The sequence below is a fragment of the Cryptomeria japonica genome, chromosome 5 (assembly GCF_030272615.1).
Source record: "Cryptomeria japonica chromosome 5, Sugi_1.0, whole genome shotgun sequence".
In the NCBI taxonomy this organism is placed as follows: domain Eukaryota; kingdom Viridiplantae; phylum Streptophyta; class Pinopsida; order Cupressales; family Cupressaceae; genus Cryptomeria; species Cryptomeria japonica.
In genome coordinates, this window is record NC_081409.1 from 682,101,549 (window position 1) to 682,173,637 (window position 72,089).

Genomic DNA, 72,089 nt, shown 5'->3' on the forward strand with positions numbered 1-72,089 from the left:
TGAGGCCGGCATTTGATTCAGATGGAGAGGAGGGGGGAGACGATGGGGATGACGGAGACGATGGAGATGATGGAAGAGGTAGAGGAGCCAGGGGGAGGCAGGGTGGCAACGGTGTACAGAGAGCGGTACGGCAGGGTAGGATTGAGAGGGGGAGAGGAGGATTAGCCATTGGCGCCGGGAGAGAGGGGAGAGTGACAGAGGTGTTAGCTGCAGTGGGGGGAGAGGAGGAGGTGGGGAGGCCAGCACAGAGGAGGAGGGTAGATATACTCCCACCTCCCGTACCTAGGACAGGCCGAGTGGGAGGGGTGGCGCCAGCACAGGTACTACTGCGGGTCCGAGTGCCGGGTCATGTAGAGGATGCTCAGATTCGGACCCTTCAGATTACTGTGCAGCAGCTGCAGACACAGATTTTGACTTACCAGCGGCAGATTTCTCAGTTGACTACTGAGAGAGATACGGAGATAGAGTGGAGGGGTCGAGCAAAGGAGGCCTTAGCGACCGTGCAGAGAGCAGCGGCGGGTGGTCCTATGAGAGACACTCTTAGAGAGCTGACACGGAGAGTGCAGGAGGCTGATTATTATAGACAGCATTATGAGGCTGCAGTGCCTAGAGACCGACGTGTAGTGAGCTTTGCACAGTCGAGATCGAGTCAATCTCGAACTGCTGGGACACGATCTGAGAGCCGAGGAGTGACGGGGCTGGCGAGACAGGACCCTTCTGTAGATCCGGGGGCGAGTGTATTGGGAGCTAGACAGGGTCCTCCTGGAGATCCAGGGGCAGGTGCATCCGGAGCCAGACCATCTCCATCAAGGGATAGTCACACTTGAGAGACATGGTCTCTATTGTATTTTTGAGCATTGTATGCTTTGTACTGGACATATTTTTGAGACATTTTGTAGATTTTGATCATTTTTTGAGAGATATATATACAGAGCACCATTTTTTATCGATGTGATGTGTTTATGGATGAATGTTTATGTGTACCACTTCCTTTTATATGATGATGTAATGTTTTCATATATGATACAATGTGTGATGTAGGATGTATGTTTTTATATGCTGTGAGATGTATTTTGAAAATGAGATGTATGATTTAATAAACTGCTATATGTAAAATGATGTAAAAATGATATGATGTGCGACGAATTTATAAAATGATATGCAACTAATTGTAAAATGATATGCAACTATATGTAAAATGATATGCAACTAATTGTAAAATGATATGCAACTAATTGTTTTTGGAGTATCTCTCATTCTGTATTTGTCATCCGATATAACCATTTATTTGCTTTCTTTGTAAATATCATCATGGAGCATTTATTGATTTTTGGATATGTTGAAAATTTATACAAGCATAATGGTATAATTAAACCATAATGACCTGAGTAAAATTTACATGATAGTTAATTTTGCAAGATAGCACAAGCGTCAAGGTATAATTGAACCAGGACGACCTGAGTGCATATTGCGTAAACATACAAGATTAAATCATTTATATGCGTGAAATGGAATCAAGCCTTCAGTGATATGGATCACGTCTCGAGGCAAATATTCACACAGTACAAGTGATCGCCTCCTAGACAGAAGACTAAGAAAAATTTTGGAAGTTCCTCATGATCTCCTGCTTTTGATGAGATAAGGAGAAGATTCCAATTTATTTAAAAAGTTTAAAATGCAAAATAATCAAGACTTTAATGCGATAATGCAACATTTAGTACTTCAGAAAATCATCCATCCTTAAGTTTCTTGTGTATTGTTCGTGTTTTGGTTGTTTGTGATGAAGCGTAGTTGTGTTTGTTGGATGTCCTGTGTCTAAGTTTTGCAATAGTTGAAATGTCTTGAATGTTTGCAAGTGTTTGAACAGTTTAATGCCCCTAGATGAGTGTTCTTCTGGATATGATTATGTACAGTGATTTCCGAGCCATGGTGAAATGCGATAAGAGAGTAGATACAGATGGATAACTCAGGATAGTGACTACACTAAGTATGTCCTGAATGGATATATGCTAAGTGTCGGGCGATGGCCGATAGTCTTTTGATGGATAAAATGGCATGGACATAGATAAAGGAGCTGGTCTTTCACAAGGGTGCCTGTTTACCAGATTTTCACCATTTGTTTTTATTGTACTTTGTATTTTTGCTTTTTCTAGATTTTTTTTTTTTTTTTTTTTGTTTTTGGCTTTTTCCGTGCACTAGGCTACCTTAAGTGTAGTACTTCTTCAGATGAGTGTTGTTAGTTGGATCATCGAGCACATCTCCTTCAGAATTTGTTCGCTGATAGGCACCTGATCCATAGACTGAAATGATGACATAGGTACCCAACCAGTTAGGTTCAAATTTCCCTTTCTTTTCTCTATCTTGCTGATTTCTTAGATTTTCTTTTAGGACTAGATCACCAACCTTGAAGTTGTGAGGAATGACCTTATGATTGTAGCTCCTGCACATGCGTTGCTGATATGCTTTGAGATGAGTATAAGCATGTTGGCATCTTTCATCTAATAGTTCCAGTTCTTGCAGTCGGTTAACTCAATACTCCTCATCTGGGATCAAACCTTTCAAAGAGACTCTAAGAGATGGAATTTCTACCTCCAAGGGTAAAATAGCCTCTGATCCATATACCAATGAATATGGTGTTGCCCCTGTAGGTGTACGGATGCTGGTCCTATAGGCCCAAAGTGCTGGATTGAGTTGTACGTGCCAATCTTTGCCTGCATCATTCACTATTTTCTTGAGGATTTTTAGGATTGTTTTGTTAGATGCTTCTGCTTGACCATTTCCCTGTGGATAGTATGGTGTAGAAAACCGATGTTGGATTTTGAATTTTTCACATAGTTCCTGTACATCTTGGTTTTTGAAAGGTCGTCCATTATCTGTGACGATTGAACTTGGAATACCATATCTGCAGATTAGATAATTTAGGATAAAAGAGGCAATTTGTTTCCCAGTCACTGTGGTCATGGGAACTGCTTCGATCCATTTGGTAAAGTATTTTGTTGCAGTTATAATGAACTTGTGTCCATTTGAAGAGGAAGGATGTATTTTGCCAACCAGGTCCAATCCCCACTGACAAAAGGGCCAGGATGTGGTAAATGGTTGCAGTTCCTGTGCTGGTGCATGTATCAGATTGCCATGGATCTGGCATTTAGGACATTTCTCGATGAAATGATATGAATCTTTCTCCATTGTAGGCCAGTAGTATCCCATTTGTAGAAGCTTTTTAGCAAGAGTAGTGCCACTTGAATGTGTGCCACAAATACCTTTATGAAGCTCGTGTAAAGCTGAATCAGAATCATTACGATCAAGACAATGAAGAAGAGTACTATCTAGACCTCGACGATATAAGGTATCAACGGTAAGGGTGTAACGGGCAGCTTGTCAGATAAAGTTACGTTTTTGGTTACGGGATTGGTCAATGGGTAAGATATTATGCTTGAGGTAATCGTATATTGGTCCATATAATGGAGAATCTGAACCGGTTAAGGCATATATAACTTGGGATTCAGAGTGGTTATAGGCGGGAGAGAACAGTTGCTCTACCAGGAACTCATAATGACTCTGTTGTTCTGGAATTTGTAGTAATGAAGCGATTGTAGCCATTGCATCGGCTGCTTTGTTACTCAACCTTGGTATTTGTTCAAAAGTGATGTGCACAAAATACTGTTTGAAGTCATCCACCATCCATTCGTAGGGTAGGAGCTTGTCATCCTTTGTCTGATAGTTGTTGTTGATTTGATTGATGACCAGTTGTGAGTCTCTGTAGACCTTTAATTCTGTGATTTTCCATTCGACAGCCATTTTGATGCCTATAACCAATGCTTCATATTCAGCCACATTATTTGTACATGGAAACATAAGTCTGTATGATCTTGGCATAGTGTGTCCTTTAGGGGTGATGAATAGAATGCCAGTCCCTGAACCATGTTGTGTATAGGATCCATCAAAGTATAGGGTCCATTGTTTGGAGGAAAGAGCAAAAACGTCCCTGTCTGGAAATTCAATGTCCATGGTTTGTTTGCCTGGTAGCGGTGCTTCAGCCAATTGATCTGCAATTTCTTGTCCTTTGATGGCTCGTCTTTCTGTGTATTGGATGTCGAATTCACTGAGAATCATGACCCATTTAGCCAATCGGCCTGTAAGAGCGGCTTTGCTGAGTAGATATTTGAGAGGATCATTTTTTGCAACTAGCTTGATGGTGTGTGCTAGCATGTAATGTCAGAATTTCTGAGATGCAAAAACAACTGTTAGGCAAGCCTTTTCAATGGATGTATAATTGAGTTCATAGCCATTCAATGTTCTACTGATGTAATATATGGCGCGTTCCTTTCCTTGTTGATCTTCTTGTGCCAATAGTGCCCCCAGTGAAACATCTGTTGTTGAGATATATAATATAAGAGGCTTTCCTGCAATTGGTGGTACTAGAACTGGTGGATTCATCAGGTACTATTTAATTTGGTAAAAAGATTCTGCACACTTAGTCTCCCATCTGAATGGCACATTTTTGTGTAGCAAGTGGTTAAATGGTAGACTTTTATCTGCTAGTTGAGTGATGAATCGCCTGATTGATTGAAGCCGTCCTTGGAGAGATCGAAGTTGACTGATATTCTTTGGTGGTGGCATATCCATGATGGCTTGTACCTTTGCTGGATCAACTTCAATACCTTTAGCTGAGATGATGTAACCTAGTAACTTGCCTGATGTAACCCCAAAGACACACTTCTTAGGGTTGAGTCTGACTTTGAATTTCTGCAACCGATCAAAGATCTTTGTTAGGATGCCAAGATGTTTAGCTCTGGTGAAAGATTTTGCTAGTAAATCATCCACATAGTCTTCCATAAATGTGTGCATCATATCATGGAATATGGTTGTCATTGCTCTTTGATAAGTGGCTCCAGCATTCTTTAAGCCAAAAGGCATAACATTCCAACAGTATGTTCCCCAAGGACAGGTGAATGTTGTTTTGTCTTGATCTGCAGGAGCTATTTTGATTTGATTATAGCCTGAGAAACCGTCCATTAAGGAGAGCATTGCATGGCCTGCTGTGAGATCTACAATTATATCAATACTTGGTAGAGGAAAGTCATTCTTTGGCCAAGCTTTATTGACATCTCTGAAGTCAGTACATATTCTGATACTACCATCTGGTTTTGATACTGGAACAATGTTAGAAATCCATTCTGCATAGTCAATAGGTCGGATGAATCCAACATCTAATAATTTCTTTAATTCCGTTTTGACCATGAGTGCTACCAGTGGATTCATCTTTCGTAGCTTTTGCTTGACTGGCTTGACTCCTGCAGAGATGGACAAGTGATGCATGATTAGGTGTGGATCTACTCCGGGCATGTCAGCATATAACCAGGCAAAGTTAATTTGTTGTCCTTTAAAGAAGATGATGAATGCCGATCTTTCCTCCTCTGTCAAAGATTCTGCAAGGTGAATGTGTCTGGCTGCTTCTATGGTACCAATGTTGATTGATTGAGTGGGCTCAATAAATATGGGTGATCGCTCATGAAAATGTTCAGGAAGAGTGTCAAGTCTACCATCGTTAGGTGCCTTAAAAAGGTTTTCACCCTCAGATGCATCCTTTATTTTTACTTTTTTGCGATCTATAGCTGCCATTGACTGGTTTTCAGCATTAGATTCATTATTTGATTTATTTTTGTGACTGAGAGACTTGGCACTCCCTGAAGAACAAGCATCGTTATTTGTTTCACTGGTAGATTCTGTTTCGGGATTGACGGTGCATAAGTAATGGATAAAAGATTCATCATCTTGGAAAATTGGGATATCATGAGTCTCAGGTTCATTCCAGTCGATGAGATCAGGGAAGACAAGCGGTAAGGAATCGTTGGGTGGGTTAAGGTCAGCTACTGTAAGTGTTAGGATAGAGTTATCTTTGTGATGGGTCTTAATGTTAAAGAAGTTCAGGGTTTTATCGAGGTCTTCGATGGTATCATCTTCTACATAGACTTGTTCGTAATATTTCTGTTCGCTTTCCTGAATGTCATAGATATGTTGTGGTCCAAACTCAAGAGGTCTATCCTCTGCATTATATTCTTCTTGAGAAATGGGTATGAAATCAATATTATCTGGGATATTTGTAGTAGTATCAGAGCAGGTACCCCATTCATAGTCATTTGAATCTGTCTCATAATCATCATCCCAAATTCTATCTGTGTTGTAAATAGGGATGTTGTATGGCGAAAACAAATCTTTGATAATGGATACTATTTTGATATTCTGTGTTGATTCTATATCAGATCCATCTTCTACTTGCTGGATTTGTTCATAGACTGTGCTTCTTCGGGGAGGAATAACGGTATTTGAAGATGTCCTGATTTGTTCTTGAGATATTGGTGTTTGAATATGAGCTACTGCTGCAGATAGGGTCTTCTTATGACTTAGAAGTTTTTCTTGATGTAACTTCTGATCTTGACGTTCCCATGCCTTCCGGATTGTTTCTGTTGATTCAAAAAGTGCTTCCTGCCAGGATTCTTCTTTGTATGGTGTCTTTACTTTCCATTGAGGTTTGATAGGTAGGTGAGGCGGTCGCTTCAATAGGAACGAGAGTTTAGAACCCAATCCTGCTTTGTTTCTGCTAGGTTGTGAAGGAATATTTATAGGTTTAGTGACTCCTTCTTTGCGTTTGCTAATGGGTCCTTTACCGTCATATCCCATTTGCTTCATGATTAAGTAGCCTTTTCCATACATGTGTGTTGGTAGAACAATGTCCAGAGCAGCTGCTCTATAATTTTCTTCTTCATCTTTGTATAACCAGCTAAGAATATCTTTGTCTTCTGATTCATGTGCTAGAGTACCCAATTGGATGAAGGTACCATCAAATTTAGTGATGGGCTGAGTAGCCAGTTGTGTTGATGTAGTAGGCAAACCATGCGATCTAGGTGAGGTTGGCAATTTTGCCAAACATAAAGGCTCCAAAGAGTATTCTCCCATGCCTTGGTCTTTGATTTGCATTTTCTACTTGAAGTCTCCCCATAAGGAGTTGGATTTTGCTGTATATGGATCTGATGTTGAAGATTGCTGCTTTTCTCTATTATGAGGAACCAAACTGTCCTGTGCTGTCCCCATTGCATTGCAATGTTGAAATGGATTGTGATCAGCTGATATGGAGATTTCCTACCCATCATAAGGAAACTTGACACACTGGTGATATGTAGAAGGTACTGCTTGCATTTCATGTATCCAGGGTCGGCCTAATAAGATATTGTAGGTGAGATCAATATCTAAGACTTGACATATAGTATCTTTTTGCACTGGTCCTACTTGAATAGGCAATATCACTGTTCCTTTAGAGGATCTTTCCTCATCATCATATGCTTTTATAGTAATCTTTTTACAAGGATCAATAGATTCTTCTGAGAAACCTAGTGCACGGATAAGCTTTAAAGTACATATATTAAGTCCGGCTCCTCCATCTATTAAGACTCTTTTGACACGATGTTTGCAAACAATGACTTCAATATGTAGAGGAGTATTATGCGGATGACTTAATGAAGTATTATCATGCTCTGAGAAGGTGAGGTTATGAGATTCTGTCATATGGGCAACCATGGCTTGGAATTTGTCTGTATCCAGATTTTGAGGTACATTTGTTTCTAATAGCCCTTGTTCCAATATGTCTTTGTGTTTTGGAGATAGTTTCAACAATTCCAAGATAGATATCTGATCCGGAGTCTTGCGTAGTTGGTTAACTAAGTCGTATTGGATCTTTGGTGTGGTAGTTGGAGGCGCAGTGTGTCCCTTCAAGACATATTTCTGAGTCCGAGTTGTTACATTGATAGATTCATGATCACGTTTATCTCGAATGGTTATAACATTGATTTGATGGTCTTCGGCTGATATGTGATTGATTGTGTTGTTGTAGATGTGATTAATACGAGCTCCACGTGTATCATTTGAAGTTGATGTTCCATCTTTGTTGTAATTTGGGAGAGGATCTTTGAAGGATTCGTGATCATGATTTGTTTTGAGACCGTCCACCATTAAGTTACCTCGATCAATCATGTCTTGGATTATGTGTTTCAATCTCATGCACTCGTTTGTTTTATGACCTTTGTTGTGATGAAAATCACAATAGTGTGAATCATTCCACCAAGGTGGTTTGATTGGGGGTTCATAATTGTTGATTGGAGGCAAAGAAAGAATCTTGTTTGCCAATAGTTCTCTGAATGCGGACTCTAATGATTGGCCCAATGGTGTGAAGATACATTTCTGGAAATTGTTGGTGTTGGTGCGTGAATTGTTGTTAGGCTCTGGATTCAGGTTTTTGTTTTGATTATCGTTAGCGTTATTGGTATTGAGTTGTCCTTGAGCATTGTTTGGTGCATATGTGTTAGCACTGGGAGTAGCATTTTTAGGATTCTTCGTACTTTGATTATTTCCTAATAAGGCAAGCACTGGCTGTTTAGATTTGGGATCATATGATTCATTGTTGCCCTCGTTTTTGTTTCGTGTCCAAAATCGAGTTTTGTCTAGATTGGTGTTGTTTTGGTTATTGTAGTTTGATGAGTTTGTGCCTTCTTTGTAGAACTTGAGTGTTCCCTTTTTGACACAAGCTTCCTCTACTTGGATGCCATTTTCGATCAATTTGTCAAAGGATGGGATGCATTGGAGTTTGAGTCTGTAACTCATTTCACCATTCAAGTTATCAATGAAGATTTCCATTTTCTCCTTTTCAGGAATATCTCGAGGATATCTTGATACCATGCATCACCAACGTTGAAGGAATAACATGAATGTTTCATTGTTCTTTTGTTTGGTGTTGCAAATATCTAGCATGGTTATGGCATGTTGGATGTTGTAAGAATAATGGGTGATGAATTTGTTAACCAATTCGTCAAATGATCTAACAGGTGGTGTAATCTTGGATAACCATTCCATTGTTTGTCCTCTCAGACTTCTTGGGAATAACCTCATCAGATAAGTGTCATTATGAGCAAATTCAAGACTCATAGTACAAAATTCTCGAACATGATCTCGAGGATCACCTTTCCCATCATATTTATCAAATTTGGGAATGTCTGAGTTTGGAGGAAAAGGTATCATGTTTAAGCTTCGGTCAAATGGATAAGGACAGATTTCGTTTATAGAGTACCGCACTGTTGTCCCTTGTTGCATATCATGCATTTGTCATTGCAACATTTGCATTTGTTGAGTAAGAGCAACCAAGGGTGCATTATCTTGCCGAGGGAAGAGTTCTTCCCTCGTATTTGTTCTTAACTTAAAAGGTGTAGTAAATGGTATGTGTTGTTCTGGGGTTTCAAACACGGGTACTCGCATTTCTGGTATATGTTGCTCTGGAATATGTTGTTCAGGTATGCGAGTTTCTTCTTCTCGTTGTTGTTCTTGATATGTATATTGTTGAGACCCAGTTTGAAAGACATTTGCGTCGAAATCTTCAGGAATTTTGATGCCTTTGCTTGTAAGCATGAGTAGATATTTTTCTTTGTCATTTTCCATGAGTTTTTCGATGAGTTTTTGGAATGAAGGATTTTCTTGACATTCCTAAAGAATTGCATCAGTAATTTCAGGATCTTCTGAGTATGGAACTTCAAAAAGATTTGATAATCTGTGATTCATACTTGATTCTGCAGGTGTCTCGCTTTGTTTGTTTTGTTGAGAGCGAGTGATAGGCATTTCAATAGAAACTTTCAGTGATGAAAGGAACAAAGTCCTCGTTGATGTTTTGCTCTGATGTTGGTGGTTTTGGTCGAGATGTGTTATATGTGATGCACTCGTCAGGTAGGAATGCTAGATTGATCTGTCCTCCGCGGTTTATCTTTTGATTAAAAGCAGACTTTTGACAGTATGCTTTTGTTTTCAGGGGTTCTTTATCAAATTCGCTAGATTTGTTTTGGATATAACGTTTGACGTGATGGAGAAATACCCGATGGGATTTGAAGAGTTGATGATTGATGTATAAAAATTTATTTCTCTTGATGAATTTGGAAAAGCTAGGTTGTTGTTTCTTCAACGTGATGTTACGATAGAGGTTCTTTCTTCTCAGAATGAGGGGATTAGTCATGCATGAGTGATCAATGATTTCCTTTGATTTGTTTGGATTTAGTTGATTCATGTTTTGAAAATTTCAAATCTTTACTTTATCAGAATGAAGGTTTAGATATCCCTTCACGATAAAGCGTGTCAAATGATATGAATAAGAAGTTTCCTGATCTGGAAACTGGATTTGACAATTTGGAAATTTTTAGACAAGTGTTTTTGGAGATAAAATCCATAAGATGTTTAAAGGATTTGATTGATACTAATGATGAAAATATTCTGGATTATGATAGAAAAGACGTCCTCTATTGCTCGATTCGTTTTCGGATTCTGACAACTTTGTTTGACACAAATTTGACTTGAGAAAATATGTTTTGATGATTTGTTTTTGTCACTCTGGTTTGATAAAAGATGTGTTTTGATGAAAAACCGTTTTTAAAATATTTTTGAAATTTTCAAAATTTTCGGTTTTTCAACTCCCTGTTTTCTACCCTTTTTTACGTGCTAAAGCAGAGGTTTGATGCGCTACCTAATTTTCTCGATGCGCTAAAAATTTTTCCACACGCGCTAATCTGCCCTCGGTTACGCGCTAAAATATTGATTCTAGAAAAATTTTGCTCTAACGGGTAGAAAATCCACGTGCTAGACTGGGCCTAATACACGCTAATTTTTTTGGCTAATGCACTAAAATATGGTTTCCAGGCGCTAAGCTGTTTGTTTCACGCGCTAGAACGCAGGCTTGTTTGGAAAAATGACGCGCTACACTGTGCCTCTGACGCGCTAGCTGTTTTGGTTAATGCGCTAACTTTGGGTATCCACGCGCTAATATTATCCTGAGACGCGCTAGAATGTAGTTCGGACGCGCTAAAGGACTGTGGAAAATTTTGTGGAATTTGTTTCAGAAAATCTACGCGCTACACTAGGCCTGATATGCACTATCTGTTTTGGTTAATGCGCTAACTGTGGGTATCTACGTGCTAATATTGTCCTGAGACGCGCTTGAATTTGTTTTAGATGCGCTAAATAATTGTTCACTTAGGATTGAAACGCTACTGTTTTAGGTGCACGCGCTAATTTTATGTTTGGATGCGCTAATAGGACTGTTACACGCGCTAAGATGTTGATCCTACGCGCTAAACTACCCTGATTTTTCTTTTTTTGGTGTTTTTGTGAGGATTTTGAATTTTGTTGAGAAAATTTTCAAGTGGGATGGATGATTTTCTGAAATACAAAATGCAAGCACGACACACAAAGTACAATCATTTTGCCTAAGCTAACAAAAAGTGTATGTTCTGTCGAGGATGTGTTCAAATCCCCAATGTTTTAACAGGTTGGATACAAAATAAACACTTCAGAAAAACTCTTTATTCAAGGGTCATAAGTAACATCATAGCCCACTAGTCTCGATACTTCGTCAGCTCAAACAGCCGTGTCACCCCCTAGAGGGCGCCCGTTTTTTTGCTTTTTGCCAGAAGTTAACCCAAAGTGAATTGTTTCACAGTTGAGTAGTTATCTTGGGAGATATATGGTGAGTAATCTTGGGGGCGGATTCTTCCCCACCCTTGCACTATGATGTTACAAATGTTTGGATACTGACTCGGCTCAAGGTTTCTAATGCTAAGGTTCTTAATCAGGCTTCCCGTTCGGCCGTCAGTGATAAACTCCCTCGGGAGGCTTCCCAACCTTTAGAACAAAGGTTTTATGTATCTTGAGGATACTGGGGGAAGGCTAATCACTACGCGCAACCATTGAAAAGGACTTTCGTCACTTTCCACATTTGATTATAGTGGGTTGGAATTCTTAACGTCAAAGTCGTTCCCCACTTAGGTCGTTCCCTTCACACCGGCCATAAACGGCTTTAAGAGTTGATTGCAACTCCCCGGGAAGGCAGGCCTGCTAAAGGATTTATTGCTTGAATTAAAGAAAGCTTTAAGAGTGGTTTGGCTTTTTGGTCACCTAGTTAAGGGGAGAGCATATACCTTCCACTTTCGAGACAAGGCAATCAATGATGTTTATTTTAGTCTTTCAAAGCAGTGATTTTTTAAAAACTATGCGGAGATGTTGCTTCACACAAACATGATGTTCTTTTTATTTGTTCAAAGCAATGATTGTCTAATCTATGGAAAAGAAATAGTCAACAAAGCAAATTCGATTTTTGTTGGAAGTCAACAAAAGAAAAACGTTTTGCTGTAAACGCAAACTTCCTCGCTGTACCTGCAAGAAACTGTTAAAAACCCTGCAAATAAACAGAACGAGAAGATTGTTAGTTTGTTTCGAGGGACTTCCACAAGTCTAAAATTCTTAATTCGGTTACAATAAAAAAAAATTATTATTTTTTTTTTTTGTTTTGTTTGTGATGCGCTACAGAACAAATTGTACACACTACAATACTCTGCGGATGCGCTACAGTTTCTTCTCTGTGCGCTATTCTGTTACCCGGATGCGCTACTCTGTGTGTCGTACGCGCTAATCTGTGTTTTGCTTTTTCCCGCGGTGCGTTATGCAGGAAAATTCAAATCTGATGCGCTAACTGTTAGTTGCAACGCACTGGAATATGTATTATAAGCGCTAAAATTTTGGGCGGATGCGCTAATCTGTTAGGTTTATGCGCTAATGTGTGTTTCGCTGGCGTCGACACCTACAGGAAAATTTGTTAAATAGTATTATGCGCTAAGGAACAGTGTTCACGTGCTAAGACAGAAAGCACACACACTAAACAGTAGGCTAGAAGCGCTAAACTGTTAGGCGGATGCGCTAAAATATCTTTTCGACGTGCTAATTCTACTTTCCCGCGTACCTGCAAAAGTCATCAAATTCAAAAAACGATGTGTTATTGGGGGTCGTGCCCCACGGTGGGTGCCAGAAATGTATGCAGGAAAAGTGGGCGAATAAAACTTAATGTGTGAAAATATGTTAAATACTAGTCCACACACACACACAGGACTTCTTGATGCAAGCTATGGAGTAACGTAGTGTTACTCAGCTTCCCAAGGAGGGTCCCATGGTTCTCTATCTCACAATGTCCCTCAAACCAATGTTTTTGCTCTCAGATCACTGAGCAAAATGGTTTAGGGATGGCAAATATGAGAACGAGAGATGCTTTTGATTGATTTTGTATGAGATGTCTTGTAAGCTATGTATGATGCCAAATGCAATAAACTAACTATAAGATGACAAGGTTAGTATGAATACTATCCTAGCATACTATATTTAGTCTATGATTGAACTAAATGATAAAGAAGGTAATCTAAACATGCATATTTGATCTAAAAGAGGCTAAATGAAGAGCATAAAGATGAAAAGCTTGAAAGTATTTGAGCATAAGTATAATGCTTCAAATTTGAAAGAGGATTGTTGAAAATGGAGGAATGAGAGCTCTATTTATAGCATAAACAGGGCAATGGATGGTCAAGATTGAAAGGTTTAATCAAGGGCCAGGTTTGAAAGTTGGAGATCCATGTGCATAATTTGTACCAATGAAATGGTGACAAGTGTCAACATAGGATTGGGTTGAGAGAAGAGGTTGGAGGCATTAAAGGCCTGAGAAGACCTCATGGTTATCTAAAGGCTAAGGGTCAAGTCTAAGTTAGGCTTACCCACTGGATTAAGAGTTAATCCAAGGATAAACCTTTGTGCAAATGATTAAGAGATAATCATGGTCAAAGCATTAATGACCTGATGAGACCCTTGGGTTGGATAGAGGTTGAGTCAAAACAAATGTTTTAACCATGTGGGAAGGTTTGAATTAACCATTAATGGTTATTGGAGACTTTGGGGATTAAGTGGTTGAAGATTGGAAGCCTTTAATGGTTTTCAAAGACTTTAAGGGTTTTAGTGGTTGAAGGTTGAAAACCTTCAATGGTTATCAAAGACTTTAAGCCTTTTGAGAAGTGACTTCCCTTTGCTTAGGGATGTGACAAAATTTAGAGGAGGGTTAGGTTAATTAGAAGTGTTTAGAAGATTCTAGAAGGGATTAGGAAGGGGTTTGGGATTTTGCAAGTGGATGGAGAGATAATAGGATTTAATTGAATTAAATGATTTTCATTCAATTTGGTTGTATTTGGAGAAATTAAATAAATTAGATTTATTCAATTTAGGATAACTATTTAATTAAATTTGAATTTAATTAAAAGTGGATAGGGGGATTTAATTGAATAAAATGATTTATTCATTAATGGGTATAGTGAATTTAATTTAAATAAATTGAATAATTTATTTAATTAAATAGAAGAATGTGGATAATTTAATTAAATTGGATTTAATCAAATAGAGAAATGAACATAAAATATTCATTTAGGAATATGGTCATTTTTATACGTCTACACCTGTACTGGTGCCTATACTAGTACCTGTCCCTGTATCTGTCCCTGTATGAGTCCTTGTACCTACACCTGTAATGGCAATCCACCGTGACCCCTCACCACCCAAGCCTACCTCTCCTCTCCACCCTCCCTCCATGGTGCAACCCTCTGCTCTCCAACTGCTCCCCTCCTCCTCCATTGGCCTCTACCCCCATCACCTCCTCCATCATCATCATCCCCACCACCATCTCCATCTAATGCCTCTCCTGGATCTGTCAGGCGTGGGAATGGATGCTCCGCCCAGTATGTTGTGTACTCGGCATCCATGCCGGCATCCTCAATCTTTGGCCACATGTCCCAGGGTAGGGGCATCATCTCTACCAGCTGCGTAATAGCCTGATCATATGATAATAGGGGCCCAAACTACGCCTGATCTCTCACAGTCCGTGCATACATGCCTGAGCCCCATGGCATCCTCTGGATCCTGCCAAACTGCCTGCCAACCCTGTCCACTAGCTGTCTCTCTAGCACATAGGGAATTCGCCCAATCAAATACCTGCTCCGGAAGGTGTAGGGAAGCTCAACTGCATCATCCTCCCACTACTCGCATCCTAGATATGGCCTCCATATGACCACATCAATATCATCTATCACCCGCCGCCAGTGCTCCAACCTTCCAATCCATGGCTGTGATGTGATCATGTCATACAAGTGAACAAAACTACATCCATGACCCCTACCTCTGAAGTGTATCAGCCTCGTCACTGGCAGATGCCCATACTCCCACACCTGTAGCAATGTCACCCCGCAACCCAATCCCACTGATCCATGATATATGAACTGATGCAGCTCATAGTACAGGTGTGCCAGCACACACGGTCCCTAGGCATATCTAGTGTGCTATGTCACCAGTGTCTCCAGTGCTCCTCCCTAGCCTACAGCCAACCCCCGTGTTGCTCTATCCAAACACAGGAATCCACTGATCGCTCCTCCTACCACTGCTGGCAGCGCTAGCCCTGTAGCTTTCATAGTGTCCCAAGCCACATGCCCTGCCCTCATCTCCAGTCTTGGGTCCTGGAACACTCATCTCAGGGCCTCCCTATCTCCATCTCAATCGTATGGGATCAGCTCCCCATCGATCGGTATCCTCAGGATCCAGTATACATCCTCCAGGGTGACTGTCATCTCACCCATCGGTAAATGAAAAGTACATGTCTGAGAGTGTCATCTCTCCGCCAGCGTAGTCAACAGTCCCATGTTCACCTGAAACTTAGGCACATACAACACATGTCTCAGACACATAGCCTCGATAGTAGCTCACTCCTCAAATGTCAGCTTAGGTCGCAATCTCTGAGTCAATGGGAATCTCTCCCGTGACTCCAGCATAGGCAAATACTCCTGCAGTCAAGCAAATCAATCATGTCAGTCATTGTGACATTCCCTATTTATCACAAAATGCTACTTTTTATCTAAATGCATATGGCTATCTATCCTAGTGACACTCACTGTTCATCACAAAGTGTTGCTATTTATCCTAGTAGTACTCCCTGTTCATCACAAAGTACTACGTGTGTGACACTCACTATTCATCACAAAGTGTTACTCACATTTGCACTCCTTGTTCATCACAAAGTGTTGATCATATTCTAGTACTCCCTGTTCATCACAAAGTGTTGCTCATATTTTAGTACTCCCTGTTCATCACAAAGTACTCTATCTTGGTACTCATTGTTCATCACAAAGTGCCTTGATCTATCCTAGTCTCCCCTAGAGGACCTGCTTGAGTGTATCCTCTCAGCAGCTTATCCAATCGACAACGTATGTTCATCACAGAACTACCGATTTGACCTAGAAGACACAAAATTCACACTTTTTTAACATAAACGCGCTTACCTGACATAAACGTGCTTGAAGACTGCACAGACGCACCTGAAAAACAAAGACGCGCCTGACCAACATAGATGTGCCTATGCTCTGCACAGATGCGCCTAGGCGACATAGACATGCCCTCTTGGCACAGACGTGCTTGAACATCACAAATGTGGCCACATTAGACACAGACGCGGTTTCAAACGTAGACACGCCTGGCACCAACACAGACGTGCCTCGCGATCATAGACGTGCCTGGCACCAACGCAGATGCGCCTGGATGTTTTTGGACATTTTTTGGACCCTAGTCTCAATGTATTTATTGCCCTATCTACCATGCATTAATGACAATAATAAATGTGTCAAAGTACGATGAGGTTTGGCGGTACTTACTAGCTCTCTTGCCTCTGCTGGCCTCTGAAATCGGCGAACGCGATCGAATCTATGAATGAAGGTCATCGCTGCTGACTACTGCTGCTCTATTTTCGCTCTACACTCTGCTCTCGTGGATGTGTGGATGACAATGAAGATGTATTTCCCCCCGTGGTCTATCTTATAGACTACCCTAGTCCTAGCCCTCGTCTCCCGAGTCAGTCTTCTTTGTCCCGTGACTTTGTCACTTTATCCGGTCAGTCCATTCTATCCCGTCTTTCTTATCAAGAGATTGTCTATGATCTTTTCAGACATTTTTTCATCCAATCTCTCGAGAGGGCATATCATTCCCATCTTGGGGCAACTCTATATCAGTTCATATTATCTTCTTTGAAACAACACGACAAGCCACATTGTCTCAAAGAGGGGCAAAATGTAGACACCTAAAATTGTCATGTCTAATTAAATAAATATTTTATTTATTTAATTATTTTAGCCTAATTCTTCTATTAATTAAATAAATCTTTATTTATTTAATTAATTCATTTATCCTCTTCAAGCCTTATTTCTCATTTAAATAAATACATTTATCTATTTAAATTTTCCTTTTCCTAAATTAAATAAATATCTTATTTATTTAATTGATCCCACTCCTTCTATTAATTAAATAAATCTTTATTTATTTAATTAATTCATTAACCTTTTCTACCCATGACACATGTCATTCATCTCTTAATTCCTACACTACCTACCCCTTTCATTATTTTATTATTTCTTTTACCTACCCTCTAATCATAGCCGACCTCCTTTTACACCTCTCGATCTTATCCCTCCATTTCATATAGTGTCTTCTATATAAGGAGATGCTTCCTTCATTATCAAACCCTAATCATTCATTCTATTCTAATCATCTTTTATGCAATTGACTACACTATGATCCTACTTGCAACCACATTCCGTTCTTTGTTGAACTCTTGTGCACATAAAATCTGAGAGCAAATATATCAAGCAAGATCAATGGAGATAGGAAGAATGGAGATCCAAACCCTATTGGACATGTGATGGTATAATCTTTGTGATTTCATTTGATTTGCCTTGTCTTAGGTAATCTTCATATGTTATGGTGGATCTTTTTTGTTGTTAGGCTAGGGTTTTTGTGGTTGAATTCATTTAGCCTTTCAATATTGTTATTGTTGTTATCCATTTTCACCATATACAATTTGATCTTCTGAATTATGCAGTCTCACATACCTAGAAGTCTTCTGACTTTCTATTCCTCTTCTTTGTTCTTCAGTTACTGTAGAATTCTCTGATGTTGTCAGAGTAACTGGTTCAACTATTTATTTCGGTAAAGGTGTTATCGGTTTAAATATAATCATTTCCACTACCAATTCCTTCTCATAAACTCTGATTTGGCTTTTGTTCAACTCATCTACTTTGACATTAGCACTCTCCACAATTCTTTGCAATCTCTTGTTATAACATCTATATGCTTTGTTTTTCATTAAAATAACCAATAAATATGCCTTCATCACATCTAGGATCAAATTTACCAATAATTTCATCTCTCCTGATATAACATTTACTACCAAAAATTCTGAAATACTAAACTATAGGTGTATTGCCAAACAAAAATTCATAAGGTGTCTTACTAGTTTCTCCTTTGATATGTACTTTGTTGAATGTATAAATTGTTGTGCTCACTACTTCTCTCCAGTAGAAATGAGGTAGACTTACTTCCATCATCATTGTTCTAGCAACATCCAAGATTGTTTTGTTCTTCCTTTCCACAACTCCATTCTGCTAAGGTGTTCGGGGAGCATAAAATTGTCTTCTTATACCATGCTTGTCACAAAAGTTATTAAACTCATCAGATGTGAATTCACCACCATGATCTGATCTCAAACATTTAATCTTCAATCATGTCTCAGTTTCTACTTTTGCCTTTTAAGATTTTAAATTTTTCAAATGCTTCATATTTTTCTCTCAGAAAAGTAACCCACATCATTCTAGAATAATCATCAATGATTAGCAAGTAATATCTATCACCTTGAAACCTTTTAACTCTAGCAAGGCCACACAAATCAATATGAATAAGATCAAGAACATCATTTGATTGATTTTGTATACTCCTAAAAGAGGTTCTAACCTATTCACCCATTTGACATTCTTTACATACCATATTATAGGGCTTCATAATCTTAGGTATATCCTTAACTGCCTTAGTTGAACTGATTTTCACAATCCAATCAAAATTCACATGACACGGCCTTTTATGCCATAGCCATCTCTCATCAATCTATTTAATCAAACATATCTTCTCACCGGACTTCAAATGAAATATATTACCTTTTGTCTATGTACTAGCTGCAATCTCCAAGCTAGATCTGTTAATGATTTTGCATTTCCCATCCTTGAACTGTAATTGAAATCCCTTATCTTCCAATTGTCCTACACTCAAAATATTATGCCTCAAACCTTCAACATAATAAACATTTTCAGTATTGTTCTTACCATCCAATAAAATACTTCCTTTTCCTTTGATCATACATGTCTTGTCATCTCCAAATCTAACTAGACCACCATCAAATTCTTGCAAAGATAGAAACTTCCCTTTATCTCTGGTCATATGATGTGAACAACCACTGTCAATTACCCATTCATCCTTGTCTTCAATTTCAGCAGCAAGTACCTTCTCTTTAGGTACATAGTGTCGGATCATCTTTCTTGATAGCTAGGAATACCCATTCCTTCCCACTGTCTGATCCATTAACAGAGTCTTTTGTCCATTCATTATCTATATTGGTAATGCTTTCATCATCTGCTATGTAGCATGATTTGTCTTTGTTTTTCTTGTACTTATACTTGTTCTGATATCCAGGGTTAGCCTTAAATGATAGATTCTAACTCTTTCTTCCAATCTTGAATTTCTTTCAGGATATCTAGATGCAAAATGACAATCTTATTACACGCAAAACATTTAAAAGGTGCTTTTCCTTCATACTTACTTCCTACCGGTCCTTTAGGTACTCTTCTAGCAAATAGTACTTCAAGTTTCTCGAACTCATCATCTTCTCTCTTCATATCTTCTAATTCCTTTGCATACAAAGCTTTCTAGTCTTGCTTACTCGTTGTAGATGTAGATGCATGAAAAGCAGGTTTAGACTTCACAGCTCTAGAAGGTCCAAATTCCTCAAGCTCAAAAGTAGATAGTTTCCCAACCAAAGTATCTCTATTGACATATGTATTAGCCATTGTTCTCAACTCATTAATAGCAGTAGACTTCATTTTGTAAGTCGATGGTAGGGCTCTCAGGACTTTAGAAATAATTTCATCTTCACTCAAATTTCCACTACAACATTGAATTCCCATAACAATCTCATTTACCCTTTCCATGAATGCAATAATCCTTTCATCTTATTCCATCTTCAGGTTTTTATATATCACCCGATAACCATCAAGTTTAGCAATTTTCACTATAGGGTCACCTTCATTAGGAGTATCCAATTTATCCCATATAGCCTTTCCAGATGATTTGTCGGTTAATCCCATTATTTGTTGATCAGAAAGTGCACACAAGAGGGCTTCTCTTTCTCTACAATCATTCTCAAGATCCTTGTCCAGGTTTTATAGAGGAGGATTGCCAGATCCCAGATTATAGGCTGTGACACCATTCAGTGTGATCTCCTAAATCTCCTTGCCAAGACATCTTAGATGATTCTCCATCTGAATCTTCCATACTATGTAATTTGTTCCATCTAGCCTCAGAATATCCCATCAAAAGATAGCTCCAGAAGAACTGGATGAACTTGAAAATAATACTTCTGCAGTAAGTATATGAACTACAATTGAGGGGCCTGCACATGCAGGAAGGCCAACATCCTAAAGCGCACTGCTCATCACAAAAGGAGCCTCACTAACTACATATAAATCTAGACTACAATCTGGAGAATTATTGAATTGCAAAAGATAGTATCTCCTATGCCTGAGTACATTTTCAGTTAATCTCAATAACAAAGGACTAAATCCTCTTACATAAACCTAATTCGATCTCCAATGATTGACCAACTCCTCTACCTGAATGATATTACATTATTCACACATTACATTCCTTGACCATGACCTCTCACAATAAGCATGATAATCTACAATGAGATCTTACATCTATTTATACAAAACCCTCAACCATAAACAATCAGGTCGGCCACCAAATAATAAACCAATTACATAATTACAAACCATGTCGGCCTTAGACCAAATAAATAATATCAACACACAATACATCCCGGAAATACATCAATAGGTCCTATCCACACATTACATTAAAGTTGGTCCATAACCTAGATCAACCAGGACCAAGTATAGGTCCACACGCTATAGCAATGATCTTCATCCGCCAAGTCTCGAACATGATCACCAACAACATCCTGAAACTCCATCAAAGGCTCCACTAATACCACTTATGTAATTCATCAAAGATCTCCACCAAAAGCTCTGTCGGTGAAACCCTCGTCAGAACCAGAAACCAATCTTCTAAGCAAGCAAGATAGCATCCGACAACCAGACCAAAACCAACTGACCAAATATGAGCACGAGTATCATGAACAAGCCAATTCCATCAACAAACTATACCGAAGCCTACCGGATCATGTCAGATCCAAGTTAACCAGAAACCACTCAACCTATCGGGACCAGAATGGTGTCAGTAAAGCATCCAAATAGCTAGTGTTGCAATCAATGACAAAACATCAATGCAACACATAATCAATTCCACCAAATGGCCAGCAAAGATACTAGTAAGAGAGATATTTGTGGATGGTATCATTTTTGGAGGTAATGATGATATGTGTCATGATTTTGTTAATGAAATGAAGAGTGAATTTGAGATGTCATTGGTAGGTGAGATAAAAAAAATTCATAGGTTTGCAAATCCAATATATGAAGGAAGGAATTTTTAGCTCACAGTCCAAGTATGTGAAAAAACTATTGAAAATTTTTGGAATGGGAGACTATAAATCAGTTAGAACACAAATGGTTATAGGTTGTAAATTGTCTAAGGAAGATGATTTTGCATCAGTTGATGAAAAAGAGTACAGATCCATGATAGGTAAACTACATTATGTTGTCCACAACAGACCGGACATTGCTCATGCAATAGGATTGGTTGCCAGATTTCAAAAAAGTCTGAAGGAGACACACATTGTTGCAACCAAAAGAATTTTCAAATACCTGTAAGGCACAATTGACTATGGATTATGGTATACATATACATGAGACTTTGACTTAAAGGTCTATACAGATGCAGATTGGGTAGGCAATGTTGATGACATGAAGAGTACAACCAGAGGAGCATTTTTCCTTGGAGGCAAACTAGTATCTTAGAGCAGCAAGAAATAGAGTTGTATCTCTCAATCAACTGCAAAAGCTAAATATGTTGCAGCTTACATGAATTGCACCCAAGCAATTTGGATGAAACACATTTTGGAAGGTTTCAAGTTGAAGATATCAGAACTGGTAAGAATTTTCTGTGATAACACAAGTTCTATAAACATTTCTAAGAACCCAGTGTTGCATGCTAGAACAAATCATATTGAGTTGAAGTATCATTTCCTGAGAGAGAAAGTGCAAAGAAAATATGTGTCACTGGAACATATATCTACTAAATAATAGCTAGCAGATATCTTTACTAAACCTCTACCTAAGGCTACATTTGAATATCTTAGAGGTAAGTTAGGGGTTGTACCCCTACATGAAGTCAATTAAGCCAATGTGGAAGACATCAATCCCAGAGCCTACTAAAAATCTTGAAGAAGGATTGATGTAGAGTAGAGCTACTCCATAGGGGGAGAAGCTAGTTACAGATCGGTGAAGCATGAAGCTGTATGGTTTACTTTCACTTTGGCATTGTTGTCAAAGGGGGAGAAGAAATATATATGATTGATATTTAGCCAGTTATCAGTTGCAGATATGAAGATACAGTTGAAGGAGAGTATATGGAAAAATGTAAACTAGGATTCCTATACCTGTGTATATTCTTTACTCTCAATCATCACAATCATTTGGTATTGATATTTGTATTGCCATCAATGCCAAAGGGGGAGTATGTTGCCATTGCATGAAGATTGCATTGATAAAGTATAGTGTTGTCATTGATGTCAATTGCAACCGGTAATGAAGTTGTATTGCAACCGGTAGTAATGCAGTAATGCAACTGGTTATGATGCAATAATGCAACCGGTATTATTGAAGCAGAGACCAACCGGTAACCCTAACCAGTTGAGAAGCAGAATCCTAACTGATGGAGCTTGGAGAATCAATTGTGATGATCTATGACTGAATGATGATTAGAGATGAAGATGCCATGTATGCATGTTGTATGTGGTGAGTTTTGAAATGGGTTTGGTGCTTAGAGATAATTATTTATCTTGGGAATGATCAATTGCTTAGTATGAAGTGACAAATGTGTGATGAGATACAAGATTCAATGTGCGGTGATCCACGAGTGGTTGAAGCTGTCTAGAATAATGTGTAATTTATTGCTATGTAATCTAGCAATCAAGATCGAACCGATATATTTGTAATATCTATGAGATTTATAGGTTTTGTGTTGTGTTACCAACCTATTGTATTTTTTCTAAGGTTAATGAGTTGTTTGTAATTGTGTTGGAAAATTTGGTTGAGTGTGGAAGTGATTGTTACCAAACCAAAAGGTGTGTCTGCAGAATGTTGTGAAGGCAGATAGGAGCAGAAAAGGATCTAATTAAGAAAGGAAGTGCTATTACCAGATTAGCAAAGAACCTGTTGTTCTCTAACCATTACAATAGTTAAATCCCTTAACCATGTAATCTTTAATAGGGTTCTTGTTGAAATCCTCTAACCAGGTGATCCATTAGCTTGGATTTGAAATCCTCCACTGAGGTTACCTTTAACAGGGTATTGTAGTCAATCCCTTAACCGGGTGGTCCTTAATTGGATCTATTCCTAACAGGACATTATTGTATAAGCTTCTAACAAGGCTTAGCTCCTAATAGGGCAAAATTCAAAAGAGTTCAAAATACTTGTGGGTATTCATCCCCACCGTGGTTTTTCCCATTTGGGTTTCCACGTGAAAAATCATTGTGTCAAGTGGTAAATGATTTTGTGGATGTGTTTTTGATATGGTTGATTTGAATGACTAGTAAGTCCACTTAGATATATTTAAATGACTAGAAATGTGCTATTACTAATATTAGTGAAGTGATTTAATGTTTTGGTCTTATGGTATTTAAGTTTCAGATCTGTTGCATTGTGTCGTTGATGTTTTGGTCAACTAGTAAAGTTTAACAGTTAAGTTGTTGATTTGTCTAAGAGTTGAAAGTTTAGTTTATTTTCTATCTACTGATTCACCCCCCCCCTCTCTCAGTATATGACCGGATCCTTATAGTTTCATCATATTATCAGGGTGATGCAGAAAAAGTTGAACAAAGTGTGTTTAATTCTGATATCTTTGATGTTGCAATAAATTTGTGTTGACTGTGATATTTAGAACAAGATGTTTGCTACTATGCATGATTAGAAATCATCTATTATTGGTTTGAAGACTCAATTCAAGGACATCTAGCCTAGAAATATTTGATTACCATTTCTTCTTTCTTATTGGTTTGCTTAAAAAAAAATTGTTGAAGAAGGTTGCGGTTTTAATTATAGATGTTTTGTTTTTAAAGTTGTTTACTCTTTGTCATTGTTGTCAAAGGGGGAGAAATGGAGAAATAGTGTTAGGAGAGAGAGAGAGAGAGAGAGAGAGAGAGAGAGAGAATATCTTTTTTGTTTTTCCATCAATGACAAAGGGGGAGATTTTTACACTTATGGATGTCATTGTTGTCATTGATGTCAAAACTTTATCAATCTCATATTGTCCTGGTTGTTATTGGTGATTTGAATTTTGGATAGGATCAGTTAATGTGTAGATGGTAGTCCATATGTTTTTTTATCTTGAAATTATGTTTATGAGAATATATGGAATGATATGTCAATATGTTTTACAGTCTTCATTTTCTTCACTTGGTCCAGAAGTACTTCTATTGATTGCTCTGGAGAAACTTATCATGGACTACAATTAGTACTTGTTCTAGATATATCTCAGGAGATTATATGTTATTTTTTTGTTGAGACAGATGCCATGGTTCCCTTAGATGAACCACTTTATTTCTTTTTTGTCTGGGATAAGGAGTGCATTGTGCAGAATATATTTTGTGGTATCGGTTTATGCTTTTGGTTCAAGCGGTTGGGTGTAAAATATTTTTGATATTAGTTGGATTGAGTGCCAACTTGGTACATATCCTTTTTACCTTCTAGATAATATATTTTTGTGTTTATGCTACATACATTTCATATGCATGCTTGGCCAACCTAGTGGTGGTCGTTTTTGGATCCAATTGGTGTATATTGGTTGTAAAAGATATGGATAACATATAGATAGTATAAGAGAAAAGAAGAAGTAATGTGAGTGCAAGATGGACAGATGATCGATAGATGCGAAGTGATTAAGAGCAGTGGTTTGGAGGTATATAAAGCAGTCAGATGAGTATATTTAGGGAGTTGTTATATGTATTCTACATATGCTTTTGCATATAGTTCAATCTATTATTCTTATTGCTTTATGAGAACAACTTTGATCTTGCCATAGAGAAGTGATCTTTAGCAAAGCAAGTCTCTTTTCATAGCTTGCCTAAGGTTGTTCATCTTAGTCTGCATGTTCAGGACAGTAAGCTCTTTTGGCAAGAAGCCTTGTCTATTGTAAAAAAATTTACTATATATTGTGAGTTTAATTCTCACCATGGTGTTTCCTAATTTGGGTTTTCCATGTAAAAATGTGGTATCATTGTGTGGATGTTTTTGTTGTTACTGCAATTTACTTTCATCTTATTAATGTTGATGGATGGTGAAGTTAGAATAGCTTTAATTTGATAATATTTTGTGAATGTTGATTCACACCTCCCCCTCTCAGTCTCTAGTAGTGTTCAATAGTATGTACATTGTTACTTAAAAGATATCTCCTTGGTGAAAAAGGTGTTTATACTTTTTTTTCTTTCTACCTTATGATATAAACATAGAGTTGCATTGACATCTTAAGGGGTGGGGGTGCACGTATGTGTTGCCTCCTTATTGCTTATGTTTGCAGTTGTATTTTGTGGATTTTGTTACAAACAAAGTGTAATGGTGGGAAAATGGTGAATGATATATCAAGAAGGAAACTACCCTTTCCCTCATAGAGAGATGAGAGTTTCGCTATTGATTACCCTTCAAACACTTTTCACCATGTTACATTAGGAAGATGAGAGGATAATTCACTAGATTCAATCTCTCCACACAAAGATAGCAAATTGAATTCTGAATGAAATGAGATTGATAAGTTGATCCCCTCTTCCTTGTTTGAAATAGAAAGGAATTGAAGTGACAACGAACTAATTATAACTTGAGATCGGAATATGGGATGAATTTGTGTACCTAGATTTAGTAGTAATATGTCGAGACGAAGTCTCCTTGTGAATTTGAGGAAAAGTTGCCCGAACTGTGGTGGGAATGTACACGATCCTCCAAAAAATCTGCAAAACGAAAAGGGTTTTTCTTCCTCTGCAAATGAAGTGCAAATTAGAAATTACAGCTATGCACCTACAACCTACACACATAAAAGAGAGGAAAATTGGTTGGGATTAGGGGTTTGCCTTTAGGTCAAACCCCAATTTTGGAATTAACCAAGTAATGAAAGAAAGTACTTGCAAGTAGCTGTAAATGAAAGACTGAATTGTAAATCACCTCAAGGGAGGTTGTAATAGTAATATTGATAGAAATGCTTGTGTCGAATTGAAAGTTGAAATCGATCTCCTCTTAAATGGTTGAATCCTTGACTTGAATGCAACACCTAGCCTTGAAGGGAGACTTGAGAATGCTCAATGCTGGAAAAGAATGCTTGAATGCTCGATCATTTATGCAACATGACCTTATCAAAATTATACCTTATTGAACTTATTGAACTTGTTGAACTTCTGCAAATGAGAGGACGAATGCCCCTTAAATACATGTTAGTGGATTTGATTTTCGTCATGGGCTGACATCCGGGGAGTTTCCCGCCCAATGCACAACCAACAATGCAACCCTAGGAAGGGTCCTTCCCAAAAATAGGGTAGGGAAAAGGGCGCCACGCCACTATCCTACCCCTTTCTCTAGGGCAGAGTGCGGACGGGGTGATGCAGAGGCCAAGGAAGAAGTTGTTTCTGAGGGCTGAGCAATCTCCATTCTCTAACCAGGCTAGAGGATTTGAACTCACGTGTGTGAGGACCCTAATGCAGTTCAAAATTGCTAGGGTCACAATTTTATGACACTACATTTAGCCCCCACTTTAGCAAGAGTATAAGAGTACGCCAATACTACCGGTAAAGTACAAGGAAACAAGATTGAAAGACTTTTACCATGTCAAGGAGGCAATATGCACCAAGACCCCAGTGGACTTAGGATCTTACAACTTCAACTAATAAAGTAAAAGGGAAGATTGAGAACGGGAGAACCATGACTGCAAGTACCAAAGTTCCCTTCACTATGAGTTATGAAAGCAAGGATACTAAAGATTACAAAGCAAAATAAAGTTCACTAAGTAATTATAAGTATCACAAGAAGGAAAATATGAGCAGAGTGTATGCCCCCACGTTAAAGCGATCAAATACACCTTATCGGGAGTGGTTTCTTTAAGGTAGGATACACCCAAGAGAGAGAGAGAAGGAGGGAGCACGTTATCGCAAGGATTTAGCCCCCAATAAAGGAATAAATCCAAGGATAATGAACAAAAAACATGAGGTAGTGTCGCTTTCCTCGGGGTCAGTATGTTGTATGATAACTCATGTATATCATGTATGTATATGCATATAATAATATTCATTCCCCAAAAGACACTGCCTTAGAAGAAAGGGAAGAGCAGATGTCTTTTCAATCAACATGAAAGAGACTAAGAAAAGATCTCAATTATTTGCATCATCCCCAAGTAGACATTAAGGGAACAATAGAAGAATGGGGCTACACATAGAAGAATGGTCACAAAAGAGAAAGAAGGGAGAGAGAGAAAGATCTATAGTGCTAATATTGCTAATCTAGCACCACATCTGCCTCCCGATCTTGTTGATCACTATTTTGGGAAGGCAAGAAACATGCCAGAGGAGCAACATCGAGCACAACAGATGGAGTTATCACAAGATCCAAACAAGGACTATGCTCATGTTGTAAGTCACTTTGTTCAATTCTAGGAGCTAGGATTAGGGTTTGTGAAAACTCAGTTGATAACTGTTTGTCCACATCAACATACTCATACTCACTATCAGAAGCATGAGGAGTGTTATTCACCCATTTCTTATCAAAGTTTAGAGAAAGAGGAGCAAGAACCCGAATAGGAGTAAAACCATCACATGTTTTGTGCAACTTATGATTTGGAGATGTAGGTTGAACATCTTTCTTAGGAGAAAAGGGAATCATGTCAACTGTCGAAGTCTGACGAGATTGAATATTTTGAGGGATGACTTCATGAGCTTGAACATGGCATCTTCATCAGCGTTCTCTCACACAATGATTTCATCGAGTCTTAGTGGAAGGCTGAGAAGGAGGAGGAACACTTGAAAAAGTAGGAACATTTCTCTCCTTGATATTTGAAGGTTTAGGTTGAGGTATTTTAGGTTGAATAAGAGGAGAAGCAGGCCTCTTGTCTCGATAAGAGGAAGGAGGTGGAACTACGCCATAGAAAGGAGGACTATTAGGTGTTGGAAGGAGATCAGATCCATCATGAGGAGGAGGTATAGGTCTAACATTAGGAGGAATATTGGTGTTATCCTTAAGAGAAGGTAAAGTCACATCCATAGTAATAGATGGACAATCTTCCGTAGGAGGGAGGTTAGTTATATCCATGAGGGGAAGAATGTCATATTGAATAATAATAGGAATGTCAAGTGTTGGGGATCTATGTTGGCTTAAGGATAATATCATATCATTCTTCCATTTTTTATAAGATTGAAAAAGAGCATCGCTCCTTGATGGAAGAGATTGAAATTATTTAGGCCAAAAGAGATCAATAGGAATGTCAGGGCTTCTTTTGGATGGATGAAATAAGCTATGGTTCATGCTTATGATTTATCCATTGTGAGGAAATTTCAAATAGTTGTGTATTGGAGAAGCAATAGCCTTCATGGAAGATAGCCAAGGATAGCCCAACTTCACACGAAATTGCTTAGAAGAAGGTATGATAACAAATTCAACATCCATGGATTTAGTATTAACTTAAATAGGAAGGGTGATAGAGCCAATGGTAGGACAAGAGAAGCCATCAAATAACTTCACAACCACAATAGAAGCATCATATATTGGTTTAGGCAATCTTAAAGTGAAAAGATACTCTTCAGTTATGACATTCACCATGCAAGAAGGATCAATCAGGGCACCATGGCAAGGGATATCCTTAACCTTCGTAACTATGTATAAAGGGCCATAGGGTGCTCTAATGGTCTCGCTAGGGTCAAATGTAATACAAGGACCCTTAGGTGAATCTTGTTTTTCTACCATATTAACCAAGTTTGGAGACATAGAAGTGAATTCTTTAGAAGAGAGAGAATTAGGCACAATCTCAATAACGTTAGAGGTATGAGAAGGCAAGGGAACAGTGAAAAAATTAAGATTTTGATTAGGAGAAGCTATTGATTTATTCCCTTTATCATTCAAACTTGCCACAGATATAGTATTATTATCAATCAAGTATTGAATCTTATTCTTCAACGCAAAACATTTTTCAGTATCATGACCAAGTTGACAATGAAATTGGCAAAAGGAATTGTTATCAAAATAAGGGGATGCAAGTTTAGAAGGATCAATTTGTTTTATAGGAGGAAGTTTGATAACATTTATGTGCAACAACTAAGACATAATACTATGTAAAGATTCATTCAAAGGAGTAAATTGTCTTTCTCTTTGGAAAAATTTAGAAATGAAAGGCACACTTGTTTTAGCATTCACATGGTTGTTGTTGATTGGATCATTAAACTTGATGAAGCTTTTTGTTGGTTTGAACTTTGAAAATGGTTGTTGAACACTCTCCCCCTTATCACTCAGAGCCATAGGAGTGGATTGCTCCATTTGACTCATAGCCCATTGATAATTGTGGAGTGTTGCGTACAACTGCGAAAAGGAAGTAAACTCAGAAAAAAGAAGTTTTCCCTTATATCTTTTTGCAAATTAGAATTAAAAATTATTTGAATATCATTATTAGGTAGATGAAAATAAATTTGAGCACACAAATGCTTATATCTACCAATGAAATCAGTAACTTTTTCTTTAACACCTTGTTTACAATGCATTAAATTAGTCAAAGTGATTTTAGGACCAATATTGTTTTGAAATTGTTGGATGAAAGCTTTTCCTAGTTGTTGAAAACAAGTGATGGAATAAGAAGGAAAATAGAAATACCATTGTAAAGCCTTATCTCTTAGTGTTCTTGTAAACATTTTTGCAAGCAATCTTTGATCATAAGCAAAATCAGTACACAAGGTTTGAAATATTTTGACATGCATAAGAGGATCACCTTATCCATTATAGAGTTCCAATTGAGGGATCTCGACATGTTTAGGTGGCATGACTTTAATGATATCAAGAGAAATTGGGCTGGCAACATCAAAGGTGGGCACACTAAACTTGGATTGACTCATGGAAGCAATTTGTTATTGTAGAGAAGACATAGTTTGAGCAAGATTATTAATTGTCATTTCGGTAGAAGAATTGATGTTAGACATAGGTGATTGAGAAGGTGGTGTAATGTTATTGAAAGAAGGCATGGACTAAGAATAAGGTGGTGGTACATTATGATAAGTAGGCATTAGTGATGATTGGGTAGGAAAAGGGACACTTAAAGGAGGAATAAAATTGTTGAAGGAATTGCCCCCTTGTGTCACATTGATTGGTTGAGGAATAATAGGAATATTCATGGAAGACATAGGTAAAGATGGAGGATTAAATGAAGAAGAGGGATTGCCCCCATGACCAATTGTTGTAGGGATGATATTTTGAGTTGAAGTAGCCATGATGTTAGATGTGAAAGTAGGAATACTAGTCATAGAAGTAGTCAAAGGAATTGAAGGATTGACTTGTGTTGAAGGTTGTGAATAACCTAGGGTTTCGGCACAACTCTTGATAGGAATGACATTAGAATCAACAATATGTGCAATGCCACGAATATATCAATTCCATCCTATCACTTTGAAGCAAGCATTTAAGACCTTAAATTAATGGAAGAGCTTCACTATTAGGGTATTCTTGGGACATCCATTATTAAAAGCTATCAAATTGATTGTCCAATGTAGAAAGTTGATCTAAAGAAACCCTAGTTAAAGCTTCTTCTTCATCATGGGATCCATCCATGGGGTGAATAGGCATAAGATTAGGATGGGAAGAATTAGCATGATCCTCATTAAAGAAGTCACCCAAATTAGGCTCCATCTCATCGGTAATTAAACCTTGGGAAACATTAATTCTAATGCTTCATCTATCGGGGATAGGATAGGTAATGGTGGGAAAATGGTGAATGATAGATCAAAAAGGAAACTACATGTTGTTCACCAAATCTGGTTAGCCCAAGCTCACCTGCAATTGATCTATGAAATAGCCAATTTCAATCTATAAAGAACCTCAGGACTTGGACAACATAACAAGGATCTAAATCCTTCTACTCTTCAGGCTCTGCCAAACCTAGGTGGGTGTACCTTTGATGCATCAAAACCATTACACACAAGGTTGCATCAACAAAAGCATATGGATCTCAAAATGTTCAAAAACAAGGAGGGTATTGTAGATGGGCTAGATCTACACTTACAACTCAACAATGTTTGAATCATGAGATGGATGGAACATTTCCACAGAACATAAAATAAAGGTAGATATTCCAATTTGATTTTAAATCTCTGAGAAAACCCCAAAATCTGCAAGACCAGTGCCTTATCCAAGGGCAACGGAGTCATACATCAGACTACAAATGAAAAAACTCATTGCAAATCCATCTTCATCATGAAATATTCCTGCATTAATGCCTTGCATAATGCATTACTAAGCTTATCCATGAAAATATTAGATCCAGAAACATGAACCCTACTTTATTAATGTTTGCTCACAGAGTTTAAAATCTTCCTTGAAGATTACCTAGAAACAAGCATTACACTCACAGACACAACTGCTCATGACAAACTTGATCCTCTTTAAGAATCAGATTTGAATAAAATGAAGATGCATTTCAGAGACAAATTTTGTGCGAATTTGTGCATGCCTTACATACACAAGAACCTGCAACAAATAACACCTATAGCATGAATCATACTCTATTCTATGGAAAAGGACATTGCCCTATACAATTTTGAAGAGAACTCAGAATTGGAAGCCATGAAATCTAGAGCACTTCCTCCAAAATTTTGGAACCCTTACAATTGAGAAGAAATGGGAATATGAAGGAGAGGGAAAAAGATCATATTTCATCAGAACAAGCCATGTGTCTTCTTTCCCTAACTGAATTTTATTTCCTTCCCATGGAAACGTCTCTTGAAATATCTGGTTTTTGTTGAAACAAACTTCATAACTACATTCCTCATTCCGAGAGCTTTCCGGTGATATATAATACTTGCATATTTGGCCAAAACTTCTAGGCGAATTAATCCTTTTTATGTGTGCCATCATTTAAACTTTTGGATTTTACACTATCGTCAGGACTTTATTATTAACTTTGATTTTTCAGCATTTTTTGGCCTGACGCCTTGCCACATGGTAGCCTGTGATTCTCTAGGAGGGTCCACTGGGTGCTATTTGGGATGACACCTCATCTATCTACCACTTGTTTGCCTCGTCACCGCCACTGGACTGCCACTTGTTTGCCTCGTCATCGCCACTGGACTGCTCCATCATCGCCACTTGTACGCCATGTCATCTTTTGCCATTTCATGATGGTTAATGGGCAAGCAACTTCGGCTTGTGAAACAACACCAACCGTCAGATCTTGATGAACCTGCACAATCTTTACCATCCCTTTTTCGCACGTGCTTTTCACCATTTCGCGATGGTTATTCTTTGAGCAACTTTGGCTTGCGAAACTGCGTGCACCATCAATCTGTTGTGAACTTGCTCACTAGTTAATCCATTCTTTCTCTGCAAAATTTTCCTACCTTGGCAACCATGCACACGTGGGGTCTACCTGGTCGTCAATTATCTCTTTGGTCGCCTCGAGATTCAAGCCCACAAACGTGGGGTCCACTAGGTGCCCAACCGGCACCATGCATCAAAAGCCTCAAGCTTTCGACACTATACTTGTGTGAAGCCTTACTTTTAAATATCACATATTTCCCTCTCACCACCAATGTGGGATTAATGCATGTGCCTGGCACTGTGTTTTCTTAGCAATTTCCTGAGTTCGCCTGGAAGTTTCATGTTTTAACCTTGCCCCTTTACATTATGCGCAGAGGAGGGAGGACTAGTAGAGGTCATGGGATTATGGCTACACCTGCCACATTGCATTAGCTTGGAAGTTATAAAACTTTCCAAACTCCACTCCACGCAGGAGGTTAAACGTCTGCCATTTGCATTTACTTGAAAGCTTCAAACACCTTTCCCACGCCACACTCTAGGAAAACATGGCTTTACACCTGCCATAATGCCTTTGTTTGAAAATTTTCAAATGCCTCCTTTGCACCTTCCAATTTGCATTTGACCTAGAGATTTTCTCATCACTCTAGCGTAAGCTCAATGCATAGCAGGGAGGTTTTGGCATTTGCTATTGTTTCAATGTCTCTCCTTCAACGCAGAGGATCCACGTAGGAGAGCTGGGAGGTTTATACCCACCACGTAGAACACACGGCAGGGAAGAAAATGGCAGGCTTTACACCTGCGAATTGTATCTGCATTAATTTTTTGTAGCCTTTCTCACATTTCCTTGCACGTGAAGGGAGGATGCTGGCAAGGGTGATGAATTTGGCTTTGAGCTACCAAGGCATTTGCTATTTTTTTCAATGCCTTTCCCTATCCACCACGCCAAAACCAAAAGGCAACGAGGACTTGGGTTGCACGTGAGAGTGGGGGGTTTGACTGGCATTCACTTGCCAATTGCAATGATTCAGAAAGTTTAAAATGGCCTTTGACATGCCACGATAGAGGGAGGTTGGAGCTAGGATCATGGAGTTTTACTTTCACCTATCATACCTTTGCTTGGAAGTGTTGCCTCCTTCCAAACACCATACAATCCTTATTACTAATCACCACTCCTCCAACCACGCTGCCCAAGTAGATATTTTGATGAAGAATAATGGAATCCATGATTGCTGAAATTATCATTGTCAATGGAATGAATGTAGTAGCAAATAAAGGCCCCTTTATCCTCATACATACTTCTCGAACATAATATGCAATTCCTGAACCCACTACTCTAGAGTAAACTGCAATGAGAAGATTCATGTAAAATCCAATTGCTCACGCTGAAAGAGGTCAAAGAATTTGAATAATGATGATGGTGATGTGAAGACCAAGGCATGGGAAGTTGCATTGTCGTGAAATAAGAACAGTTTGCCATAAAATTTAATGCACAGGCATGAGCTAGGTCGGGCCCCAAAGTGGGTCCGACTAAAAACAAATTTTTTTTCATGCAACTGACCTTCAAAATGCCTCATGAAGCTTAAACATACCTCTGGAATCGATCAGCACCATTTTCGGATCATCAAACTGAGTTTTGCAACTTTTAGGCGCTTGCACCACATTTTCGCATTTAATCACAAAGACGTAATTTTCAAACTGGTCAAAACACCTTTCTGGACTTCGCCAACTGATAGGCGTGTACTCTGATATACAAACATTAACTCTACCAAGAGGTTTTTCAAGATGAATCCCGAGTGAAGATATATTAATGGTCAAAGATGACCAACTGGCTTTGTCGGCATTGTGGACCTGATGAAGTCAATGCGCAGGGAACACATGATGTCTTTCTTAAAAATATCAAATGATCTTCGTAGACCCTCAAATCTAAGGCATAGGTGCCTTGAAGTACATACCAAATCTTAGAATACTCATTTTGACCGGTAAGCTAACTGGGTGTGAATGGTGAGCTCACGAAAATAGCCACTTTAACTGATGTAGCAATGAAAGTACGGAACACTGAATAAGGTGGCTCAAAAAACCCTTTTGAAAACTGATCAAACGGATTGGCAAGAGCTTGAAATTTAAAAAATAGCTTGTCTTTTATACCAACAATAGCTTGGAACAAACATTCTGACATGACATTCACTAGGGCAACTTTTACAAATGTGCAAAGTGAGGCTCCGACTAGCAGCTGAAATAGGGACTTGTCAAACAACACAAACTGCAAACAGATTGAGCCTGCCAAACTGAGCAGATGGATTCATAGGGATTTGAAATTTGACATGTGGACTCACTTTTATGCACAGAATTCAATGCACTTTAAAATTCTTCATGACAATCAACTGGGAAAATTTATAAGCGCTCAAAGTAGGCTACTTAATAAAATCTGCATTTGCACCTAACATGCAATTTCAACTCACCCCTTGAAATGGGTACCTGATCAATCGATCCAAATTGAATTCTAAAAGTTGCAACATATTGCATAGGCCAAATGAAAGGTGCAGGACACATTTCCCAAGCCTTACCCTTTGAAAATCAATTGGCTCCATTTTACCCTCTCTCTAACTAGGCCACCTGAATGAGATTAGGTGCCTTTCTAAAAATGAAATAGAATTTTTTTGAAATGGGCCTCTCAAATATACTCAAATTTAATGAGTCCCAACACTACCCTTTCCCTCAGAGAGAGATGAGAGTTTCGCTATTGATTACCCTTCAAACACCTTTCACCATGTTACATTAGGAAGAGGAAAGGATAATTCACTAGATTCAATCTCTCCACACAAAGATGGTAAATTGAATTTTGAATGAAATGAGAATGATAATTTGATCCCCTCTTCCTTGTTTGAAATGGAAAGGAATTGATTGAATTATGCAGTGCAAAAGTGACAAAGAACTGATTATAACTTGAGATTGGAATATGGGATGAAGTTGTGTACCTAGATCTGGCAGTAATATGTCGAGACGAAGTCATCCTACGAATTTGAGGAAAAGGTGACTAGAACATGGCAGGAATGTACATGGTCCTTCAAAAAATCCACAAAATGAAAAGAGTTTCCGCCTCTGCAAATGAAGCCCGAATCTGAAAGTACAGTTGCGCACCTGCAACCTACACACAGAAAAGAGAGGAAAATGGGTTGGGATTAGGGGTTTTCCTTTAGGTCAAACCCAAGTTTTGGAATTAACCAAGTAATGAAAGAAAGTACTTGCAAGTAGCTATAAATGAAAGACTGAATTGTAAATCACCTCAAGAGAGGTTGTAGTAGTAATGTTGATAGAAATGCTTGTGTGGAATTGAAATTTGAAATCAATCTCTTCTTCAATGGTTGAATCCTTGACTTGAATGCAACACCTAGCCTTGAAGGGAGACTTGAGAATGCTCAATGCTGGAAAAGAATGCTTGAATGCTCTTGAATGCTCGATTGCTTATGCAACATGACCTTATTGAAATTCCACCTTATTGCACTCATTGAACTTATTGAACTTCTACAAATGAGAGGATGAATTTCTCTTAAATACATGTTAGTGGATTTGATTTTCGTCACGGGCTGACATCAGGGGAGTTTCTCGCCCAATGCACAACCAACAATGCAACCCTAGGAAGGGTCCTGCTCCAAAATAGGGTAGAGACAGGGGCGCCATGCCCCTGTCCTAGGAGGACAGTGGTGCCACGCCCCTATCCTACCCCTTTCTCTAGGGCTGAGTGTGGATGGGGTAATGCAGAGGCCAAGAAAGAAGCTATTTCTGAGGGCTAAGCAATCTCTGGTCTTCAATCAGGATAGAGGATTTGAACTCGCGTATGTCAGGACCCTAATGCAGTGGAAGATTTCTAGGGTCACAATTTTATGACACTACACAAAGCTTTGTTTGGTTATCCTTGTTCAATTTTATGGATTTTCTTATAAACAATGCTTTGTTTGGTTATTCTTGTTCAATTTTTTAGATTTTCTTATAAACAATGCTTTGTTTGGTTATCCTTGTTCAATTATGCATATTTCCTTACAAGCAATGTGTTGTTTGGTTATCCTTGTTCAATTTTGTGGATTTCCTTATAGATAATGTTTTTTTTTTGTTATCCTTGTTGCAGTGTCCTAGTAACAACCTTTTCATAGTTGTTTGCTTTGCAAAAAAAAAAAAAAAATGTTTGGAAACCTCTTTCAGGATGAGTTGAGTAGCATAACACAACTTGCTAGACCTTTTGACTCATCCTTTCCTTTTTTAGGATGAGTTGACTAGCATAACACAGCTTTCTCTTCCTTTTGATTCTCATTTCCTTTCCACATTAATCACACAACATAACCCAACTTGTTTTCTCATAGAATTCGTACTTACATGGATCACTTAGTATAACACAACTTTCTAGCCCATAGAATCCATGTTTTATTTCTCTTTCCCCCATGAACCCATAGCATAAAAAACCTTACTAGTCGTTGGATGATGGATTCTTGTCTCATGACTTGATGTATATGTTGTATATTTTACCCTTCATGATCAAAATAAGTCCCACACAAGGTTCTAAGTCTTATTAAAAAAAATTGAGTTAAGAAACAAAAAAGTCAAATTCAATGTCCATGTTAACATTTCAAGGTGTGAAATGATTTGCATAGTCTTAGTTCACAAAGATATCCAGAAGTGTCATTCCCTTTAATTCATGAAAAAAGTTCCACAAAAAGCTTATCATATTTTAAAGGGAACACGCATTCTTGAGTAAATGTTTTGGAAAAGAGTTCTTTGTGTTTTGGAGGGAAATAATTTTAGTCAAAAGTGAAGGAAAAAGTAGATTTCCACGTGGTTAGTAAGGTAATGCTTGTACCACTCTCTTTTCCACATAGTAGGTGTTGAGTTAGGGTTTCTATCAAGAAAGCTCAAGTTATTCTATAGAGAGGTTCAGTTATGAAAGTTCCCTTACTATAGCCAATCTCTTTAATAAAGAATTTAAGATCTATTCCATGTGTTAGTGAAGCATATGCAAAGCCTCACAGTGTAGTTCCAGCAGTAGTCTAAGAGGTATGCCTTATACATACCTTGATTTATGGAGGTCATTTGAGAAAGCCTTGTGTAAAGTTTAGATTTAAAATCTTAGTGGGAATTTACGATGGTTATTTACTCTTTCAAATATGAAATGTTGTGCTTGTATTTCAAAGTTAGCAACAAACATGAATATACTAGAGATCTTCAAAAAGAGAAGAAAAAGACAGTCTCTTGTAGTAGTTACATACATCAATAGAGACACTCGACCAAAGAAAACTGTGATAATATTAAGGTGAAATGTGTCCATGAGCACTCCCAATGATCAAAATAATAGTGATATTTTGTGCCTAGTATATACAAATCTATGGAAATCATAACCATTAATACTAGTCATGACTTCAAAAGCAAGCAAGTCTCAAACCCTAGAGTGTTGAGAAGGGCTCATCAAATGATGATACAAGGTAACAAGTCCAGTAATGGCAATCAAATTTAAGATCAGAAAGGACACCTATGTGCACAATAAGGTCAAATAGAGCCTCCATTATAGCAGAGAAGACACATAGTTTAGTCTTACGACTAAAGGAAAAGTGACAAAGATGAAGGAAAGGTTGTAGGCTTATTGAGTAGAACAACTAGCTAGTGAAAAGGAGGCCCTCAAGTATCAAACATAGTGAAATAATTGATAATATGATGAAGCTATAAAGATCTAGTCAACTACTGAGAGGGGGGTTGAATCAGTAGATAGAAAATAAACTAAACCTTCACCAAACAAACTTTCACCTCTGAATCAACTCATAAAGTATACTAGTTGAGATACGCAAACAAATCTGCAACTGCAATGTTAAACTTTACTAGTTGTCCTAATACTCAGTGACACAATGCAACAGATCTTGAAACTTAAATACCATTTGAAAAATCCTTAAACAACTTTACTAATACCAGAAAAAAAAAAACATGTTTCAGATCATTTCTGGTCAATCAAATATATCTGTGCAGATTTACCAGTCATTCAAATTAACCATATCAAAAACACATCCACAAAATCATTCACCAATTGACACAATGATTTTTCACGTGGAAACCCAAATGGGAAAAAAACCATGATGGGGATGAATACCCACAATTATTTTGAACTCTTCTGAAGTTCGCCATGTTAGGAGCCAAGCCTTATTAGAAGCTTATACAATAATATCTTATTAGGAACAGATCTGGTTAAGGACCACCTGGTTAAGGGATTGACTACAAATACCCTATTAAAGGTAACCTTGGTGGAGGATTTCAAATCCAAGCTAATGGATCACCTGGTTAGAGGATTTTAACTCAATTAAGGGATTTAACTATTGTAATGGTTAGAGAACAACAAGTTCTTGACTGATCTGGAAATAACACTACCTTGTTGAATTAGATCCTTTATCACTCCTATCTTCCTTCACAACATTCTGCAGACACACCTCCTGGTTTGGCAACAATCACTTTCACACTAAACCAAATTGCCAACACTTCATTGAATCAAATCATCGACCTTATAAGCAAATACAATAGGTCAGTAACACAACACAAACCCTACAAATCTCATAGAGATTACAAACATATCAGTTCAATCTTGAACATTAGATTACATGCAATAGACATTACATTCTTCTAGGCATCTACAACTATTCGTGGATCAATGCACATTGAATCTGTAACTCATCACACATTTGTCACTTCAAACTATGCATTTGATCATTCCCAAGATAAACAGTTATCACTTATGCACCAAGTCCATTTCAAAACTCATCACGTGCAATATGCTTATGTGTTATCTTCATCACCAATCATAATTTGGTCATAGATCATCACAACCAATCTCCAAACTTCATCGGTTAGGGTTTTGCATCTCAATTGGTTAGGGTTATCGGTTGATCTTCAGTGCATCAACACCGGTTGCTTTACTACATCATTACCGGTAGCAATCTTGCCTCATTATCAGTTGCAATTGACATCAATGACAACACTATACTTCTCCAATGCAATCTTCATGCAATCCCAACAATAATGATAGTTCCATTATTGAAGATTGTCACAAAAGGAATTAGACAGTCACCAAAAACATTAATCTTAGTCAAAGAATACATTTACTAATGAAGAATAGAGCAACACCTATCATGCAAGGCAAAGGAACATTGAAATCAAGATTCCAACAAAGAATGTCAAAACTTGGTCATGGTGCCATGCAAAGAGCAGCAAATAAGAATCTTTTATGACAGTCATGGAGGTAAATCCATTTCAAGGATTGAAAATTGCAATCAAAATTGTAGTTAACTAGTAGCTTCATAATAGCCTAGTGTAAACAATAGTGATAAGATTCAATGGCAAAACACAATGATCTTCTTTCACTTTCAAAAGGGCAATAAATTCAAGCTAAGAGAGGTCAATAATTCAAAGGAAACAAGTTAGAGCAATGCATGTTTCAATCCTTTATGCCTTTGAGACACAGAGCCTGTGATAGCATTTAGGAACGGCTCGTGATGATAATAAAATGACATTTAATAAAGAGATTATCATAGCCTTAAAAGAAGCTAGAACAGTGAGATTAAAGACCATATTTGTCTTGGGTTAGCAGCATAAACACAAAGGGAAGTGATAACAACAAAGAAGCTTGTCATTACCAAGCACAGAGAGATATACATGGGACTATCATAAGGCTATAATAAAGAAGAATCACAGTCAATAGTGATCATCTCAGTCATAAAGGGCTTAACCAAAGATGAATTACATGTTCATGAATAGTTTTATAAAGATTCTAAATCAGTCTAGTTGAGGCAGCTTGTAGCATTCCCATTATTAATGATAGTTCACTATGTGATAGTGAATAAACTATTCATGTGTAAAGGAGTAGCATGAGATTTATCAAGCATTCGTCATAAATGAAAAGATTCATGCCTCATGATATAGTCCTTAGAGCAGCATTAGGACAAAGCTTCATTAAGGTTATAGTCCAAAGACACAGGAAAATCTAAGGCAAATCATACAATAATGGCATCAAGTCCATAATATGGGCATTTCGACCTAAGGGGCCAAAGTAACAGTGATCTTATAGGCTATAAAGTATTAGTCTTCAGGACAAAATATAGTCACTACAAATACTAAGGTCAGATTACATGTTATTATGGCATGTAAAGAGCATCATGAATAGTGAACATCAAAAGTCATAAGGTAGTACATAGTTCAAAACACAATCATAGAGTGTCTTTGAAGTAGTGAAAGAATATTTGAAGGGAAAACCTATAATGAAGACACAGTCCAAACTTCAAACCTTGAGACAAATCGCAAAGCCATAAAGATTAGTAGTAAAGACCAAAAATATAACAATCACAACCCTAAATATAAGAAGGTCTTCACCACAAAGTCTTAATAGTAAGAATGAAGAAAAGATTATATTGAATTGATATTAGCAATGGTTTATTAAGAGCTACAAGTTTACTATTGTGACAATCATGGGGCAGTAGTGATAAAATCTTGTAGAGAAAAAATTGTATTCATTTATTGCAAACACAAGTATAGTCATATAGCAAAACAATCACAGTCATAAAGACAACCTTAAGGCCATGAGTAGATTGTTTTCAAGTCATGATAGTGACAAAAAGAGTATACATCATAGTCCATAAATCACAAAGATAGTAACAAATTACAAAAAATGTTTCAGGTTACATAGGTGTGGTAATCACCAAGGCATGGGCTAAAAAAAAAACAATACACAGTGCAATCTATGAAATCTGAAACTATATATGAGGTTGTCATAGCAGTTCAAGGCTCTAAGCATTGTGCCAAAATCATAGTCATCATAGGCAGTGAATGTGAAAGACAATTTATGAGGTCATATCACAAATTTACAAGTGTCATGGGGTAGACTGTCATGAAAAGCAACTGTGGATTTCAAATTCAAATTAGCTATCAATGCAAACTCAAATGTTTAAATATAGTCAAAAGGGGCGACATGAGAATAATCCCACATTCTTGGGGATGTTTTAAGATAGAAATAGAAGTCCAATCCTTCATTTGAGGGCCTCGATGGGTTGGTTATCATTCAAAGGGATTTGTTTGAGCAAAATCAACAAGTTTCCTTCAATTCCAGCCCTTATTCTGAGGGGTTTTCAAATGAGCTCGCCCAATAAATTGAATTTCCAAGTTTACCATTAGTTAAGTACCTAATTTTCAGGAGGAAAAGTAGTTAACATCATCTCACAAAGACCGAAAGAGATTCAACAATGCAAAATTAAAATATTTTGGAGCTCTTTCTTGCTATAAGTCATTCTTCTCTCTTCCTCTCTACGAGTTTTGAGTTGTTCTTTGTTGTAGCAGCAATAATAGGCTTTGTAACTCATTTTCTTATGAGTAATCTTAGTGATTTTGTAATCTTTTTTTGATTTGTAATGCAAATGACTTCTCATATTCAATAAAGAATTTGAGCTCTTTTCCAATTCTCTTATTATCCTGTTAATGTATGTGAATAGTGTGATGAAAATATTGTGATTTAGTCTCAAAATCCTTTATTTTGTATAATTCCTTTAATGTTTGGATTAAGAGCAGCATGTATGGTGTAGATCTTTGAATGTGTTTCATGTTTTTATGTATTTAAGTTGTCAAACATTAGTTTTTTCCTTCAAACAGTCATCAAAAAATCAGAAAACCTTTCATATGAAATGTTTTTGTAGGCATGTGTGGTTGGATTGTGAGTTGATTTAGCTTCATAGTTGAGTATTTTGTGATTTTGTCAGCATATGAAGTCAATCTAATTCAATTGGTGTGTCACCTTAAGTTAGTGTAGTTTTTCATTTTCAAAGCATCCTTTACCCTTTTCCTTGTAAAAAACAGTAATTTTAGGAAATTTCAAAGGGAACCAGCCCTTCATCTGGAGGTCTACTTCCAATATAGGTACCCATAACCTATAAGTAGTCCTATGTGTCACAGGTTAGCTGAGTTTAGGCTTAGCTAGGGGTGCAAACCTTAGTGATAACAGTATACTCATGCTATTTCCATGTGACCACCTATCCCCTTACAATAGCATTCTGAGAATGACATTGTGGTTGAGACATTTTGATTATAAAGGTCTCTTCAAATAGTTGACTTCGAGCCTTTTTTTTCAGTACTAGCCCCCTTTGTATGTATCTTTTGTCTTTGTTTGTATTTTGCCCTTTTGTATCTTTTCTAGTTGTTTTTTTTTTTTTGTGTCCTTGTATGTGATTGTGTGAGTTAATATCCTAATCTTGAGGGCTTGTTTCCTCAAATTTAGTGGTCTTCTCTCTCTCTCTCTCTCTCTCTCTCTCTCTCTCTCTCTCTCTCTCTCTCTCTCTCTCTCTCTCTCTCTCTCTCTCTCTCTCTCTCTCTCTCTCTCTCTCTCTCTCTCTCTCTCTCTCTCTCTCTCTCTCTCTCTCTCTCTCTCTCTCTCTCTCTCTCTCTCTCTCTATGAAGCTAAATGTAGTGTTATAAATTCTCTTTACAATTTTACCCTCCTTTTTGTGCCCTTGCCTTAGTGTGTTCCCTCTTACTTATCCAAGCATATTTTGGCCTTTGTACTACAAAACTATTGTATATGAGTACATGGTAATTTGGGTCTATTTCCTAAGATTGAGGTGCCAAAGCCATCCTTGATTCACCCCTTTTAAGGTGGACAAAGGTACTAGGTGCCCTTGTCCCTCCAAAAAGGGTCCATTCTTAGATATGTCAGTGCCTGATTGTTGCTAGTTTATTCCCGATCCTAATACTTTAATATGATCATTGGAAGTCAACCTAATTTATGTAATACCTTGAGAACCCTATATAAGAGCATCCTTATTCACTCATTTTCATCTGACATAATCCACAAGCATTCCAATCACGGGCATATTATAGCATATCAAGGAAACATAATTTCATCCCACCATATCCTTCAAGCATTCTTTAGATCTAAGAATTATGGAGCAACAAGTTGCATCAATATTCATGCAAGTATGTTTTCATTACTGATTCTTTTATGTCTTGTCATGTCATGTTATTGCATCAACACTTATCATCATTGTTAAATAGAGTAACATCATCACCATTATCAACTACAACAAGCTTGAGGTATAACATTTAAAATTTTACTTCAAAGCTTTTCATTTCAATTATTTGTTTGATTCAAGGGTTAATTATAACTTGAGGCTTGACCTAGGATAACCCCTATCAACACAAAACTATTTGTATTCTCTTGTGTGTGCAGGTGACTGGATATGGAGGCAACAATTATAGATATGAGAAGAGCAGACATACATGCACATGACCTGATTTTGAAGAACCAGAAAAATTGGACACTAGCAATCGACGAACAATTTCTAACACATTTTCAAAAAAAAAATAGGGAGATACTTAGAGCAACATTTTGATTCCAAAAATATCTCATTTTCCCATATTTGGCACTTTTGGACAAGGATTCGTAGCATCATTTTTCCAGATTTCTAAGTCTAGATTTCAGCCATAGGTTCCTATTTGTTTCTCATTTCCAAACCTATGCTTAATGTCTGCATATCTATTATGAAATTGCTTCTATATACTAATCATTGCCAAATTTCACATCATCAACCCTAGTTCTCATATTCGTTTTCTCATTTTTAACTCAAACAAAAGGGAGAGTGAAATATAATTTATGTTTGACACTCTCATTCACAGATTTGAGGTTGAACCTATTGATCTTATTCTCTCCTTTAAATATATCTTGGTTGTGTTAGGCCCAATATGGAAAGCTAATGTATTGAGAGGGGAGGGGTGAATCAGTACTTCAAATCTCTTTCTTAACAATATCTTTACTGTTATGCATAAACTGAATAATGCAGTAACATAATATAATGCTAAAACAAATAAATAACAATCATACATGATTCACTCCATAACACATATATTTTGGTTACGCAGAAACTCTTGGTTAGAGAGAAAAACTGCGGTGGGGATGGCACCCACAACTTCACTACTGCAATAATAAAGGTTGCTCGGTTAGAGCTACATGTTTAGCTATTTCTGATAGCTTGCCCTGTTAGGAGTATCAAGATCTGTTAGATCTACCTTGCTAAAGGATTTTACAACACTTAATCTAAATGCTACACCTAGTTAGAGGCTTTACAATTTATAGACTTGATTAGAGTCTTTTACCCTGTTAAATGTTTCTCTTACAACTTCAAAATGTTATAATAAAATCATTACAAATATCTGCAACTTTACATCTGGAATGTTATATAAAATTCTATGTGCTCAAAATAAGATTACCTTGCTTATAGCATACCTCGGTAACCCATATAGTAACTCGCTAAACCCTTCTGTTTACTCTGTTCTTTGACTGTTCTCTGAAATCCTTCTCGGTGACCTCTGTGTCTCTATAACAGTCATAACACTTAGTGCTTTCACATGTCTTGCTTCATATATTTCTATATCTTCCTTTCTGTCATGCTACATGTATATATCTATTCTTAATCCATGTTGTATAAATAGATCTCTTATGTCGGTGATCCATTCATTGCTTCGATCTCACAAACATGTTTTATCAAATGAATAGCCATACAAAATATTTCATTGGTTAGATGACCTCGAAATCATACACAATCTTTAAGTGCAATTTCCAATGTGATAACGGTTCTATGTTCCTTGATCTTGTAACACATTTTCATATGTATGTCTAGGTTTAGTGAATTTGGTAAAATGTTTCACTCGGTGTGTCATCTTTGCTACTCGGTAGACATGGAATGATACTCAGTAGATAGCTCGGTGCATACTGGGCTATGTGACTACTTTCTTCTATAACCGACTGGACTGTACATACCGACTGAATATTTCAGTAGAGATAACCGACTAGAGTATATAGAATAACTTTGAACATAAAACTAATGGCAACTTGATAAGTATTAACAATCTCCCCTTTTGACATTAGTTGAGATGTTTGACAAAAACTACTTTCAAAGTTATAACTCAATAATCTATATACTTGCAAAATTTGACTATACTGATAGTATATACAATAGTCAATGAAATAATATATCCAGATATACTCCCCTTATCAATATACTATACAAAACTCTGATTTTGCATGCTCGATGATCAATGTTCTGTGTGTGGCACTTGTTCCTTGCTTACTATTCTGTTCACTGCTCGGTTCACTGCTCTTGGGTACTATGCTTACTCTGCTCAGTATACTCCCCCTGTATACTACACTCCTTTTGTTTGATAATATACTTTGATGCTTTGAATACTATATCACTCCCCCTTTTTGACAAACATCAAAATCTAGTTACCATTCGGTGGTGGCAACTAGTCAAAAATGGATTTGTAGTTTGTATGTGCTTCAGTGAGAGCGATAGAGAGGGCATCCTTTACACTGTCCATTAAAGAATTATGCACTTGAATATCAGCCAGTAATGATATTAAGCCATCTAAATTGCTTCCCTCTTGTGTAGTAGATAGGTATGTGGCTTAGTTGATCTGTTCTTGGACGGATGAAAGATGAGGAAGGAATAATGTCTGAAGTGTCATTATGTCCATCCTGATCTTGTGTTCTTCATTTCTTAGGTCCAATTGTTGAGCCATGAGCTGTTGTAACTTTGTATAGAAATTCTGAACTGAATTGGGCTCTGTGGTCAACTTATTTGAGAGATTGGTGATCTCTTTTTCAATTGCTTCTATTTTAGATTTGACGTTTTTAATGAATAAAGAAAATGTACAGATTTTCTGAAATAAATAAAGAATGTGCTTGAGTTGAGGGGACAACTCAGCAATAAATTTGACAAGTTTAACTTTGCCAATAGCTATAGCTTTTTGTACCTCTTCTATCATTTTTGCAGTGAGCTCTTTGTCTTTTAGCTTGCTCAAACATTTGGATGCATCTACTCCTGATGTCTCTATCTTGGTTAGGAGTTCATCTAGTTGAATGTGGATGGATGCATCTTTGGTTATTGTAGCTTCAGGTAGCATATCTGTTAAGAGTGCTTTCACCTTCTGAAGTACTTTATTTTTCTTTTGAATAGCCATTTGCTTCTCTTGCTCGGCCTTTGCTTTGCATAGTTCACCGAAATCAATGAGTGCTTGCCCCTTTAATTTGGATATATCAACATTGGGCAACACTATTGGTTTTGACAAATCTACTTTGAAACTATGCTTTTTCATCTTCTTTTCTTTACCTTTCACTGATTGAACTAAGACAATGGCTTGTGAGGCTTGATGACCCTTGATAGGTTGCTCGGTAGAGGCAACACTTTGGTCGATTTCTTTAGCCTCTATAGTGTCCTTTGGTGTCTCGGTACTCAGGGTCTCAGTTGCAACATTTTCAGTGCTAGAAGGTGCTTGAGAAGTCTTTTCTTGAGTAGTACCTTCTCCTGTTGTAGACTTGTGACCTTCGGTGCCTTTATCCATATCCTGAGGGGTTTCGGTTGAGACAGGTTGATTGACCGGTGGATAAGGCTGAACTTGTTCCAAGACTGATTCACTGGATACAAGTTTTGCATATGCATTGCCTTCTATCATTTCCTATTCTGGTGCCTCTGTATCCATGATATCTTCATCTATTTGAATGGTGTCAGCAGGGTCTTGCTCGGTAACATCAGGATCTTGCTCGGTGACATCAACTATTTCAACTGTAGCTTGCTCACCAGCATCCTTGATTCTAAAGATTTCCTGCCACTTTTCTTTTATCTCATTTTCCACTTCAATATACAGACCATTCATCAGTTTTAAGGTTCTTTGTTTGATGAGAAACTTTGTGTTGTAGGTTGTCAGATGTTCTTTTATTTCAAACACCGACATGTCTGGAAAGCGATGTACCAGACTTCTTTCTCTAATCTGTTTCTCCGAGTCCATTGCATACTTCCACTTATTGTCAATATGTAAATATAATTCATTTGGAAGTGACTTAGATAGTTCCAATGGAGCCAATCAGAATTTTAGAAGTGTGCACATGACAGCTTCTTCAATTTGTCTCTTTTCATCTTCATTTCTGGATTCATACTTAACATATCTGAATCCTCCAAATCCACCATATTCTTTCAGATTAGCACAAAAAATTTCAACACTATGTACATTTACCTTCTTGCTCTTGACAATATGAAATTTGCTTGCATCCTCAGATTCGGTGTCACTAGACTCTTTTGCCAAAATGAGTCTCCGAGTAGATTTCTTCTAAGTTTTTGTTACCTTGGGAATAGTAACACTCTTTGTTTTCTTACTCGGTGAAGCTGCAGATGCTCTTGTGTTAGGTCGCTTTGCTCGAGGAGTCAATGAGGCCTTTGATGTGTCTTGTTTCTTTCTTTTCAACACTTTTCCCTTAGGCAATTTGGTACTCAGTGTTATAGCTACCTCTTGGGCTTCACATTCCTCTTCCGTAATGGCTATAGTGCCTTTGACAAGTGTGGAGGAAGAATCTTCTCCGAATTTCTCCGATAATGCCTTTATCATCTTTGTTGCCTTTCTTGTAGCTTTGGGTACTACAATGCTCATTTTTACTTTTTCCTTCACTTCTTCATAGGTTCCATACCTCAGCTCGGTAGCATACCTTGGTAATGTGAGAAATGCATCAATTTGTTGTTGTGTGATGTCAAAATCATTCTCGTAACCCATAGGTGACAAAGTTTGAGTTCTTGGTTCCACAACATTCACATAACAGTAATCAGTGTCTACTTCAAAACATATGTCATCTTTGTATTTCTCCACTAGATTGGGTGGAATCCGGTACCTATTATGCATTTTCTCTTGAAAGAAACTAAAGTAATCATCCATAATATCATTAAAATTATCACCTAGTTTCTTGATGAAGTCATCGATCTGATGGGTGATTGGTCGGTGTAGTTCCCAAACAACTTTACTGACTGATGGAAAGAATTTTTCAAAATGGAAAAACATGCATACAAGTAGTGATCCAAACTTTAGTGTATTAGCCGAGTTGTTCTTCTTCGGCTTCCTGATGGTGTTCAGATTCTCAAACAAGTTTTTCAGCAACACCTCACATAGATCAATTTTCATGCCTTTCTTCACAATTTTGTATGCTAAGTCTACTGCTGCACAGGGTACACTGTTTTCCCTTGCCAATTGGAAGAAACAGTAACCTATTACTCTAATGGCAAATTTTAGTTATGCATCAATGACATTGTTCAATTTTAGTCCTCTGCAATCTGATTCTACTCTAGTTAAATTGATCAATTCCTTCTGTGATATCATCTTTTGAGCTCGGGCATGATCATAAATAGGGTAACCGATGATCAGATGAATGATTTCCTTGGTAATCTTAAACGGTTGCTCTTCTAGCCACATGAAGTCATCATGAACTTTGCTCAGAACTAACTTGACCCATTGGGGTTTGAACACACGGGGATAGGTTAGGGCTTCAGTTAATCCCTTGACCTTAATGTGCTCATGCTTGCTATCCAATTTACCATCGGTGCACAATTAATCATATATGTCTTTGATTTCAACGTGACCGAGTTCTTCAACACGACATTTGGTGAAGAATCTCACATCCTCGACTAAAAACACTCTATCCAGGATGAGTGAAAATGTGGTTTTGTCATCCGGTTCAAATGCAACTTTGGGAGTTAAAGAGTATTTTAGTGAGGGCTTTTCAACATTCTTAACAACGATGGGATCTTGGATCTTAGGTGCCATTTGTAGATTTCAGATAAAAACTAACAAAAGATCCTTAGGGTTTGAGGATTTTCAAACGGCAGACGCTTCACACTTAGTAGATAATAATAACTTGATAAGATCAGTAAACCAGCTTAACAATGTGTTGAGATTAATGTAAATACCTTGAATTTTTCTTTGTAGGAGGTTTGATCGCCTTAGATTCGCTTTGCTCTGCTCTCTCGAAAACTTGGTAAGTGAAAATGACTGCGTAAATGCTTTAAGTACACAATATACCTTATCGAGCTTCGTGCGGGTTAGGTCAAAAACATTAAATGCACTCGGTTCCACTAAACTTTCTTCCCTTTTTTTGCACTTTAACCGAGTAACCAAACTTCCTTCATTTACCGACTTGACAGGTTTCCTATATTCACCGACTTGACAGGTTTCTTGTATAGTGCTCCAAAAGACTTGATAGAATTTCAAACTTACTACTACATCTTAACTATGCAGATTTTGAATTAAGTACATAATAAAATAGGAACTGTTAAGATTTAACCTTGAGAGAATGTAGTCCCTTCATACCTTTACTGATTAATTTGGAATAGGAGCACCTAACTCGGTAGGTAAGGTGCTTTCTTCATTTGACACAATTTCCTTCTTTTTCCAAATCATCTGTAATTTACCTTTTATTTCTTCAGTGTCTTTTCTAGGTTGATCTCTACAATCTCCAGCCAAGTGTCCAACTTTGTGACAATGAAAACATGCCATACCAGGATTTCTCCATGATCTTCGGTTGTTCATTCCAAACCTTATAAAGCAGTTGGCACTTATATGTCCATATCTTGCACAACATTCACACCATATCCTTGTATTGTAATCCCATGGTACTGCAGAATACTGTCAGTAAGGATTTGTGTGAGCTCGGTAACCTCTAGCATTTTCTCAGTGTGCAGACCACATATAGTTCTTTTGCTTAAGACAACACTTCTCAGTACTGTGTCCATATCTATTGCAGTTTTTACAAAACCCTTTAAATTTTGTCGTCTGATAATTGTTAACAGACTTTGTCCTACATTGATTAGATGTATGACCATATTTATTGCAATTGTAACAATAACCATTGGACTTAGTGACATTCGGTTGTTTACCTTTTCTGATTTGGGACATGTTGGCAGTGTGACCTTGATTTCCATAGTAGTTGCAAATAGGCTTCTTTCTTTTGATGTTCTTCTTGATTCCAGCTTGCTTTGATGATTCTCCTCTCTCGGTAGTATGGATTCCCTTCTCGATAGAGTCTTTTCCTTTGTAACTGAGTCTTGCATCTTTGTTGGGTCTTCTTGTATTCAGTTGCTCATCCAACATCTTTGATGCTTCATAACTCTTCTTCAGTGTTTCTTTGGATTTCTTTTCTATTTCAAGTTCATCGGTCAACCTTGATACTTCAAGTTTTAATGCTTGATTCTCACCATCTTTCAGATTTGCTTCATGATGTGCATAACCTAGTTGATCTAACAGGTTTTGTTGAATTCCAGTCAACCTTGTGATTTCATCATTCTTATCAGATACTAAGGCTTCAAGTTGTTGTTTCTCTCTTTCTAGATCTCTTACTTTATCCTTGGTTGTCCTCAATGCATCAAGATTTTCAGTCATCTGTGTGCTAAAATGCTCATGTTCTCTTTTCATTTCTTTTAGTTGATCAGCCAGTGCTTTATTCTTTTCTTTCAATACTCCAATCATTTCTTTAGTCTCTTCAGACATACTGTTCTCAAATGATGTCTCAATTTGTTCCACTGACTCTTGAGAGTCTTGCAAATCATCAGATAATCTTCTTCTCACTTTCAAAGATTTTTGCATTTGCCTTTGCATGTCTGCAATCACTTGATTAGCATGATCCATCTCTTCTTGCAGGTACACTATCCTCCGAGATTGTTTATAGCCTTCCATTGATAAGATCTTTCTCTTTAGGTGGTTAAACACTTTTCCAAGATTGAAGCTCTGATACCAATTGTTAGGCCCAATATGGAAAGCTAATGTATTGAGAGGGGAGGGGTGTCAGTACTTCAAATCTCTTTCTTAACAATATCTTTACTGTTATGCATAAACTGAATAATGCAGTAACATAATATAATGCTAAAACAAATAAATAGAAATCATACATGATTCACTCCATAACACATATATTTTGGTTACGCAGAATTTCTTGGTTAGAGAGAAAAACTGCAGTGGGGATGGCACCCACAACTTCACTACTGCAATAATAAAGGTTGCTCGGTTAGAGCTACATGTTTAGCTATTTCTGATAGCTTACCCTGTTAGGAGTATCAAGATCTATTAGATCTACCTTGCTAAAGGATTTTACAACACTTAATCTAAATGTTGCACTTGGTTAGAGGCTTTATAATTTATAGACTTGATTAGAGTCTTTTACCTTGTTAAATGTTTCTCTTACAACTTCAAAATATTATAATAAAATCATTACAAATATCTACAACTTTACATCTGAAATGTTATAGCAGATTCTATGTGCTCAAAATAAGATTACCTTGCTTATAGCATACCTCGGTAACCCATATAGTAACTCGGTAAACCCTTCTGTTTACTCTGTTCTTTGACTGTTCTCTGAAATCCTTTTCGGTGACCTTTGTGTCTCTATAACAGTCATAACACTTAGTGCTTTCACATGTCTTGCTTCATATATTTCTATATCTTCCTTTCTATCATGCTACATGTATATATGTGCTCTTAATCCATGTTGTATAAATAGATCTCTTATGTCGGTGATCCATTCATTGCTTCGATCTTACAAACATGTTTTATCGAATGAATAACCATACAAAATATTTTACTGGTTAGATGACCTCGAAATCATACACAATCTTTAAGTGCAATTTCAATGTGATAACAGTTCTATGTTCCTTGATCTTGTAACACGTTTTTATATGTATGTCTAGGTTTAGTGAATCTGGTAAAATGTTTCACTCGATGTATATCAACTCGATGTGTCATCTTTGCTGCTCGGTAGACATGGAATGATACTCGGTAGACAGCTCGGTGCATACTGGGCTCTATGACTACTTTCTTCTATAACCGACTGGACTGTACATACCGACTGAATATTTCGGTAGAGATAACCGGCTAGAGTATATAGAATAACTTTGAACATAAAACTAATGGCAACTTGATAAGTAGTAACAGGATGGAAATAATCTTGGTGATGTAGAGCATCATGGAAAACCAGCTCACAACCAAGGATCTTACTAATCCAATCAGCATTCCAATTTGTTTATCACCATTTTTTTTATAATAGAGGCATAATCAATAGCCAATCAACCATATCAAACAACATAACTATCCCAATCCATCATTAGGATCCAATCTTCCAATAGTCACATAAACATCCAATCAGCAATTTAACCAAACCCTTACTTCCTTAAGGCATCTGAAACACTCAACCAATCATTTCAATATCATTCCATCCATATGTTTCAAGGTCACATTCATAACTCATTTCAGATTTCAAGAATCATAAACTATTCAACAAGTTCTTACCTTCATACCCTTAAACCACATGTATCCTAATCACAAAAAGATAAATCAGATCACTTAATCCACATACAAGCACCATTTAAAATACCAACTCCATATCCCAATCACATTAAAGCCACAACACCTAAATCTGATCATAAACAAGAACTTGACATGCAACTTTCATTAGACCATCATTCTTCAACTTTGATAGTACAGAACTTTGTTGCTCATAACTTTCTGAAACAACATCACATGGCTGATCTCTCTAGTGAGAATGAAGATAACTAGGTTTACCAAAATATATACAAAATCTAGCCAGATCCAGCTATTAATTTTGGAGTTATTTCCCCCGTACTGAGACTCATTTTTACTATCATAAATAACTCAAAAAGTTTCATTGATTAGCCTGCTAGGGCATCAAATTTCTCATAGAATACCAAACCATTCAATCCCAAACAAAATTAATGTTAAATTTATCTCAATATACTTTATAATAAGCCAAGAAACATAAATTTTCATTGGTTGAAACATAAGATATCATTGAAACTTTACCAGAGACTCCATTAATGAGGGTTTTAAAATAGATTTAATAAAACCAAGTGGATCTCTTACCATACTCAATGGATGATGTTCAAATTTGTTCTGGAGGTTTTCTAACTCACTACTATAGACACTCCAATATATTAGAGGGAATATCCAATCCATTTTCCAAGTAAAATATGCATAAACCGGCAATGTATTGTGACTGTCAACAGAACAACAAATATAGGATTACACAAAACATAATACATCTTCATTACTTCTTCCAAAACCATTACAAATATTTGGTCTTCATGGTGTATTCTACCTCCCTTGCACACCATTTCATCCATCCCTGAGAAATTACATTCAAATTGGTGCCAAACACCATGATTGTCACCTTCAACCCGCAAATCAGGTGACAGTTAGAGGCAAATAATTGCTCTCCTTACAAACCCTTCCTCCAAACCTGCCACCATGACTCAAATTCAACCATTACATGAAATATATAATATCTTTCCCCCTATAACTGATTAACTACCCCTTTAGGACCAAATGGAAACCTTTTACATCAATTTTTGCAACTTTTTGCAATGTTGCTCTTTGCAAGTTTTTGACATTTTTTGCATTTTAACCCAAATGACCTCAAACCTTTGCATACACATTCTTGACACTTCAAAAGGGACTAAACAAAACATATCACATCATATTTACCCTCCCATGGGTTATTTGGCACAATTTGACCATATAGACCAATGTTGACCCAAGTGACCCTATTAGGACTTTAATAGACATTTTGAACAACCTGATACAAGTGGCTCATGTAGCCTTACATATTGATTCAAAATACATTGAAATAAATTCAAATGACCTTTAAAGCTCAAATATAAATGACATTGTTCATAATAGAACCTTTTACCTCTTGTAGCCTAGGTGCTCCTGCACCACTTGGTTCCTTCTTTACATAATTAAACTAGTGAACCCTCTTATTTCCACACCATATATATGTATATTTATATGTATGTATACATATAAATAAATACACACACACACACATACATACATACATATATATATATATATATATATATACAATCTTTTGAGGAAGATTATCAAAATTGATGATCCTTTTTCTTTCAAACTATTAAAATGTTATTGGGTGAGGAAAATTTAAATGCAGAATATAGATACATGACAAATGTTGATATTGCCTCTATATTTATGGCTTAGTGTCTAGAACTTGGAGGAAAGGATGACTCGCACTAGATAATGGAGGTGGCTATGAAAGACAAATGGTTCTATGGAGTGGGGAAATTCATCGCCATGTCCAAACCTTGGGGAGGGCTTCAAAGGTCAATGTGGTGACTCATTTCATGTGGTAGAGTAAACCTCTCCTTTGCAACCCTTTTTTCTATAGAGTGTCGAATATTATAAAGGAGACCATCATGCATAAGTGTAAGCAGGATGGATGTTCTTGAAGGGGTACCTAGTTGACTGGGAGAAAGAGAAGAAAGTTGCAAAGGAGGTAGGACATGTGTTTTCAAGAAAGAGAATCAAGTTCGACGGAGATGATTATTAGGAGATCCATTTGAAGAAAGTGAAGAAATCACCTTAAGGACAATATGATTTTAGCTACTTTTTGTAATTTCAATAGTAAATTATCTATGCAGATAGGAGGTCATAGAGCTTTCTATAGTTTTTGTATAGTTAATCATAGTAGTTGATGATGACTAGGATAGGTAGGATGTGACAGATGTTGGTTGATTTAGGCCTCGAAGTAGAAGTTTTGTGCATTTTTTTATGGATCTCTATCCACATTTGTAAAACTGCATATTTTTTGAGTTTCCATCAAAAAATTTCAAAACAATTTCACAAATAAAAAAAAGCATAGACATATACATACATACATACATATGATCATTCATATACACATATGTAGAGTGTTTCCTTTTCTATATCCTCATATCTTCTTATACATTATATTCTCTACCCCTATCTATCTATATATTCTTTTTCCAATACCTACCATCTACCATCGTATTACATATTTGTTTATACAAATATCTATACAATGGGACATGATCCACTCACACTACTCCTAGTCTAGATGATGACCCTTAAGTTTGGGGCTTTGCAAGCTCTTGGTGTTGAAGTGCAATAGGTTTTTCAATGACTTTGCCTACTCTAATACTTTTCTGCCAACACCATTTCTTGCCAAAAAATTTCTTTGAAGAGTACAATGATAAAGGAGATATTTGAGGTGATTCGTAATGTTATTTGGTCTTATGAAGCCCCAAAAGAGCAAAGAAAAAGAAACAAAAACCACAACAGATCAAACCTACTTTACCAAATCCTCCATAATTGTCTTCTCCAAGGATTGAGCATACTCCCAAGACAATTGTTCCAATTTCCAAATATTTCAACCATCCATCTCCTTCAATTGCCATTTAGCCAAATAGTTCGCTACTCTAATCCACTCCTGAGGAACATAACAAAAGGAAACTGATTCTAAAACATCTCTCATACTAATAATTTGTCTACCCAGAGCATCCATCCTCTAACTATTCAACATATCAACAACCTGAGAATTTGATTCACAAATAATCTTGCTCCATCCTAGCGCACATCCTCTTTCAAGTGTCGAAAGAACCATAAGGGCCTCCATAAGATTATTATTTTGATACTCCTTATAACTAGAGAAAGAGAAATACACTTTTCTTGAACTGTCTTTGCCAACACCCCGATACCAGCATGTCCAGGGTTGCCATGAGAGGATCCATCCATATTAATTTTTAAGAAACACTGGGGTGGGCGGGGCCACTTGTTAGTCCTCTAAGCCTTCTTCTTTGCACATCCTCTTGATCCTTGCCTCTTCCTCCCATAAAGGGAATTACTAATATCCTCCCTCGAGAGCCCCAAATTTTGAGCAATACACCCATCACCAGGATCAAATTCTCCAAAGAGATCACATTTAGCCAACAAAGTTTCTCTAATCATGTTACCAACTCTCAGCCACACCAGATGGGCCATCATCTTTTTCTGCTGAAAAAACTTGTGGTTTCTTTCCAACCATACTTACCAAATAATAAAACAAGGTCCAATATCCCAACCATCATGAAGAATAAGAGACTTACTAGGGGGTTTACCAACACAATTCCAAAACTCTAGCAAAGAGTTAGTGTGAACACAAGCATGCTTCCACAATGCCGACCAATAATGTTAAACTTCCTTGGTATACTGGCACTGGAAGAAAAGATGAGAGGCACTCTCCTCATCTTTCTTTCAAAGCACACACATGGAGGGACCTTGAAATCCTCTTTTACACAAATTATCCTAGGTTAAACATCGATTTTGGACCACAAGCCAAATAAAGAAGCTACATTTGGGCTAAACTAGCCTATACCATACCTACTTCTCCCAAGGAACACTCACCTTACCATAAATCATCCTATCTAGTTCCATGTATCTCGAAGCCATAGTATACCTTCCCTTTGGGTTGGGACCCCACACCAAAAGGTTTGTACCCCTCATAGAATTATAGAGTCTTCCTTCCAAAATCCTATCAAGCTGGTCTTTGTCCTCTATAGTCCCTCCAGGAGGCCACTCCTGCAGAGTTTTCCATTTGGCCACAGTTCCTCATCCCAAACTTGAAAACACTTTGAAATATTCAACTCTACTCCAACCAGCCTCAAGAAAGATATCACAAATATTCTGAAGCTGGGGATATTGAGAGATGATAGGAGGAAATCCATCCCACGAGTCATACCAAAACATATCTTTTGTACCCTTGTTGCAAATCCAAAAAAGTCCTTGCTTAACCAACAGTGCCCCCATTTTAAGAGTATTCTAAATCCAAGAGCTAGAACCTACCAACTCATACCAAGTAACGTCGTTGTTGTCCACTCCCCCAAGGTATTTGAAGTTGAAAATTTTAGTCCACGCCTAATCTTGTCTAGTGCACCATCTCCAAAACAACTTAGCAACCAAGGCATCCCCAGTCAACCTAGTTTTCTGCAAACCCAAACCAACTTCCTGCTTTGATTTATAAACAAACTCCCATTTGACCAAAATCCATTTTGAGGATAGAGAATTACCAGTCCATAAGAATTGTCTAAAAAGGGAATCAAACTCCCTAATGTAGGTAATGGGAGCAGTCTGCACAAAGAAACTATAAATCAGGAGGGCTTGAACCACTGACTTTAAGAGAGTCACTCTCCCAATTGTAGAGAGCCACCTATGAGTCCAATGACTAACCTTCTGGTGAATCTTGTCCAAAATATCTTGTTGAAGCCCACTGGCCAAGGAGCAAGCAGAAATAGGAATTCTAAGATAAACCAAAGGAAGAGCTCCAATCTACAAACACAAAATCCTAGATATCCTAGCTTGAATGAGTAAGGGAGTATTGAAAAACAAGATAAAGGATTTATCTTCATTGATCCTTTGCCCAGAGGCAGCCAAGTACATATCCAATGCCTATTCTAAAATTGGTAGCCTCGTTGATCGTGGAAGCACACATAAGAGTAGTATATGCCCCCAATTCCACCCTTGACTTACACAAGATTTGATAAACCTTCTTAAGCCTTCAACCATAAGAATAAACAAGGGGAAAGGGTGTCTCCATGTCAAAGACCCCTAGATGCCCCAAATAATAATGTGGGTTCCCCATTGATAACGACTACAAAAGAGGATGAATTAATGTAGCTCATATTAAAACCAAAGGCAGCAATAATATTATGCAGGAAGGTCCATCTAACTCTGTCATATACTTTGGCCATGTGTAGTTTAATAAACATTTCTTGCTCCTTAGATTTTGTCATAGAGTGAATAGTCTCTGCCACAATAATGATCCCATCCAAGATCTGCCTCCCAACAACAAATCCACCTTGTTCTTTAGATAGCACCTTGCTAAGCCATGGATTCAACCTTTTTGTGATCAATTTTGTCATTATCTTGTACACCACATTGCACAAAGCTATATGACAGAAAGAGTCCAAAGAGTTAGCCCATACCCTTTTGCAAATAAGACCTAGAAATGTGGCATTCGTAGCCCTAAGCATTTGATTGTTCTTGTATGATTCTATAACCACCTCAAAAAGATCCTCCTTAATGATATCCCAAAACTCCTAATAAAATTCAAAAGGGAAACCATCAGGGCCTCGTGCTTTTCTCTTCTTCATTCCAAACACAACCTATTCCACCTCAAGAAAAGAGATGGGTCTAAGAAAGTTCTCATTCATCACATTGGGAACAATGGAGGGGATAAAATCCAGGATACATCTTTCCTCTGCTTTAGCAGGGGGTGTATCTTCAGTAAACAAGGTCAAGAAAAATCTGGTAGCCTCTAGGCAGATCTCCCTAACATAAGAGATCTGAAATCCCCTAGAGGTAATGAGAGAAGTGATAGAGTTACCACATCTTCTATCCTTCATAGTATTATGGAAGAAATAAGTGTTCATATCACCCTCTTGAAGCCACTCAACTCTCAAAATTTTCTTCTATAAAATCTCTTCTCGAAGCTCCCATTCCTCCAACCCCTTAAGCACCAGTGATTCTTCTCTATGCAATTCCTCTTATCAGTCAGCTTGATTCCTTATCTCACGAGTGATAGCATCAACCCAAGACTGGGCTTCCTTCTTTGCCAGGAAAAAAAATCCAAAACATTACCCATTCCACTTTTTAAGCTTATACTTGACAAACTGTAGTTGTTTCACAAAACAAAACATAGCAGTTCCATGTGTTGGCTTCCCTTCCCTCCACCATAGTGTCATAAGGTCATGAAGAGATGGATCCCAGAGCCACATAGGTTGAAATTTAAAGGATGGGTTTTTATAGGTTCTGAGCATAGAAGTAGAAAACTTTATTGGCCAGTGGTCAAAGCCTCTCCAATCAAGAATTTTAGAACTGGCTGCCCAATTTTCATTCATCTAATAGCAGGAGACCAAAAACCTATCCAGACGCTCTGCCACATCATCCCTCCCACATCTTCTATTATTCCAAGTAAAAATTCCATTATTGGGTTTGACATCAACCAACCTCAAGAGATCAATGTTGTTCCTTAGAAGGCTTGTTGAAGGGTCTAACCTAGGATTACCTCCCCTTTTCTCTTCAAGACTTGAGATTGCATTAAAGTCTCCAGCAAGGATCCAAGGGAATAACGAAGCTAGAGAACAAACCAATCCAATATGTGACCAAAGGATAGATTTAACAGGAACATCTTTGGGAGCATAAACATTAGTAAGAAATAGTGTCTCACCAGACTCACAAGTTGTAGCCACCAAATAAATAGAAGACCTACTTGAAATCATTCCCAAAGACAAGCCAAACCTCCAGAATTACCTTGTGCCCCAATGCATTGACAATGACGTCAAGCCCAAACATTAGGAGCTCTATTCAACATACCTTCCATAGATATCTTAGTTTCTTGAATTAAAACCACATCAGGAGAATGAGAACCAATTAACTCCTGATTAGCCTTTTGTCTAGGGATGCTATTCAACCCCCTTACATTCCATGAAATTATAATCATCTCTGAGATGGGGAGAAATGGGAGCTAATAGTCTTCACCGCACCCAACTCCACCAAGTTCTCACCAATTACCTTTACCTTATCTTGATCCTTTTTCCTACCAAATTTTAGAGGCTTCTCTAGGGCACCTTTTTTCAAGGCTTTTTGATGAATTCCCAAACTTGAAGCCAAACCCCAAGCCTTATTACTATCCTAAGGCTCCTTCACCAAAATATCACCTGGAGTTGTAAGATTCGGGCCTTTTAATCCCACACTAACTTCAGGTGTCCCCCCTACCACAGAGATCAACACTGGGGTATCTATATCCATATGAGAATTTAAGTCTCCCTCCTGAATACCAATCAGAATGACACTATCATTTTCAACCCCTATTGTATCAGCCTTCGTAAGGGCTTGAACAGCATGTACATCCGCAATCATATTGACCCAAGTCCTCTAAAGCCTCAAACTGGTTAAACACTCTATGTGCCACCCTAGCATTAAAGGATCTCTTCTGACCTCTAACCTTATTATGATTATTCACTAGTATAAATCCTTCTTTGTCCTTCACCATAGGATCTTTTTCCTTATCCTGTTTAGAGGACGGGTGAGCTGGCCCACTAGAAGAAGCCCCCAATGGTTTAGCTTTAGGACATACCCTTTGTAAATGTCCATATTCATGACAAATATGACATCTAAATGGCAAAGTATCATAATCAAGTAATTGGATCCATGAGCTTGAAACCAGGCAAATTTCTATAGAATCTGGTAAAGGTCTACTTAAATAAATTTCAATACAAACACGGGCATATGTAATTACCTTTTTATCCATAGTTTTTCGTGAAGGATCGATTGGCTTGCCAATCTATGTCACCACCAAGATGAAAATATCTTCTCACTAGAATTCAAGAGGGAATTTTGAAAGCCTCACCTAAACTAGGACTTTGTATGGAATCTCATCAAAGGGATTAAATCTAGGATGCCACAACTTAATAAATAAGCCCACTTAATTGTAAAAATAAGGTCCCCCTTCAAAAACCTTATTTCTATCAGACATGCAAGAGAAAATTACTAGGGAATAGCTATTTGCAGCTAATTACACTTCCATCTCCCCTTCTGCATCCATGTACGTTGTGCCCATGATTCCAAAAAGGGAAAAGAAACTCAAAGCCCCATAAACTTGCAAATAAGGACATGGTTTATCAAATAATTAATATCTTCCCACATAGAATCAGGTTGAATCACCAAAACCGGCTAGATCTTGCTTCTTGCAAGGCACCCATTAATCTTTGCATACTTGAAATTCTCATCATGAATCAGATTTGCACCCTCCCCAAAATTATTCCCACCAAAAATAAGATTATCATGCATGTTAGGCGAACCCTCACCTCTGATTAAGACATCTTTGAAATGAAACCCCACCCCTCTTGAGGAGTCTCAATGCAAAGCCATGCAAGGCTGATAAGGAAGGAAAAAAGAGAAAATGCCCCAATCACCCTCAATATACTAGAGTCACATCAGAGATAAGCCCCAACGTATCTTCTCCCTCCAAAACACCACACACACCTCCCACACAACTACAAAAAAACTAAAAAAAAAAACCTACACGTCAGATCTGCAGCATGCAAAGGTAGCAAACACCCTCACAAAGTGATACTAAAACACCCCAACCAAAGCTTGGACCCATCCCTCAAAGGGACCTGCAAATAAAGGCTACCACCCATGCAACACATCTCCCTTACTCAACAAACAGACGCCCCCAAACGCCACTCACCTGCCAGCACAATTTCATGCGGCTAGGGTCTCCCCCAGCCTACAATGCCTCTCAGCTCTGCACGTCGCCCGTTTCTCCCCCAATAAATGGTGATGAAGAGTATGTAGCACCCTCTCTTCTGGTCTTATGAAAGTTAATTCCATTGGTAATTTTTGGCTTTTTATCTCTCACTAATTGATTATTCTAGGTATACTTAGGTAAATTTTCATAGAACAATTTGAAGTGTTTAACAAGTTTAAAAAATTTAAGGTGCGTGGGCAAACAAAAATAAATAAGAATAGTAAATTAAGTTTTAATACTTGATAATTATGGAGAGCACTACTCTAAAAATTTAAAGCATTTTTATTTTGGGTCATGTATTAGTAATTGCTTATATTTTGCTAGTAGTTTTTAGTTGTTTTTGTTAGCTTCTTTTAATTGTTCTATTTTTGCAAGGATTAGAACCCTTGTTATCCTTTTTTATAATATCAAAAATGGAAAGCACCTTATATTATGCAATAAAATAAAGTTGTTGATAGATTAATCATAACTTGGATCTAGTCAAGAGTATGTTAAGTAGAACTACTCTAGGAAAAGTGTTTTGAGGGGAAGTACTAAGTGTTATATGTTAATTATTAAATAGGTCTCTTATATTTACACTTAAGGATAGAACACATATGAGATATGGACAAAAAGAAAACCTATTATAACTCATTTTAAAGTATTTGGCTACGATGTATTTGTTCACATTCTTAAGGAAAGAAGATCTAAGTTGGATTTGAATGTAAAGCATTGTTTTTTATTGGATATGGTGAAAATTTAAAATACTTCAAGCTATGGAATCTTGAAATATAGTAATTTATTTATTAAAAAGATGCTACTTTTAGAGAAATATAAAGTTATTTCTAGAGATGAACAATGGAACAAAAAAACATATTATTTTATTTTGAACATAAATTAGAGCAATAAGATTTATTTGAAGATTAAAAGAAGGAGTGGAAAAGGTGATAAAGGTGACAAATTTGGTGCATATTTTGAAGAAGAATAGAATTCAAATCAATAAGGTCTCCATTGGTCACTATGAGAAGGTCTACAAGGTAGGAAAGATCACTTGATTATTGTGTAGTCCACCTTATTTTTATTATAATTTTCTCTAACGTGTATTAAAATTGAACCATGATATGTAGAAGAATCTCTCACTTTTGAGGAGAAAAAGTCTTGACTTAATGCTATTGTAGAGGAGATATTAGCATTGGACCAATATAATACTTGGGACTTGGCAGATCTACTATGGAAAAAAACCCAAGGTTGCAAATTGTTATTTAAAATAATCTAGGGTATATGGATCACTTGAGTGGTATAAAGAAATATTTATAGCTAAATATGTTTTCCCTATTGACAGAGTAGACTTCAGTGAGAATTATTTTATGTAGCGAAGCTAGGTTTCATAGAATGTTGTTATTTATTATTGTGACATAATTTAGAAATGGAGTAGATGGATATCAAGAATGCGCTCTTGCATGATGATTTAGAGGAGGAAATTTACATGAGACAACTTAGAGAATTTGATACAAGAGGTAAAGAGGATCTATTTTATAAATTAACTAGATATGTTGATGGATTAAATAAATCATCATGTTTGTGGAATCATAATTTTGATTCATATGAATTAGAATTAGGGTTTGCAAGTGTTATGATTTGAATATCCCATATTCATACATGTAATAAGGATAAGCACTTATGACATGCTTAACCTTAATATTTTCATTTATTAGTTTTATGTATACCTTAGACTTAATTAGGATCAAGAGGTCTACCCTTGAATGGTTATTCCTAGAAATAAAGAAGATTAGGCTTTCAAACACCATCATAAGTTTTGATATATATTTTTTTTACTAGTTGAGGCCAGCCCCTTGAAGTGGTCTACTATTTTATTAAATTTGACATTTATTTCTTAAAAGTATCTTACTAAGTGGTATTAGATCTATTCATTTGGCTACAAATTTTATTTTCACCTAACTTCAAAACTATTTCAAATTTGGACCTATTTTTTTGTGTTTTGAGCTATCAACTCAAAGATACTTCAGGAAAAAGGATTAGCTTTATATGATCCTTTTTCACAATTATTGTAATTTTAACTATTTTCATTAAATTCAATCCACAAGGCACAAATTTTATATATTTTAAAATATTATAAGAAATTAGGTAGGGTTAGTTTTTTACAACTCCTTCTAGAGGCAAAATGCATTCCATAATTTAATGGTCAAAGTTAGGTCAAAATACTTTATAGTTTCTCTATGGAGCATAATTTTTGGAATTTTTAATTTATTGAAAAACTCATGTAAAATTAGGTAGGTTTAATTCTTATTAGAATAAAAATTAATTTTAGTGATCAACATTTTGTCAAAAGAAAAACTTGAAATTTAGTTGTACAATTTTATGGTTACAACTCACATCATATACTTTATCCCCTTACCTAATAATAAAAAATCTAGATTTAAAAAAGTAAACACATTAGACGACGTCATCTTTAGCATTAGAGGAATTCTCTAATAATACTAAATCCAATGACCACCTTTATCATCCATAACCTATAATTTAAAAAATATTTCTATTGAGATGTGAAAAAGTGATACACGTTATTAAGGATAATTTGGTTGACCAATTTACAACATCTTTAAATAAGGGTTTAGGTGTGTTTAGACAAGAATTATTGTGTGAACTAAAGCTCTACTAAAATCACTTAGGTGAGTGCAACCCTAACAAATGAAATCAAGGGAGAGGGTAGCTTTTTAAAGTCCAAAATTACACCTACCTAAAATAGACAATCATAATTTTGATGGTACAAATGCGACCTCATGGATATGTCTTGGAGGATGAAATAATGATTTAAGATTCTAAACCTTATCAATGGTACCAACGAATGATGAGTATAAAGCAAGGGAAAATGCTTAGTTGGAAAGAGTTTATCTAAGAACTTGACATTCCACTATGATTAATCATGCAAGGGAAGTTATGTCACTCAACTTTAAAAATTGAAACAAATAACATTTGTAGTTGAATATAATTTTGAGCATATGAGATAAGCTATTTGAAATTAGGATATAATACCTCAACATAAGCTACAACTCTATGTCAATGGACTTAAGAACCAAATTAATAATGATGTTTGTTTGTTGGGGCCTTGCATAGTTGAGAAAGTTATGAAACAATCATTACATAATTAACAACATAACCCTTCTACTAGATGATCCACATAATCTTCAAAATATAGGATGATACTTAGATAAAAATGCGACTACCCTCATTGACAAAAATGGTGACAAATTCTTTAACTTGTGATAAAATTCTAAACTCTCTCCTCAACAAGAGGTGGAGAAAACAAAAAAGTTTTATATTTGCTTTGTGACAACATCTAAAGGTCATAATCAAGTTGATAATAAGAAAAGAATAATGATTATTGAGAACAAGGGTGGAGAAGTGAGAGAATAGATATAGAAGAACCAAAATGTGAAAATTGGACATATAAATTTAGAGGAAGAAAGTGTCACTATCTCCTTACATGCATTAAATGATATAACACACCTCAAAAGCTTAAAGTATTTGGTTATATCAAAATGAAAAGGTGACAATGTTAGTTGATACATGTAATACACAATTTTATTGATAGAAGATTGGCTAATAAGTTCAATTATTTGATGTATCTAGTCTCTAAATTTCCTCATGATAGCTAATCGGAAACAAATATGTTGGTGTATTAAATGTCACCATATAAACATATTAATGAGGATTATCAACTAGATTAAAATATATTTTTTATCCCAATTAAAGGATTGATTGTAGTTTTGGAGGTATCATGGTTTAAATAACTAGGAAAAATATCATTTAATTTTTAAGACTTATGTCTTTTAGCACAAATGAAAAAAAATACAATCTTATAAGGATACAATCACCATCAAGTCAAATTATAGCTCTCTTAGGATGGATAAATTAATTATGGCATGATGACACAACTTCATTTTGTAGAAGCACGAGATGTAAGAAATTAAGATCCATCAAAGCTTCCATAGATCATTCAATGACATAAAAAAAAAATTCAAGAACCTAAGGGTAAAAATCCAACTAAAGACCATATGGTAATGCTATCAAATTAATACTAACCGGTACTCCTCCTAACTTTAAACCTTATCATTATCCATATGAACAAAAGTTAGAAATTAAAATATTAGTCAACTTGAGATATTGGATTTATTTATTGTTCATCCCAACAATGCTCATATAGTAGAGGATCATATTTGAAACCAAAAGAAATAATAAAATTTCTTAAAGAGAATGAAGTTGTGGCTTAGAATGGGATGAAACAACAAGTAGATTGACATCATAATGAGACATGTATCTTCAACATTCCAAATATCAAGATTGCACCTATTTTTTATAGGTCATATAAGGTCCCTCATTGGATAAAATGTATAGCTTATAAATTGTAATTTCCAACCTCTTCAAAAATTCATAACACTATTCAAATCCAATTATAATTTTTGGAGTTAGGTGAAGAAAGTAATAGATAACACTATTCCAATCCAATTATAATTTTTTGAGTTAGGTGAAGGAGGAAAATTTCTTTTAAAATCAAAGGTAGTCATTGAGAAATGAGTGAAGCCATTACAAAATAATGTCATATATGAATTCTTAATCAAGTGGAAGAATGCGCTAGCTAAAGATGTAACATGGGAAGATGAAGAACTCATAACAAAGATTCTAGACTTGAAAGCATGGAGGGTAACAATATTTATAAAGGGTATTGAAATGTTATGATCCAAATATCCTATATCCCTAAGTTTAATTAGGATAAGCACTTTTGATATGCTTATCCTTAATATTTTGATTTATTAGTTTTACTTACTACCTTAGTCTAACTTAATTAGGGTGAAGGGGTATGTCCTTACAAGTTATGCATGTAAATAAGGAAGAGAAGGATCTCCCAAACCATCATAAGTTTTGACATTGAATTCATATGTATGTATGTATGTATATGTATACACGTGTATATGTATGTGTGTGTGTATGTATATATGTATGTGTGTGTGTGTATGTATATATGTATGTGTGTATGTATGTATGTATACACATACACACACATATACATATACATATACATATGTATATATACATACCGATGTATATATATATATGTATACATACATGTGTGTGTGTGTGTGTATATATACATACATGTGTGTATATATACACACACATATATATAACATATATACATACATATATACATGTATATATGCTATGTTTGTGTGTGTATACACACACGTATATGTGTATGTATATATATGTGTGTGTATGTATGTATACATACATACTTACATACATATATACATACATACATACATACATATATACATATATACATACATACATACATACATACATACATACATACATATATGTATATGTGTATATATGTATATATGCTATATATGTGTGTGTGTGTATACATATACATATACATACATGTGTGTACACACACACATATATGTGTATGTATATATATATATGTATGTATGTATGTATACATACATACATACATATATACACATACATACATACATACATACATACATACATACATACATACATACATACATGCATACATATATACATGTATATGTATATATGTGTACTCTCTCTCTCTCTCTCTCTCTCTCTCTCTCTCTCTCTCTCTCTCTCTCTCTCTCTCTCTCTCTCTCTCTCTCTCTCTCTCACACACACACACACACATGTATAGATACATACATATATACATATTGTTGGCAATATGTTGGATTTGGTTAAGTGTTTTCCTTGATGTCAACACTGTATCCCGGTTGGATATGGTTATGTTATCCCAGTTGGACCTATCCTGGTTAGACTTGGTGTTTGTATTGGTTTTAGTTGTGATTCTAATCCAGTATGATCGGATCCTTGGATTTGATTTTGGATGGTTATATAGGACGGTTATATGTTTTTCATATTCTATTGATTCATGATTCGATGCTCCGGAAGCTATCACTTATGTTCCCAGTTGATATTTCTCGGTACCAGTTAGCTTTATCGGTTGACGATACTTGATGATTTGGTTAAGTGATTTTGGTCCAACTTATGGAAATGGTTTCTAACGTGTTGAAGGTTTTTTTGATCATGTTCTAATTGTTTGGTGGCTTCGCATTGGTTGGTGTGCTAGCTTGGTGGTCCTATTTGGATCTAGTTATATATTCTATGATATTGGACTAATGGTTTCTACTGGTTGGTGAAACATGTTGGAGATTGGTCTTAGAGTGATTTTCGACGGATGTAATTGTTTGGGAATTTGAATTAGGTCCATGCTATGTAATGTAAATCATAATATTGGTCCGGTGATATCATGTGATATAGTTTTTGTAATTATGGGTTTATGGGTTTAGGGTTTAGTCGACCTTATCATTAAGGTCGATGATATGTATTTATAGGTGACTTATTCATGTAATCTTAGTGTCGATGGTTATGTATACATTATCAAGAGAAAGGTTTGTGTGTGAATAGTGATATATCATTCAACAGAAGGTTGTGAAGGATTCGGTGTTGTAGGGCAAACATTTATGCTTAACTGAAACTGTATCAAGCATTAGGAGATGTTACTTCCACAGTTCATTCTTTATGGATTGTAGTCTGATGCGTTTGTAAGTCAGTGAGACTTCCTTTTGTGATGAGCAGTGTGCTCTAGGTGGTTGGCCTGATTGTAAGTGCAATCCCCATTGTAATTATTTCACATACTGCTACAGAAGTATTATTTGATTGTGGGTAGGGTTTCCCACCATGGTTTTTCCCTTTACCGAGTTTTCTACATCAAAATATTGGTGTTGTGTCTATTGTGTTGGCATGCTTTATCTTTCATTGTGTTGGTTTCTTTGTGCTCTAGTATAAAGTTTATAATCTACATTAACTGTTATACTTGTGAGAAAACTGATTCACCCCCCCCCCCCTCTTAGTTTTCTCTTGATATCAGATTTGTCTAACAATTGGTATTAGAGCCTGGTCCTCTTTGCAGATGCTTAACTGCTTAAGGAGATCTGATGGCATCAACATCAAGTTCTACACTTAATCCCTACCAGAAGGAGAGTCCCAGAATTGATGGTACAAATTACAAAATATGGAAGAAGCGAATGAAAATTCATCTGAGATGTCTTGGAGTTGAAGTTTGGGAGATAGTGGAGAAAGGGTATTTACCTCATGATCCTAATTTTGGAACATCGACACCTACTGATAAACAGAAGAGAGTTGAAAATGATGTCAGAGCAGAAGAAGCATTGTTAAGTGCCCTATCTGATGAGAAGCTATTGAATGTCATAGAGTTGGAGAATGCAAAGCAGATCTAGATTAAGCTTGAAACTCTTTATGAAGGCAACCAAGCAATAAAGATTGCAAAACTTGAAGGTTTCCATGTGAGATATGAAACTTTGAAGATGAAAGAAGATGAGAAGATAAGTTATTTCATGGATAGAGTGAATGAGATTGCCATGGAAATCAAATGTTGTGGTGGATCAGTTAATCAGGATGAGGTTGTGTCAAATATTCTAAGAGTTCTACCTCTGGCTTACAAGACGAAGACTACTGCAATTAATGAACTCCAGACAATGTCAAGTACCCTTGTTACCAGAGATAAACTACTTGGGAAATTGACTGCTTTTGAACTTGAGGAACTTAAAGATCAGAGTGTTACTAAGACAAAAATTGCATTTAAAGCATCTGCCTCTAGTAAGAAGAAGATAGATTGGAAATAGTTATATTCCAAAGATTTGGAAGACATTGAGAGAGAAGACAAAGAACTTTAAGTGTTGGAAGCCCTAATTGCTAGAAGAATCCCTAAATGACCGGTTGGAAGTAAGTATGAAGGAAAAGTACCTTTTCAATGGTTTTCATGTAATAAGATTGGTCATTTTGCTTCTAGATGTCATGAAAGAGCTGCTAGGAATCATGAAAGATTTATGAGGAATTATAAGCCTAATCCAGAATATCAGAGCAGACCTAGATTTAGAAGGAAAAAGGATAAATCATGTTACTATGTTGGTGATGATGATTTTGGTATTACTGATGATGATGATGATGATGATGATGATGATGATGATGATGATGATGATGATGAACTTGTAAGTGGATCTGGTAATGGAAGCTTTGGTTAAGATTGGGTCTTTATTGCTATCAAGGATGATTCTCTAGAACCTGTCATTGATGCAACTCATACTGAGGAGAAGGCTTTAGCTTCTAAAATTGAAGAGAAGGATGAATGGGTTATAGATATTAGTTTCTCACATCATATGACCAGTGACAAGAGGGAATTCTTAACTCTGCAAGAATTTGATGGTGGACTAGTTAGATTTGGAGACAACAAGGCATGCAAGATCAAAGGCAAAGGAACAATATCCCTGGATGGTAAGACTAATACTAATAATGTTTATTATGTTGAAGGATTAAAGTATAATATTTTGAGTGTAGGTCAGATGGTGGATAGAGGATTTCATTTGCAATCTAAAGATGGAAAATGCACAATTATCAATAGATCTAGATTGGAGATTGCATTCGGAACTCTCAGACCAAAGGAAATATCTTTCATTTGAACTTCAGTGAGAAGGCATGCTTGATTGCTTAGATTGATGAAAGCTGGTTGTGGCATAAGAGGATGTGTCATGTAAATTTTGATTGCATAGTGAAGATCAGTTCAACACAAACTGTCAGAGATTTTCCCAAGATTGTTAAACCTCATAATCTGGTATGTAGAGAATATCAAATGGGTAAGCAAGTTAGAACTTCTTTCAGAAGCATACATGATAGATCTAATGAATTTTTTTATCTTATTCATACTGATCTACGTGGACCAGCAAGGACTAAAAGTTTTCAAGGTGATAGATACTTTATGTTGCTTATTGATGATTATTCTAAAATGACGTGGGTTGCATTTTTGAGAGAAAAATCAGAATCTTTGAGAAATTCAAAATTTTCAAAGCTATGGTTGAGACAAAAATAGGATTGAAGATAAAATGTTTAAGATCATATCAAGAAAGTGAGTTTACATCCAGTGAGTTCAACAACTTTTGTGAAAAGAATGGAATCATAAAACATTTTTTTGCACCTAGAACCCCATGGCAAAATAGAATAGTGGAAAGGAACATAACTATCTTGGATGTTGCAAGAATAATGATAGTGGAAGCCAAGTTGACTAATATCTATTGGAGAGAAGTTGTCAATATTATAGTATACACTTTCAACATAATACACATAAAAGGTGATACTGGTAAGACTCCTTATGAATTATGGTTTGGTCATACTCCTACTATCAGATATTTTGGAACTAAATGCCATATTCGAAGAGATGATGCAGTAGGGAAATTTGATCCTAGAAGTGATGAAGGAATATTTTTGGGTTATTCTATTAAGAGCAAAGCATACAGATGTTATAACAAAAGATTGAATAGGATTATGGAAAGCATAAATGTTAAGGTGGATGTGCAAGGTAATAATCATATCAGATCATATGTCTATGGACCGGAAGATGAATTTGTCAAATCAAAACCGGCAGTGTAAGAATCAATTCAGAATATTGATCCAATTGCTTTGGTAACATCAGAAAATTCCACAATGACTGTTGAAGAGTAGAAAGAATCAGAAAGTCAAGACAATCCTAAGCCCCCTGGGTATGTGAAGCTAAATCATTCTAAAGATCAAATCATTGGAGATAAAAGGAAAGGTGCGATGACAAGAAGAAGGTTAGTTGTTGAAGAGGTATGTTTAATTTCTCAAATTGAACCAGAATATTTTAGTGAAGCAAGTAAAGATGAGAATTGGATGAAATCAATGGAAGAGGAACTAAATCAGATAGAAAAGAATAAGACTTGGGAATTGGTTCCTAGCCCTAAAAATAAGAATGTTATTGGAACTAAATGGGTTTTCAAAAATAAATTAAATGAGGAAGGTCAAGTTGTGAGAAATAAAGCTAGACTAGTTTGCAAAGGTTACTCATAGGAAAAAGCTGTTAGGATTCCCAAAGATACTGAGAGGGGGGGGGGTGAATTAGTATCTAACCGGTTAACAAATTTTTTAACCTTATTAGGTAATTTGTATTTCAAAACAATGTACCGGTAAACAAGAATTAATGCAGTAAATATGAACAATAAACACAACATAAGCGAGGAAACCCGGTGTGGGAAAAACCTCGGTGGGATTTGTGACCCACAATATTCACTCACTGGTCAATGAATGGATATTACTTACAAAAGTGTGTGTCTGCACATGCAGGAAGGCCAACTACCTAGAGCTCACTGCTCAAATACAAAAAGGAAGTCTCGCTGAATTACAAAATGAATTATGAGAATCCAATATAATGTATTGCTACAAAAAGCATCTGCTATGCTAGGTTCAGTACCAGTTGAAGCTCATACAATAACCATAAACCTTACTCCAAAATCTGCCTT